The sequence below is a fragment of the Heterodontus francisci genome, unplaced genomic scaffold (assembly GCF_036365525.1).
Source record: "Heterodontus francisci isolate sHetFra1 unplaced genomic scaffold, sHetFra1.hap1 HAP1_SCAFFOLD_151, whole genome shotgun sequence".
NCBI lineage: Eukaryota > Metazoa > Chordata > Chondrichthyes > Heterodontiformes > Heterodontidae > Heterodontus > Heterodontus francisci.
Genome location: NW_027141586.1, coordinates 4,159,624 through 4,231,712, shown reverse-complemented (window position 1 = coordinate 4,231,712; position 72,089 = coordinate 4,159,624).

The following is a 72,089-nucleotide window of genomic DNA, read 5'->3' as shown; positions in this document are numbered from 1 at the left end:
AGGTTGTTTTCGTTGGAGAGAAGGAGGAGGAGAGGTGACTTAATAGAGACATATAAGATAATCAGAGGGTGAGATAGGGTGGATAGTGAGAGTCTTTTTCCTCGGATGGTGATGGCAAACACGAGGGGACATAGCTTTAAGTGGAGAGGTGATAGATGCCGGACAGAAGTCAGAGGTAATTTCTTTACTCAGAGTAGTAGGGGCGTGGAACGCCCTGCCTGCAACAGTAGTAGACTCGCCAACTTTACGGGCATTTAAGTGGTCATTGGATAGACATATGGATGAAAATGGAATAGTGTAGGTCAGATGGTTTCACAGGTCGGCGCAACATCGAGGGCCGAAGGGCCTGTACTGCGCTGTAATGTTCTAATTCTAATTCTAATGGTTAGTTTGGAGAAGATGGAGTTGGTCTCCCTGGAGTAAAGGAGACTGAGAGAGATTTGATAGAGGTGTACAAGATTATGATAGGCTTAGATACGATTGACAAGGAAAAACTGTTCCCATTAACTGATGAAACACAGATTCGGTGACACAGATGGAAGGCTTTGGGTAAGAGATGCAGGGGGAATATGAGCAAGAACGTTTTTACACAGTGGATGGTAATGAGCTGGAACTCACTGCCCATGAGGGTGGCCGAGACAATCAATGATTTCAGAAGGAATCTGGATGGACACCTGAAGGAAATGAACTTGCAGGGATACGGGGATTGAGTGGGGGATTGGGACTGACAGGATCGTTCCAGAGAGAGCTGGCATGGAGGGGCCGACTGGCCACCTTCTGTGTCGTAAATATCTCTATCACTCTCTGTGACTCTATGTTGGATATGTCTCCTGCTCCTGTCTGGAAAGATCCAGAAACATAGAAGTTCAATGAAACTGTGACCTTAACGGCCACTGACAGCTCTGTCCTCACCCTGGTGTGAGGCTCCAGGTTGTGTTACAGGAGGTGACACAGCTCTGTGACCACCTCCTTATTGAATCAGAGTCACCTCACACATTGCTCCTGGGTCAGGTGCAGGTAGGAAAAGTGCTCTTCGAAAAGCAGGGGTGAGTAGGGCAGAGCCCCCACTCCTCCCTCTTTACAGAGCCTCCCCTCTCTGCAGCCTCTGCTCCATTTGTTGTTCATGTTACAGACCCAGAGACACTGTAACTACAGTCCCCATTGCTTGTCAAGACCTGGGTCACCAAATCCTCTGTCCTCCCTGCATGTCTGCAGCAGCTCACAACACAATCTCCAGAAAACCATCCACAGAACCGCCACTAACATTACAATAGCAGAAGTACGTCAAAAGCCCCTCACCTGTAAGTTGGACGCCTGGTCCTTTTAAATAACACGAGAGGGGGTTCCTCGTGCTGCTAAATGTATGTTCAGCTGAGAGTGACTAACACAGGTGGTCAGTGGACATGCACAGACCAAGTTTCAAAGAAGTACATCAAAGCTGTCGGAATGGCTGATCTACGTCAATGCAAACCCTTCCTCACACTAACAGCACATGCATGGTATACCCAGGCTAGGTCCCTGCCCAGCACGGGGCACCACCAAGGAGAGATAGAGAGGGAAGGAAATTCACTTTAAAGGGGGACATGGAAACAGATTTGAAGGCAAAGGTTTTTCTAGAATATGGCAATATACAGGAGAATTGGACTAATGGAGGGGTGAGGCCATGGAGGGAGTTCAAACACAAGAATGAGAATATTAAAATTAAGATGCTGCCAGACCTGGAGCCAATGTAGATCAGTGAGCACAGGGGTAATGGGTGATCGGGATTTGGTGTGAGTTAGAATACAGGCAGCGGAGTTCTGGATGGGCTGTGGTTTACATATATTTATAACTGGGAGGGTGACCAGGATAGAATTGGAATAGTCAAGTGTGAATTTAACAATGACAGGGATGAGGGTTTATGCAGCAAATGGGCTGAGGCAGAGGTGGTGATGGGTAATATTACAGAGGTGGTAGTAGGTAGGGTTTGTGATGGAGAGAATACGGAGATGAACTCAGCTCAGGTTTAAATATAACAGATGTTGTAATCAGTCTGGTTTGCCTCAGATATTGGGCAGGGTGGGGTATGCTGTTGACTGATAGGAGATGGACTTCGTGACGGAGACCAATTACATTTGCTTCAGTCTTCCCAAAATTTGCATTGCAGTACAACATTTCAGTGAAATAGGGTTTACAGATCTCCTAGCCTGAAATAGAGACAGCAACAGCAGCAAAGAAGAGAGAGTAAATGACAAGAACTGTAATACAGTGAGAAATGGTTTATCGAGCTCATAGCTGGAGATATTCACCAGGAATACAACGGCAGCAAGAAGGGCAGAGTAAATTACAGGAGCAGTAATGCACTTAAACATGGCTTATAGAATTAATAGCTTGATAGAGGGACTTACCAGGGACACCAATAGCAGCCAGGATGGGATAATAAATGTATTGAATAATCCTCAGTGCACGATAGATACGAGTGTTTAATGAGTACCGATCATAATTTGGAGAAAGATAGTAAAGCTCCGAGGATAAACTCCTGTCCATTGTTGTAACATTCCAATCTACTGCTCTCAGATTCTGATCCATTGTTTTAACATTCCGATCTATTCTCCTCAGATTCGAATCTATCCTCTCTCTCTCTCTCTCTCTCTCTCTGAAGCTGCTGATCTCTGTTGGTGCTAATTTTCCCGCTAACACTATGATCTAACACATTGAAAGGAATCCCTTATTAATAGAAGATGGAAAACTTCCAGTGACACAATTAGGGTCCATGGAGACTGACATTAATTACAGTCACTGAACAAACAGATTCAGTTAACCCTTTTCAATCCAATAATTTTTGTACCACAATAAACCCGACCATTTACCCGGTCTGGATGTGGAGAATGATGGTTGCTGTGGGAAGCATTGGTGGTAATAGCAGAGGCATTGGCCAGAATTTTCCAATCCCCCTTAGATAGAGGCGTGATGACAGAATTCCACAGGCTCACCACTCTCTGGGTGAAAACATTTCTCCTCATCTCAGTCCTGAAAGTTTTATCCTTAGACTATGACCCCTGGATCTGGACTCCCCCACCATCGGGAACATCCTTCCTTCATTTGTCCTGTCAAGCCCTGTTAGAATTTTATAGATTTCTATGAGATCCCTCCTCACTCTTCTGAACTCCAGCGACTTTAATCCGAACTGACTCAATCTCTCCTCATACGTCAGTCCCGCCATCATAGGTATCAGTCTGGTTTTCCTTCGCTGCACTCCCTCAACAGCAAGAACATCCTTCCTCAGATAAGGAGACCAAAACTGCACATAATATTGCCGCTGTGGCCTTACCAAGGCCCTGTATAATTGCAGCAAGACATCCCTGCTCCTGCACTCAAATCCTCTCGCTATGAAGGCCAACATACCATTTGCCTTCTTTACTGCCTGTTGCACCTGCATTCTAACTTTCAGCGACTTATGTACGAGAACACCCAGGTCTCATTGCATAGTCCCCTCTCTCAGTTTATAGCAGTTCAGATATTAATTTGCCTTGCTGATTTTGCTGCCAAAGTAGATAACCTCACATTTATCCGCATTGTACTGCATCTGCCATGCATTTGCCCACTCGCTCAACCTGTCCCTATAACTCTGAAGCCTCTCTGCATCCTCCTCACAAATCACCCTCCCACCCAGTTTTGTGGCATCTGAAAATTTGGAGATATTACAATTAGTTCCCTCATCTAAATCATTAATATATATTGTGAATAGCTGGGGTCCTAACACTGATCCCTGTGCTACCCCACGAGTCACTGCCTGCCATTCAGAAAAAGACCGGTTTACTCCTACACTTTGTTTCCTGTCTGCCAACCAATTTTCTATTCATCAGAATACATTACCCCCAATCCCATGCGCTTTAATTTTACACCCTAATCTCTTATGTGGGACTTTGTTGAGAGCCTTCTGAAAGTCCAAATAAACACATCCACTGGCTCCCCGTCATCAACTTTACTAGTTACATCCTAGAAGAATTCCAGTAAATTTATCAAGCATGATTTCCCTTTCGTAAATCCATGATGACTCTGTCGGATTCTACCACTGTTCTCCAAGTGCTCTGCTATAAAATCTTTGATAATGGACTCTGGAATTTTCCCTACTTTCGACGTCAGGCTGACTTGTCTGTAATTCCCTGCTGTCTCTATACCTCCCTTTTTAAATAGTGGGGTTACGTTTCCTCCCCTTCAATCTGTAGGAACTGTTCCAGAGTCTATAGAATCTTGAAAGATGACCACCAATGCATCCACTATTTCTTGGCCCACTTCCTTAAGTACTCTGGGATGTAGATTATTAGGCCCTGGGGATTTATCGGCCTTCAATCCCATCAAATTCCCCAACACAATTTTTCTGCTAATAATGACTTCATTCTGTTTCACTCTCTCACTAAACCCTGTGTTCCCCAACATTTCTGGTATGATATTTGTGTTCTCCTTTGTGAAGACAGAACCAAAGTATGCATTTAGTTGGTCAGCCATTTCTTTGTTCCCAATAATAAATTCCCCTGTTTCTGACTGTAAGGGACCTACATTTGTCTTAAACAATCCTTTCCTCTTCACATACCTACAGAAAACTTTACAGTCAGTTTTTATGTTCACTGCAAGCTTGCTCTCGGACTTTATTTCCCCCTTTTTAATAAATTCCTTGGCCTTCCTTTGCTGAATTCTAAACTGCTGCCAATCCGCAGGTCTCTTGTTTCTGCTGGCGAATTTGGATGCCTCTTCCTTGGATGTAATACTATCTCTAATTTTCCTTGTAAGCCATGGATTGGCTACCTTTCGCGTTTTACTTATGTGCCAGAAGAGAGCAAACAATTACTGTGTTCATCCATGCACACTTTAAATGTTTGCCATTGCCTATCCACCGTCATCACTTTAAATAACGTTTCCCAATCCATCATAGCCAACTCGCGCCTCATACGTTCGCAGTTTCCTTTATTAAGATTCAGGACCCTCGTCTCAGAATCCATTAGGTCACTCTTCACTTTGATGAAGAATTCTATCATATTATGGTCGCTCAACCCCAAGGGATGTCACACAACTAGATTGTCAATTATTCCTCTCTTTTACCTAGTCGAGGATGGCCTGTTCTCTAGTTGGTTCCTCAATGTATTGGTCCAGAAAACCATCCCGTATACACTCCGTGAATTCCTCCTCTACGGTATTGTGACCAATTTGATTTACCCAATCTATATACAGATTAAAATAACCCATAATTACAGATGTTCCTTTATCGCATGCATCTCTAATTTCCTGTTTAATGCCATTTCCAAGATCACCACTATGGTTTGGGAGGCGGTGGCGCATTGGTACTGTCACTGGACTCGTAACCCACAGACGCAGGTTATTGCTCTGGGGGGCATGAGTTCAAATCCCAACACAGCAGAAGGTGGAATTTGAATGCAATTAATAAAAATCTGAATTAAAAAGCTAGTCTAATGATGGCCATGAAACCATTGCTGATTGCTGTAAAAACCCATCTGGTTCACTAATGTCCTTTAGGGAAGGAAATCTGCTGTCCTACCTGGTCTGGCCGACATGTGACTCCAGACTAACAGCAATGTGGTTGACTCCTGCATGCCCTCTGAAAAGGCCTAGCAAGTCACTCAGTTGTATCTAACTGCTATGAAGTCAATAAAAAGGAATGAAAAACTCCCTTCCGAACAGCACAGTGGGTGTACTTACCCCACATGGTCGACAGCGGTTCAAGAAGGCAGCTCTTCTCAAGGGAAATTAGGGATGGGCGATAAATGCAGGCCTGGCCAGTGACGCCCACGTCCCATGATGAATAAAAAAACATATACTACCCCCACTAACGTTTGTTGCCCCTTCGTGTTTCTCAGCTCTTCCTATACAGATTAAATATTGTCAGAGCTAATATCTTTCCTCACTATTGCGTTAATTTCCTCTTTAACCAGCAAGGCAACTCCACCGGGGGTGGAAATACGCCGTGTTACTGATGGTGTGAATATTTGGTAGGAAGCTCATCCCAAGACATCCCAAGGTTAACTATGTAACCAATTGTGTGAACAGTTTGCCTTGCAGTCAAACATTTACAAAGGAGAGGGATGTAGTTAGGATATCTTTGGAACAGAGACAGAAAATAATGACATCGGTCTTCTCAATATTTAATTGGCATTGCAGATGTGTGATGCAATACAATTTCGAAGGATAAATGACCAGAGGCAATGCAAGTTAAATGGTACAACGATAAAGGTGGCGAAAGAACAGACACCTGGGATGGTTGTACACAAATCGTTGAATTTGGCAGGAAAGGTTAACTCTTTTGGGCCTCCTTATCTCGAGAGACAATGGATACGCGCCTGGAGGTGGTCAGTGGTTTGTGAAGCAGCGCCTGGAGTGGCTGTAAAGGCCAATTCTGGAGTGACAGGCTCTTCCACAGGTGCTGCAGAGAAATTTGTTTGTTGGGGCTGTTGCACAGTTGGCTCTCCCCTTGCGCCTCTGTCTTTTTTCCTGCCAACTACTAAGTCTCTTCGACTCGCCACAATTTAGCCCTGTCTTTATGGCTGCCCGCCAGCTCTGGCGAATGCTGGCAACTGACTCCCACGACTTGTGATCAATGTCACACGATTTCATGTCGCGTTTGCAGACGTCTTTATAACGGAGACATGGACGGCCGGTGGGTCTGATACCAGTGGCGAGCTCGCTGTACAATGTGTCTTTGGGGATCCTGCCATCTTCCATGCGGCTCACATGGCCAAGCCATCTCAAGCGCCGCTGACTCAGTAGTGTGTATAAGCTGGGGATGTTGGCCGCTTCAAGGACTTCTGTGTTGGAGATATAGTCCTGCCACCTGATGCCAAGTATTCTCCGAAGGCAGCGAAGATGGAATGAATTGAGACGTCGCTCTTGGCTGGCATACGTTGTCCAGGCCTCGCTGCCGTAGAGCAAGGTACTGAGGACACAGGCCTGATACACTCGGACTTTTGTGTTCCGTGTCAGTGCGCCATTTTCCCACACTCTCTTGGCCAGTCTGAACATAGCAGTGGAAGCCTTACCCATGTGCTTGTTGATTTCTGCATCTAGAGACAGGTTACTGGTGATAGTTGAGCCTAGGTAGGTGAACTCTTGAACCACTTCCAGAGCGTGGTCGCCAATATTGATGGATGGAGCATTTCTGACATCCTGCCCCATGATGTTCGTTTTCTTGAGGCTGATGGTTAGGCCAAATTCATTGCAGGCAGACGCAAACCTGTCGATGAGACTCTGCAGGCATTCTTCAGTGTGAGATGTTAAAGCAGCATCGTCAGCAAAGAGGAGTTCTCTGATGAGGACTTTCCGTACTTTGGACTTCGCTCTTAGACGGGCAAGGTTGAACAACCTGCCCCCTGATCTTGTGTGGAGGAAAATTCCTTCTTCAGAGGATTTGAACGCATGTGAAAGCAGCAGGGAGAAGAAAATCCCAAAAAGTGTGGGTGCGAGAACACAGCCCTGTTTCACACCACTCAGGATAGGAAAGGGCTCTGATGAGGAGCCACCATGTTGAATTGTGCCTTTCATATTGTCATGGAATGAGGTGATGATACTTAGCAGCTTTGGTGGACATCCGATCTTTTCTAGTAGTCTGAAGAGACCACGTCTGCTGACGAGGTCAAAGGCTTTGGTGAGATCAATGAAAGCAATGTAGAGGGGCATCTGTTGTTCACGGCATTTCTCCTGTATCTGACGAAGGGAGAACAGCATGTCAATAGTCGATCTCTCTGCACGAAAGCCACACTGTGCCTCAGGGTAGACGCGCTCGGCCAGCTTCTGGAGCCTGTTCAGAGCGACTCGAGCAAAGACTTTCCCCACTATGCTGAGCAGGGAGATTCCACGGTAGTTGTTGCAGTCACCGCGGTCACCTTTGTTTTTATAGAGGGTGATGATGTTGGCATCGCGCATGTCCTGGGGTACTGCTCCCTCGTCCCAGCACAGGCATAGCAGTTCATGTAGTGCTGAGAGTATAGCAGGCTTGGCACTCTTGATTATTTCAGGGGTAATGCTGTCCTTCCCAGGGGCTTTTCCGCTGGCTAGGGAATCAATGGCATCACTGAGTTCCGATTTGGTTGGCTGTATGTCCAGCTCATCCATGACTGGTAGAGGCTGGGCTGCATTGAGGGCAGTCTCAGTGACAGCATTCTCCCTGGAGTACAGTTCTAGGTAGTGCTCAACCCAGCGGTCCATCTGTTTGCGTTGGTCAGTGATTATGTCCCCCGATTTAGATTTGAGGGGGGTGATCTTCTTGATGGTTGGCCCAAGAGCTCTCTTCATGCCATCATACATTCCTCTGATGTTTCCGGTGTCTGAGGCCAGCTGAATATGACTGCATAGGTGTTGCCAGTAGTCGTTTGCGCAACGCCTAGCTGTTCTTTGTGCAGTACTTCTGGCTGCTTTAAGTGCTGCGGATGTTAAATCGCTGGGGGCTTTCTTGTAGTTCAAAAGTGCAATGCGCTTAGCGGCTATGACAGGTTCCAGCTCTTCATTATGAGATTGAAACCAGTCTGCATTTCTCTTCGCACTTTTGCCGTAGGTGGTCAAAGCTGACTCATAGATGGCGTCTCTGATGTGGGCCCACTTGGTCTCAGCATCCCCTGTGGGAGTGTTTTGAAGGGCTGTTACAAGTGAATTTAGAAATTTTTGTAACAGCTGTGGGTGAGAAATTCTGCTCGTGTTGATGCGCGGGTGGCCCTTCTGCTTGGAATGATGCAACTTCTTTGGTCTGAGTCTAACCTTGCTGCACACCAGGGAGTGGTCGGTGTCGCAGTCCGCACTGTGGAAGCTGCGTGTGATTTGAACACTGTTTAAGGCGGCTCGCCTTGTGACAATGAGGTCTCACTGGTGCCAACGACGTGATCTTGGGTGCCTCCATGAAACCTGGTGACAAGGTTTAGTGTGAAAGAACGAGTTGGTGATGCAGAGGTTATGATAGGTACACAACTCAAGCAGTCTCTGCCCGTTCTCATTCATCCTTCCAACGCCATAGCGCCCAAGGCAGGAGGGCCATGAGTCATGGTCGGCCCCAACCCTGGCATTAAAGTCCCCCAGCAGGAATAGGTGTTCGGTGTTGGGGATGCTGCTAATGATGTTATGGAGTTGTTCATAGAACTGGTCTTTAGCTTCAGGTGCGGAACAGAGTGTTGGAGCATAGATGCTGAGTAGGTGTACTGGACCAGAGGTGGTGAGCAGTCGGATGGACAGTATGCGTTCCGAGCCATTTGAGGGAGGCTCTATCATGCTGAGCAAGGAGTTTCTACTGAACAGTTAATAAATACACAGGAACCCAGGTTTTATAAATAGAGGCAAAAAGAACAAAAGCAAGGACATTATGTGAAACATATATAAAATACTAGTTCAGCTGCACCTGGAGTCTTGTGTCGAATACTGGGAACCACACTTTAGGAAGGAAATGAAGCCTTCGGAGAGGGGACAGAACTGTTTTATTAGAATTTGTCCAGGCATGAGGGATTACAGTTATGTAGCTGGGGTTGTTCTGCTTAGAGCAGAGAACTTTCAGAGGAGATTTGATTAAGGTGTTTAACATTAGGAAGGGTTTAGATAAATTAAATAAAGAGAAACTGTTTCCAATGTCCAAGGGACCGGTAATCAGAGACACAGATTTATGGCGATTGGTAAAAGAAGCAGACATGAGGGTTTTGCTTCTGAGTGGTTTGGATTTGGAATGAACTGTCTGATAGGCTGATGGATACAGATTCAATAATAGATCCCAAAAGGGAATTGGATAAATACCTGATGCAGAAAAAATGTTAGGAGTTAGTGAAAGAGTCAGGGAGTGGGAGTAACTGGATTGCTCTTTGAAAGGGCCAGCACTGACTTGATGGGCAGAATGACATCATTCAGGTTGTGCGATTCTATCATTCTGTGATGGTTCCCACCTGGACTTTCACAATTTTCCTATCCTTTCAACAGATGTTTGATGAAGTACCACATAACAACCGTGTTACCGAATTGGAAACACATGGGATTAAAGGACCAATGTCAGCCGTGACTCAGTTTGTATCTCTCTCCCCTTTCAGATTCGAGGATCAAGTGTCACTGCAGGACTTGATCACAAGGATCAAGGCTGACATTGCAGTACAGCACTGAGGAAGTGTTGCACTGTCAGAGGTGCCGTCCTTTGAACAAAAAGTTAAGCCAACGCCCCACCTGCACTAAAATAAAAGCAAATGACTCTCAGGTGGAAGTTAAAGATCCCATTGGATTATTTCGGAGAAGCAGAGGGGAATTATCCCCAGTGCCCTGGTCAAGATTTACCATTCAATCAACATCACAAAAACAGATCTGATCATCATCACATTGCTACTTGTCGGATCTTACAGTGCAGAAATTGTCTGCCTGTTTCCCACATTACAAGAGTGACTACGCTTTAAGGAGTTCTCATTGTGTGTAAGGTGCTTTGTGACGTCTGATGGCCATGAAAGGCACTATATAAATGCAGCTTTTTAAAAAAATCAATGCCAGCATGCAGGAAATTATCTCAGTGACAGAAAGCATAGCGTATTGGAGAATGGTTATTGTTCAGTCTGGAGGGAAGTACACAGTGGGGTTCCCCAGGGTCACAGTCGGGATCACTGTTGCTGTATGTTATTGCCGTTGGGTTGTGTACAGGGGGGATAATGTCAACGTTTTCAGATGGACATAAGCGCAGAAACGTTAATAAACAGTGAGAAGGATAGTAACAGACTTCAGGAAGACAGAAACTGACTGGTGAAATTGTGTCTAATCCTGAGCACCATACTTTGATAAGGATGTCAAGGACTTAGTGAAGATACAGAGGTGATATCCTGGAATGGTACCAGGGATCTGGGAATTCAGTTATGTGGAGAGATTGGAAAAGCTGGGATTGTTCTCTTTAGAGCAGTGAAGGGCAAGAGGAGATTTAATATAGAATTCAAAATCATGAGGGGTTTTGATAGAGTATTTAATGTGAAACTGTTTCCAGTGTCAGAAAGTTCATTGTTAAGAAGACACAGATTGAAGGTAATTGACAAAGAAGCAGAGGTGAAATGAGGAGAATTTTCTTACACAGCAACTTGTTGGGATCTGGAATTCACTGGCTGAAAACATGGTGGAAGCAGATTCAATAATATTTTCAGAAAGGAATTTAACAAATACACGAAAAGAAAAAATAAACAGGAGTCTGTGGAAAGAGGATGGGAGAGGAACTAATTAAACAGCTCTCTCACAGATACAGCACTGACACAATGGGGCTAATAGCCTCCTTCTGTGCTACATAAATCTCTGATTCTGAGAGTAAGAGACAGAGAATGAAGAGAAAGGGAGAGAGAGAGTGAGAGGGTTGGTGAAAAGGGGAAAGGGAAATAGAGACAGAGTGAAAGAAAACTTTGCACCCGTTTTCGGGCGTAGGGATTGTGATTCGTGATCTTTCCATGCCCGTTCCTGTTGAGGCAGGTGACACACAAACTTCATGCTGCCTCCTCATTGCCATGAATTCTACGTGACCCCCAGGGTGAACTACCCTGCTCACTGTCTGCACATTTAACAGGAATCTAACTAAATGTGAGGCTGGCATGTGTTTCAGCCAGGATTCAGCTCTTAAAGGCAGTCTGTCCCTCTTAAAGAGAAGCTGCAGAGATTCACAGGAGGCTGCTGTTGCTGACTGTGAATGCTGCAATTGGAGACAAGGTAAATGGAACAATAGGACAGAGAGAGGTCTCTGCGGTTCATGGATGAGGTGCTAGGTGCCTTAGTCATGATGGGTGACAGGAGAAGAGAGCCCATGTTTCTGTGGGGTGGGGTGGAGACCCTCAAGCAACGCCCTCCTCAGGGAATGGGAGCAGTTGGCCAGGGAGGTCAATGCAAGAGGTCTGGCCCCGAGGACCAGGCAGCAGAGCCAGAAGAAGTTTAATGAGCTCACAAGGGTGGTCAATGTCACTGAATTCATCACCACATGACATCTCCTACCCACAACACCACCAACCTCTCATACTGCTCAATGTACCACACCCCCATCACTCACCCATCAGCAGTCCCTAAACTCAGTACTCACACTCAACATTCACGTACACCCGCTCACCATCACACACCTTCCACTGATACCAGCCTCACACCCACCTCTCACTGCCTCCACATACCTCCAGCTATTCAGCTATGGTAGGCACATCACCCAAACACAGAGCAACACAATCACTGACATTCTGCTCTCTCTCTTACAGGACAAGGTGACCCATAATCACAGGGAGCAGCAGTGAACCGATGGCTGCCAGACATTCATTCATCCCCTGAGCCTGAGGGAGGAGAAGGTTCTCCATATCATGGGACCGGCTGTGACAGAGCCCGTAGCATCCGGCATCACCGACAGCATTCAGCATGATGCTATGTTCATGCCTTATGTCCCTTCTTAACTCCCACCTCCCCTCATCCTGCTGTCTGGGATGACCTACAAGTTGTAGACATTGATAGAGTCATAAAGTCATTGAGTTATTTTGAGCATAGAAGGAGGCCATTCGGCTCATCGTGTCCATGCTAACGCTCCACGGAACTGTCCAGTGGGTGCCACACTCCCCCCCACCCCCGCACCCCCCGCATGATCCCCGTATCTCTGCAAGTCTATTTCACTCAGATGGCCAACCAATTTCCTCTTGAAGTCATTTTTTTGCCTCCTCATCCACCACCCTTGTGGGCAGCGAGATCCAGGTGATTAATACCAACTGTGTAAAAAGGTTTTTCCTCATATTCCCCCTTCATCTTCAGACCAAAACCTTCAATTTGTATCCCTTAGTCTTTGTATCATTTGTTAATCGGAACATTCTTTCCTTGTCTAACTGATCTAAGTGAGATTAACAGCCTGAGTAACAGGAAACAGAGAGTAGTGATGAACAGTTATTTCTCAGATTGGAGGAAGGTTTATAGTGGGGTTCCCCAGGGGTCGGTGATAGGGCCACTGTTTTTCTTGATCTATATTAATGACCTGTACTTTGATCTACAGGGCACAATTTCAAAATTTGCAGCCGACAGAATACTTGGCATTATTGTGAACAAAGAGGAGGACAGTGATGGACTTCAAGAGGACAGAAATAGGCAGGTGGAATGGGAGGACACGTGGCAAATGAAATTTAATGTGGAGACGTGTGAAGTGATTCATTTTGGCTGCAAGACCGCGAAGAAGCAATAGAAGATAAAGGATACAATTCTAAAGGGTATGCAGGAGCAGAGAGACCTGGGGGCTATATATGATCCTATTGTTGGAGGTGGCAGGCAGGTTGAGGAAGCAGTCAGTAAGGCATTCAGAATCCTGGGTTTAATAAATAGAGAGAGAGAGTACAATAGCAAGGAAGCTTTGATGAAACTTTATAAAACACTGCCTCAGTCTCAACTGGAATATTGTGTCCAGTCCTGGGCATCACAGTTCAGGAAGGTTGTGAAGGCATTAGAGAGAGCGCAGCAAAGATTTATGGGAATAGATTCAGGAATGAGGAATTCTGTTCTATGGGTAGATTGGGGATGCTGGGGCTGTTCTGCTTGAAGAAAAAGTGAAGAGGACATTTGACAGAAGTGTTCAAAGTTATAAGGGATCTGGAATGGGTGGATAGGGAGAAACTGTTGCCATTGGCGGATGCATCAAGATCAGATGACACTGATTTAAGGTGATTGGTTGAAGAACTAAAGGTGACATGAGGATAAACACAGTGAGTGGTTAGAATCTGGAATGAACTGCCTGAGAGTGCGGTGGAGGCAAATTCAAACGTAATTTTCAAAAGGTAATTGGATAATTATCTGAAGATAAAAAAAATTCAGGTCTTTGGGAAGAGGCAGGGGCAGTGGGAGGAGCTGCTTGACTTTCACAGAGATCCAACATGGACATAAAGGGGCGAATGGACTCCTACTGTGCTGTAACAATCCTATGAGACTGTGACTCGCTACGTGCAGATTCCGGCTCTACACCAGCCTGGAAGGTACACGCAGTGTAAATATTTGAGCTGGTGACTGTGAGTATCAGACCACGTGATGGGGATTCACCATCAGTGCTGTGCTGCTGCTCTCTCTCTGTCTCCTGGAGCTGCTGTGACTGGGAAGCTGGTAGTTTTGGGTTATCATTGGAAAGTAGGAAACCATTTTCTTCACGAATGTCCTTTAGGGAAAGAAATCTGCTGTCCTTACCTGGTCTGGCCGACATGTGACTCCGGACCCACAGCAATGTGGTTGACTTTTAACTGCCCTCTGAAATGGCCTAGCAAGCCACTCAGTTCAAAGGCAAATCGGGATGGGCAGCAGATGCTATTCTTGACAGTGACACACAAATTCATGGAAGAATTAAAAAAAAAATCATAAGGTTGGGGGTGAGGAATTGTGGTGGGATGGAAAGCAGGACGGCCATGGTTCCATGACTGGAGTCTCAAAATTTCCGATGACACAAAATTTGGAGGAGGGCAAAGAATCAGGATGATATGAAGCACCTGCAACAGGACACAGACAGGCAAGCAGAATGGGCAGACAACTGGCAGATGGAATTTAAAAGAGAGGAGTGTGAGGTGATGCATTTTGGCAGTAGGAATAGAGGGAGGTTACATAGTCTAATAGTACAGTTCTAAAGAGTGTGCATGAGCAGATAAACCTGCCTGTGGATTGATCTGTGAAGGTAACAGGACATATTGAGAATGGTCAGCAAAGTATATGGGATTTGGGTTAAAAACAGAGGCATTGAGGACAAAAGCAGGGACGTACGCTGAACATTTACAGAACATTGGTTAGGCTCCAACTGGAATATACTGTCCAGTTCTGGTCACCACACATGGGGAAGGGTGTGAGTGTCCTTGAGAGGGGCAGCGGAGGTTAGATACAAAGTTAGTTTAGAAAATGTGCCTTTGTTTGCCTTCGAACAAAAGAGATTGAGTGGAGATTTTATCGAGGTGTATGAGATTATGACAGGCTTAGATAAGTTAGACAAGGAAAACTGTCTCTATTAACTAATAGTACAAGGACTAGGGACATAGATTGAACGTCCTGGCAAGAAATTCAGGGAGAATATGAGGAAGAACTTTTTTGTTTTACACAGCGAGTGGTAATGATCTGTAACTCACTACCCACAATGGTGGTGGAAGTGGAGACGAACAATGATTTGCAGAAGAAACCGGATGGACAGTTGAAGGAAAGAAACTTGCTGAAACACGGGGATTGAATGGGGGAATGGGACTGACTGGATTATTCTGCAGAGAGACAACATGGTCTCAATCTGTACCATAAATGACTCCATGACTCCAGCACCAGTCAGAGTGACATCAGTGTGTGCAATCTACACTATGTCCAGCAACAACACATCAAGCCTCCTTAGACAGCACCTTCCAAATCCCCGACCTCTACCACCAGGAAGGACAAGAGCAGCAAATGCATGGGAACACCACCAGCTGCACGTTCCCCTTCAAGTCACACATCATCTTGACTTGGAACTATATCGCCGTTCCTTCACTGTCGCTGGGTCAAATTCCTGGAACTCCCTTCCTAACAGCACTGTGGGTATACGTACCCCACATGGACTGCAGCGGTTCAGAAGGCAGCTCACCACCACCTTCTCAAGGGTAACTAGGAATGGGCAACAAATACTGGTCTAGGCAGCGACGCCCACATCACATGAATGAATAACAAATGCTGCAGCCACTGGGGTAGCAATGTATAGAAGCACTAGGCAAGACTGGCTGGAAGGCATCCAGGAAATAACCTCCCTGCCTCCTCCTCCTCTGCTTCCTGAGGTAACCTCCGGATTCCTGGTCCCAATGCCCGTGTCCTCATGATGGTGATGATATGAAGGGTGCAGCAGAACACCATGAACTTGGACACCTGCTCCAGTGAGTACTGGACGGCTCTGTCTGAGAGTTTCAAACATCGGAAACATTGCTTCATCACACCGTGGATCTGTTCCACCATGTTCTTGCTGGCTGGAAGTGGAAGGTGGGGTTTGGGGTTTGGAATATTGAGCCATGTATGGGGGTGGGGTGTATTAATTGTCTCCCAGTAGGCACATTCTGATTCTCCCTGAAGGCATGAAGACGTTGGGAAAGGCTGACTGCTTCAGAATAGAGGTATGGTGGCTGCTGCCAGGATAGTGGACATTCACCAACATGATGTACTGGGCATGCTCACACACCAACTGTACATTAATGGAGTGAGAGTTCTTTCAGTTCCTGTACCTCTCCCCGTTGATATGGGGGCACCGCAGAGACACCGACACCATCAGGAATCCCGCTATCCTGACAAAGCCACGGGATCTCTCATCCTACTTCTCCCTGCTGAGGGAGCAGACAGTATAATTCACCTCACCCAGCCTCTGTCACACAATAGATACATCAATGGGCAACCTAAAGAGAGATAATGGAGACGTCACCCGCTCCTGCCTGGAAAGATCCAGATCCATAGAAGTTCAATGAAACAGTGAACTTAACCGTCGCTGACAGCTCCGTCCTCACCCTGGTGTGAGGCTTTAGGTCATGTTACAGGAGATGACACTGCTCTGTGACCACCTCCTTATTGAATCATAGACACCTCTCACACTGCTCCTGGGTTAGGTATAGGTGGAAACAGTGTTCTTGGAAAACCCGGGGTGGTTAGGGCAGAGCCCCCTCCTCCTCCCTCTTTACAGAGCATCCCCTCTCTGCAACCTCTGCTCCATTTGTTGGTCACGTTGGAGACCCAGTGACATTGTAACTACAGTCCCCATACCTCGTTCAGAGTTGGACCACCAAATCCTCTTTCCTTCCTAAATGTCTGCAGCATCTCACAACACAACCTCCAGAAAAACATTCACAGCACCTCCACTAACTTTATAATCGCAGAAGTAAGTCAAAAGATCCTCATCTGTAAGTTGGATGCCTGGTCCTTTTAAATAACACTAGAGGGGGTTCCTCGTGCTGCTGAATGCATGTTCAGCTGAAAGTGACTAATACAGGTGGTCAGTGGACATGTACAGACAAAGCTGCAAAGAGAAAGAACAAGAACAAAGAACAAAGATCAGTACAGCACAGGAACAGGCCATTCGGCCCGCCAAGCCAGCGCCGATCTTGATGCCTGCCTAAACTAACACCTTCTGCACTTCCGGGGCCCATATCCCTCTATTTACTTCCTATTCATGTATTTGTCAAGGTGTCTCTTAAACGTCGCTATCGTATCTGCTTCCACTGCCTCCCCTGGCAGCACGTTCCAGGCACTCACCACCCTCTGTGTAAAACACTTGCCTCGCACATCCCCTCTAACTTTGCCCCTCGCAACTTAAACCTATGTCCCCTAGTAACTGACTCTTCCACCCCGGGGAAAACCTCTGACTATCCACTCTGTCCATGCCGCGCATAACTTTGTAAACTTCTGTCATGTCGCCCCTCCACCTCTGTCGTTCCAGTGAAAACAATCCGAGTTTTTCCAACCTCTCCTCATAGCTCATGCCCTCCACACCAGGCAACATCCTGGTAAACCTCTTCTGTACCCTCTCCAAGGCCTCCACGTCCTTCTGATAGTGTGGCGACCAGAAGTGCACACAATATTATAAGTGTAGCCTAACTAAGGTTCTGTGCAGCCACAACATGACTTGCCAATTTTTATACTCTATGCCCCGACCGATGCAGGCAAGCATGCCGTATGCCTGTTTGACTTTCCTTATCCACCTGCGTTGCCACTTTCAGTGAAATGTGGACCTGTACGCCCAGATCTCTCTGCCTGTCAATACTCCTAAGGGTTTTGTCATTTGCTGTCTACCTCCCACCTGCATTAGACCTTCCAAAATGCATTAACTCACCTTTGTCTGCATTGAATTCCATGTATCATTTCTCTGCCCAAGTCTCCAACTGATCTATATCCTGCTGTATCCTCTGACAATCCTCATCATTATCCGCAACTCCACCAACCTTCGTGTCGTCCGCAAACTGACTAATCAGACCAGCTACATTTTCCTCCAAGTCATTTATATATACTACGAACAGCAAAGGTCGCAGCACTGATCCCTGCAGAACTCCACTAGTCACAGCCCTCCATTCAGAAAAACACCCATCCACTGATACCCTCTGTCTTCTGTGACCAAGCCACTTCTGTATCCATCTTGCCAGCTCACCTCTGATCCCATGTGACTTCAGCTTTTGCACCAGTCTGCCATGCGGGACCTTGTCAAAGGCTTTACTAAAGTCCATATAGACAACATCGACCACCCTTCCCTCATCAATCATCTTCGTCACTTCCTCAAAAAACTCAATCAAATTAGTATGACACGACCTCCCCTTCACAAAACAATGCGTTTTAGTACCACAATAAATTGGACCCGGTCTACATGGGATATATGAGGTTTGTTGAGGGAAGGAGTGGTAGAAATAGTAGAGGCACTGGCCAGAAGCTTCCAATCCTCCTTGGAAATGAAAGTGTTATCAAAGGACTGGAGTGTTGTAAATGTTACACCCTGTTTACAAAAGGAGACATTAGATCAACCCAGTAACCTCTGACCAGTCCCTCGAAAGTCGATGGTTGGAAATTTCCAGAGGCCGTAACCGAGTACAAAAATATATCTTTCTTGGATAACATGGGATAATAAATGACAACCAGCACAATAGGTTAATGGAAAATCGCGTCTGACAATCTTGATCAAGTTCATTGATGACCTAAGTGTGAGTGTTGATGAGGATAGCGTGTTTCGTGTTATGAATATGGACTTTCAAAAGGCCTGTGATCAAATGACATTTCATACACTTGTTATGAAAAGTGGAACACATGGATTAATGTGACAGTGATAGTGTGGATATGACACTGACTCAGGGACAGAAAGCAGAGAGAAGTGGTGAACAGACACTGTTCAGACTGGGGGAGGGGGAGTATAAAGGGCTGTTTCTCAGAGGTCGCATTTTGGAAACAGTGCAGCTCCTGACAAATCGATAGATATATAAATGAAAGAGACGTTTATGTAAAAATAAAACAATTTCAACTCTTGCAAATGATATGAAACTCATAACTCAGGGTGGGAAAAATACAGACCACAGAATTATCCAACCTCACAGAACTTTTATTTATTTATTCTGGACTCTATCCAACACAAATTTATTTCTCACTTTGTAATTTATTTGTGTGAGATTCTCGTGCGAATGGGTGCGTGAATGTGAAGCGTATATTTTTACGAATTTATTCAGATCCAGTTTAGATTGTTAAGTATAATAAACTCACCTCTTGTTTAAACACGAGAAAACCTGTCTGATTGGTTCTTTCACAATCACAATAATGGTAAAAGGTAAAAAACGCACTGAGATGGTCAGCATGTCCACTGCTAAAATGGAATAAACCTAGTTGTGATCAAATAAAAGATAGGACAAGAAGAGCGCCTGGGACCCCTCCTCACCTGGCTATATCAGAAATGTGGAGGTTCCAGGGATTGTAACGCAATGACAAACGAGAATTAGTAGTGTTAAAAATAATTGATCCTGAGAATAAAAATTTAAAATTTCAATGCAGATTTTATTGTGGTTTTCACTGCTCCAGCACCAAAATGTCCACATTCGAAGACAGTACCTTCTGAAGCCAGAGTATACGAATATATGAACATCCGAATTAGGAGCAGGAGTAGGACACTCGGACATTCAATAAGATCATGACTAATCTGATTGTAACCGCGACTCCACATTCCCACCTATCCCCGATAACCATGCAATCCCTTGCTTATCAAGAATCTATCTACCTCTGCCTTACAAATATTTAAAGACTCTGCTTTCACTGTCTTTTGAGGAAGAGAATTCCAAAGACACAAATTATTCTCCTGAACTCTATTTTAAATGGGCGACCCATTATTTTTAAATAGTGACCCTTATTTCTAGATACTCCCAGAACGAGAAACATCCTTTCCACATCCACCCTGTCAAGACCCCTCAGGATCATATATGTTTCAATCAATTCGCCTCTGACTCTTGTAAATTTCGGTGGATATAAGTCTCAAATGGCTGTAACAGAAATGTGGAGGTTCTAGAGATCGTAACCCAACGACAAACGAGAAATTGGAAGTGTCAGAGTCACCGAGTTAAACAGCACAGAAACAGTCCCTTTGGCCCACTGTGTCTGTTTCGGTTATCAAGCCTATCCATTCTAATCCCATTTTCCATCACTTGGCCCATAACCTTGTATGCTTTGGCGTTTCAAATGCTCATCTAAATACTTCTTCAATTTTGTGAGTGTTCCTGCATCTACCACCGCTTCCGACAGTCTATTCCAGATTCCAACCACCCTCTGGGTGATTTCCTTTTCCTCAAATCCCCTCTAAACCTCGTGGCCCTTACCTTAAATCAACTCTCCGGGTTACTGACACCGGCGCTATGGGAAAAACGTTTCTTTCTATCTACCCTATCAATGTCCCTCATAATTTTGTATACCTCAATCATGTCCCCCTACCACCCCACCCCCCCTCAGCCTTCTCTGCTCTAAGGAAAACAACCCGAGCCTATCCTGTCTCTCTTCATAGCTAAAATACGCCAGCCTATGCAACATCCTGGTGAATCTCCTCTGTACCCTCTCCAGTGCAATCACATCCTTCTTATCGCGTGGTGCCCAGAACTATACACAGTACTCTAGCTGTGGCCTTACTAGCGTTTTGTACAGCTCCATCATAACCTCCCCACTCTTATATTCTATGCCTCAGCTAATAAAGGCAAGCATTTCATATGCCTTCCAAACTACCTGTGCTGCTGCCTTCGGTGATCTCTGGCCAAGTCCACCAATATCCCTTTGACATTCTGTACTTCCCAGCGTGCGACCATCCACTGTATATTCCCTTGCCTTGGTAGTCCTCCTAAAATGCATCACGTCACATTTCTCAGGATTAAATTCCATTTGCCGCTTCTCTGCCCATCTTACCAGCCCATCTATATCGTCCTGTAATCTAAGGCTTTCCTCCTCACTATTTATGACACCGCCAATTTTTGTGTCATCTGTGAACTTACTGATCATACCTTCTACATTCACATCTAAATTATAGATGTACACTACAAACAGGAATGGTCCCAGCACCGATCCCTGTGGTACACCACTGGTCACAGGCTTCCAATCACAAAAACAACCCTCGACCATTACCCTCTGCCTCATGCTAATAAGCCAATTTTGGATCCAATTTGCCAAATTGAGCTGGATCCCATGGGCTCCTACCTTTTAAACATAGAATATAGGAGCAGGAACAGGCCATTCGGCATTTCGAGCCTGCTCCTCCATTCATTATGATCATGGCTGATCATCCAACTCAGTAACCTGTTCCCGCCTCTCCCCACCGCCCCCCCCCCCCATATCCTTTGATCCTTTTCAACCCAAAAGCTATATCTGACTCCTTCTTGAAAACATACTTTGTTTTGGCCTCAACTGCTTTCTGTGTTAACGAATTCCACTGGCTCACCACTCTCTGGGTGATGACATGTCTCCTCATCTCAGTCCTGAAAGGATAACCCCGTATCTTTAGTCTATGATCCCTGGTTCTGGACTCCCCCACCATCGGGAGCATCCGTCCTTTACGAATTTTATATGTTTCTATGAGATTCCCCCTCACTCTTCTGAACTCTTGTTAAATCTTAACTGACTCAATCTCTTCTCAGACGTCAGTCCCACCATCCCAGGGATCAGTCTGGTAAACCTCCGCTGCATTCGATAGCAAGAACATCCTTCCTCAGACAAGGAGAACAAAATTTCACACAATATTCCAGATGTGGCCTCACCGAGGCTCTGTAGAATTGCAGCAAGACATCCCTGCTTCTGTACTCGAATCCTCTCGCTATGAAGGCCAACATACCATTTGCCTTCTTTACCGCCTGTTGCACCTAAAAGCTTACCTTCAGCGGCTGATGTACGAGAACACCCAGGTCTCGTTCCATATTCCCCTCTCTCAGTTTATAGCCGTTCCATATTCCCCTCTCTCAGTTTATAGCCGTTCCATATTCCCCTCTCTCAGTTTATAGCCGGTCAGATAATAATCTGCCTTCCATTTATTGCTACGAAAGTGGATAACCTCACATTTATCCATATTATACTGCATCTGCCATGCATTTGCCCACTCACTCAACTTTTCCAAATCACCCTGAAGCCACTCTGCATCCTCCTCACAACTCATCCACCCACTTAGTTGTGTGTCATCTGCAAATTTGTACATATTACATTTAGTTCCCTCATCTAAATCATCAATATACATTGTGAATAGCTGGGTTGCCAGCACCAATCCCTGTGGTATCCAACTAGTCACTGCCTGTCATTCAGAATAATACCCGTTTATTCCTACTCTTTGTTTCCTGTCTGACAACCAATTTTCTATCCATCGCAATACACTACCTCCAATCCCATGTGCTTTAATTTTAGACGCTGCACTCTTATGTGGGACTTTGTCGAAAGCCTTCTGAACGTCCAAATAAACCATATCCACTGGCTCCCTCTCATCAACTCTACTAGTTACATCCTGGAAGAATTCTAGTAAATCTGTCAAGCATGATTTCCCTTTCATAAATCCGTGCTGCCTCTGTCCGATTCTACCACTGTTCTGAAAGTGCTCTGCTATAAAATCTTTCCCCACTGCCAACGTCAGGCTGCCTGTTTTCTCTCTACCTCCCTTTTTAAAATAGTGGGGTTACATTATCTATCCTCCAATCTGTAGGAACTGCTTCAGAGTCTATAGAATCTTGAAAGATAACCACCAATGCATCCATGATTTCTAGGGCCACTTCCTTAAGTACTCTGGGACTTCTTAAGTACTTCTTAACCCTAGTCCCATGCGGGAGCTTATCAAAAATCCTCATCTACACATCTGGTCACCTCCTTGAAAGATTCAGTCAAATTTTGAGATATGATCTCCCTCTGACAAAGCCTGACTATCCCTGATTAATCCCTGCCTCTTCATGTGGAGATTAATCCTGTCTGTCAGATTTTTTCTCCAGTAGTTTCCATACCAATGATGTTAGACTCACTGGCCTGTAATTACATGATTTATCCCTGCTTCTTGAATAATGGTAACACATTCACTATTCGCCAGTCCTCTGGCACCTCTCCTGTGGCCAGAGAAGTGGTAAAAACAATTGACTCTGAGAAAAAAAAATCATTTCATTGCAGATTTTATTGGGGTTTTCACTGCTAGAACACTAAAATGTCCACATTCGAAGCCAGTACCTTCTGAAGCCAGAGCACACGATCATATGAACATAGGAATTAAGAGCAGGAGTATGCCACTCGGCCCCTCGAGCCTTCTCTGCCATTCAATAAGATCATGGCTAATCTGACTGCAAACTCGACTCCACAATCCCACTTACCCCGATATCCTTTCACCCTCTTTCTTATCAAGAATCTATCTACCTCTGCCTTAAAAAATATTGAAAGACCCTGCTTCCACTTCCTTTTGAGGAAGAGAGTTCCAAAGACCTACGACCCTCTGAGAGAATGCAATTCTCCTCTTTCCTGTTTTAAAAGGGCGACCCCTTATTGTTAAATAGTAACCCCGAATTCTAGATTCTCTCAGAAGAGGAAACATTCTTTCCACATCCACCCTGTCAAGATCCCTCAGGATCTTTCATTGCCTTTCATTGCAGCAGCTTTTTCGGGAGCAGAGTGTGAGTGAGTGAGCAGCTGGGAAGGTCGGTTTGAAAGTAAATTTAATTTCCTTTTGTTTTTCGGCGGAGGCCAGGGGGCTGCTGGGTAAGTAAAACACTATATATTTTGGCGGTTTAAAATAACTTTCCTTTCATTGCAGCAGCTTTTTCGGGAGCAGAGTGTGAGCGAGTGAGCAGCTGGGAAGGTCGGTTTGAAAGTAAATTTAATTTCCTTTTGTTTTTCGGCGGAGGACAGGGGGCTGCTGGATAAGTAAAACACTATATATTTGGGCGGTTTCTGAACCCGAGACACCACACTTGTCGTGTCTCCCACCCGCCCTCCTCTTCTAACCAAAAAAAAAGGACTCGGTGGGGTGTTTATAAGGTAAGGCTTTTTCGATTTCTCTGGTTTTATTGTGATTGGTAAAAACTTTTCGTTCCTTTTTCATTTAACTAAGTTAAGCTTAAGATTAAAAATGGCAGGAGATCTCAGACCCGTGTCATGCTCCTCTTGCTCAATGTGGGAGCTCAGGGACATGGCTGATGTCCCTGACTCCTTCACGTGCAGGAAGTGTGTCCAACTGCAGCTCTTGTTAGACCGCATGACGGCTCTCGAGCTGCGGATGGACTCACTTTGGAGCATGCGCGATGCTGAGGAGGTCGTGGATAGCACGTTTAGTGAATTGGTCACACCGCAGATTAGGATTGCTGAGGGAGAAAGGGAATGGGTGACCCAAAGGCAGAGAAAGAGCAGGAAGGCAGCGCAGGAGTCCCCTGCGGTCATCTCCCTCCAAAACAAGTATACCGTTTTGGATACTGTTGGGGGAGATGGCTCACCAGGGGAAGGCAGCAGTAGCCAGGTCCATGGCACCGTGGCTGGCTCTGCTGTTCAAAAGGGCGGGAAAAAGAGTGGAAGGGCTATAGTCGTAGGGGATTCGACTGTAAGGGGAGTAGATAGGCGGTTCTGTGGTCGAAAACGAGGCTCCCGAATGGTATGTTGCCTCCCAGGTGCACGGGTCAGGGATGTCTCAGATCGGCTGCAGAACATTCTAAAGGGGGAGGGTGAACAGCCAGTTGTCATTGTGCACATAGGCACTAATGATATAGGTAAAAAACGGGATGAGGTCCTACAAGCAGAGTTTAGGGAGTTAGGAGCCAAGTTAAAAATTAGGACCTCAAAGGTAGTAATCTCAGGATTACTACCAGTGCCACGTGATAGTCAGAGTAAAAATGAAAGAATAGTCAGGATGAAAGCGTGGCTTGAGAGATGGTGCAGGAAGGAGGGGTTCAGATTTTTGGGACATTGGGACCGGTTCTGGGGGAGGTGGGACAATTACAAATTGGACGGTCTACACCTGGGACGGACTGGAACCAATGTCCTTGGAGGTGCTTTTGCTAACGCTGTTGGGGAGGGTTTAAACTAATGTGGCAGGGGGATGGGAAACAATTGAGGAGGTCAGTTGACAGTAAGGAGGTAGTAACAAAAGCCTGTAAGGAACTAGATAATGAAGTCAGTGTGACTAAGGGGAAGAGCAGGCAGGGAGCAGATGATGAATATAAAGGGACTGGTGGTCTGAGGTGCATTTGTTTTAATGCAAGAAGTGTAGTAGGTAAGGCAGATGAACTTAGGGCTTGGATTAGTTCCTGGGAGTATGATGTTATTGCTATTACTGAGACTTGGTTGAGGGAAGGGCATGATTGGCAACTAAATATCCCAGGATATCGATGCTTCAGGCGGGATAGAGAGGGAGGTAAAAGGGGTGGAGGAGTTGCATTACTGGTGAAAGAGGATATCACAGCTGTGCTGAAGGAGGGCACTATGGAGGACTCGAGCAGTGAGGCAATATGGACAGAACTCAGAAATAGGAAGGGTGCGGTAACAATGTTGGGGCTGCACTACAGGCCTCCCAACAGCGAGCGTGAGATAGAGGTACAAATATGTAAACAGATTATGGAAAGATGTAGGAGCAACAGGGTGGTGGTGATAGGAGATTTTAATTTTCCCAACATTGACTGGGATTCGCTTAGTGTTAGAGGTCCAGATGGAGCAGAATTTGTAAGGAGCATCCAGGAGGGTTTTCCAGAGCAGTATGTAAATAGTCCAACTCGGGAAGGGGCCATACTGGACCAGGTGTTGGGAAATGAGCCCGGCCAGGTTGTTGAAGTTTCAGTAGGGGACTACTTTGGGAATAGTGATCACAATTCCGTAAGCTTTAAAATACTCATGGACAAAGACGAGAGTGGTCCTAAAGGAAGAGTGCTAAATTGGGGGAAGGCCAACTATACCAAAATTCGGCAGGAGCTGGGAAATGTAGATTGGGAGCAGCTGTTTGAAGGTAAATCCACATGTGATATGTGGGAGGCTTTTAAAGAGAGGTTGATTAGCGTGCAGGAGAGACATGTTCCTGTGAAAATGAGGGGTAGAAATGGCAAGATTAGGGAACCATGGATGACAGGTGAAATTGTGAGACTAGCTAAGAGGAAAAAGGAAGCATACATAAGGTCTAGGCGGCTGATGAAAGACGAAGCTTTGAAAGAATATCGGGAATGTCGGACCAATCTGAAACGAGGAATTAAGAGGGCTAAAAGGGGTCATGAAATATCTTTAGCAAACAGGGTTAAGGAAAATCCCAAAGCCTTTTATTCATATATAAGGAGAAAGAGGGTAACCAGAGAAAGGATTGGCCCACTCAAGGACAAAGGAGGAATGTTATGCTTGGACTCAGAGAAAATGGGTGAGATTCTAAACGAGTACTTTGCATCGGTATTCACCGAGGAGAGGGACATGACGGATGTTGAGGTTAGGAACAGATGTTTGATTACTCCAGGTCAAGTCGGCATAAGGAGGGAGGAAGTGTTGGGTATTCTAAAGGGCATTAAGGTGGACAAGTCCCCAGGTCCGGATGGGATCTATCCCAGGTTACTGAGGGAAGCAAGAGAGGAAATAGCTGGGGCCTTAACAGATATCTTTGCAGCATCCTTAAACACGGGTGAGGTCCCGGAGGACTGGAGAATTGCTAATGTTGTCCCCTTGTTTAAGAAGTGTAGCAGGGATAATCCAGGTAATTATAGACCAGTGAGCCTGACGTCAGTGGTAGGGAAGCTGCTGGAGAACATACTGAGGGATAGGATCTATTCCCATTTGGAAGAAAATGGGCTCATCAGTGATAGGCAACATGGTTTTGTGCAGGGAAGGTCATGTCTTACCAACTTAATAGAATTCTTTGTGGAAGTGACAAAGTTGATTGATGAGGGAAGGGCTGTCGATGTCATATACATGGACTTCAGTAAGGCGTTTGATAAGGTTCCCCATGGCAGGCTGATGGAGAAAGTGAAGGCGCTTGGGGTCCAAGGTGTACTAGCGAGATGGATAAAGAACTGGCTGGGCAACAGGAGACAGAGAGTAGCAGTAGAAGGGAGTTTCTCAAAATGGAGACGTGTGACCAGTGGTGTTCCACAGGGATCCGTGCTGGGACCACTGTTGTTTGTGATATACATTAATGATTTGGAGGAAAGTATAGGTGGACTGATTAGCAAATTTGCAGACGACACTAAGATTGGTGGAGTAGCAGATAGTGAAGGGGACTGTCAGAGAATACAGCAGAATATAGATAGATTGGAGAGTTGGGCAGAGAAATGGCAGATGGAGTTCAATCAGGGCAAATGCGAGGTGATGCATTTTGGAAGATCCAATTCAAGAGTAAACTATACAGTAAATGGAAAAGTCCTGGGGAAAATTGATGTCCAGAGAGATTTGGGTGTTCAGGTCCACTGTTCCCTGAAGGTGGCAACGCAGGTAAATAGAGTGGTCAAGAAGGCATACGGCATGCTTTCCTTCATCGGACGGGGCATTGAGTACAAGAGTTGGCAGGTCATGTTACAGTTGTATAGGACTTTGGTTCGGCCACATTTGGAATACTGCGTACAGTTCTGGTCGCCACATTATCAAAAGGATGTGGATGCTTTGGAGAGGGTGCAGAGGAGGTTCACCAGGATGTTGCCTGGTATGGAGGGCGCTAGCTATGAAGAGAGGTTGAGTAGATTAGGATTATTTTCATTAGAAAGACGGAGGTTGAGGGGGGACCTGATTGAGGTGTACAAAATCATGAGAGGTATAGACAGGGTGGATAGCAAGAGGCTTTTTCCCAGAGTGGGGGTTTCAATTACTAGAGGACACGAGTTCAAAGTGAAAGGGGAAAAGTTTAGGGGGGATATGCGTGGAAATTTCTTTACGCAGAGGGTGGTGGGCACCTGGAACGCATTGCCAGCGGAGGTGGTAGATGCGGGCATGATGGAGTCTTTTAAGATGTATCTAGACAGATACATGAATGGGCAGGAAGAAAAGAGATACAGAACCTTAGAAAATAGGCGACATGTTTGGAGAGAGGATCTGGATCGGCGCAGGCTTGGAGGGCCGAAGGGCCTGTTCCTGTGCTGTAATTATCTTTGTTCTTTGTTCTTTGATCATATATATTTCAATCAAGTCGCCTCATACTCTTCTATACTGCAGTGTATACAAGCCTAGCCTGCCCATTCTTTCTTCAGAAGACAATCCACCCATTTCAGGTATTAGTCTCGTAAACCTTTCCTGAACTGATTCCAATGCATTTGCATCCTTCCTTACATAAGGTGACCAATATTGTACACAGTCCTCCAGTTGTGATCTCACCAATGCCCTGTATAGCTGAAGCATAATCTCCTTACTTTTGTATTCAGTTCACCTCACAATCAACAACATTGCATCAGCTTTCCGAAGGAATTGCTGTACCTGCATACTAGCCTTGTGCGATTCGTGCACTAGGACACCCAGATCCCTCTGCATCTCAGAGCTCTGCAATCTCTCTCCATTTAGATAATATGCTTCTTTTCACTCTTTCTGTCAAAATGAACAATTTCCCACTTTCCCACATTGTACTCCATTTGCCCACCCACTTAAACTGTCTATATTCCTTTGTAGCCTCCTTCAGTCCTCTTCACAACTTACTTCCCTATCTATCTTTGTGTCATCAGCAAATTTAGAAACCATACCTTCGGTTCCTTCATCCAAATCATTTACATAAATTGTAAAAAGTTGAGGCCCCAGCACAGATCCCTGTGGCAAACCACTCGTTACATCTTGCCAACCAGAAAATGACCCATTTTTGCCTACTTTGTTTCCTGTTTGCTAGCAGGACTCGGAGGGCGGAGTTCCAGAGCGGTGTGTATATAAAATAACTTATCTCAGGGATTCACGGAGCAGAGTTGGAGAGCGGAGTTCCGGAGCGGTGAGAATATGAAAAAACTTATCTCGGGGATTCTCGGAGCAGACTCGGAGGGCGAGTGCCAGAGCGGTGAGAATATGAAAAAGCTTATCTCGGGGATTCTCGGAGCAGACTCGGAGGGCGGAGTTCCGGAGCGGTGAGAATATAAAAAAACCTATCTCGGGGATTCTCGGAGCAGACTCGGAGGGCGGAGTTCCAGAGCGGTGAGTATATAAAAAAACCTATCTCGGGGATTCTCGGAGCAGACTCGGAGGGCAAAGTTCCAGAGCGGTGAGTATATAAAAAAACGTATCTCGGGGATTCGCGGAGCAGACTCGGAGGGCGAAGGTCCAGAGCGGTGAGTATATTAAAAAAACCTATCTCGGGGATTCTCGGAGCAGACTCGGAGGGCGAAGTTCCAGAGCGGTGAGTATATAACAAAACCTATCTCGGGGATTCGCGGAGCAGACTCGGAGGGCGAAGTTCCAGAGCGGTGAGTATATAAAAAAACGTATCTCGGGGATTCGCGGAGCAGACTCGGAGAGCGGAGTTCCAGAGCGGTGAGTATATAAAAAAAACCTATCTCGGGGATTCTCGGAGCTGACTCGGTGGGCGGAGTTCCAGAGCGGTGAGTATCTAAAAAAAGTTATCTCGGGGATTCTCGGAGCAGACTCAGAGGGCGGAGTTCCAGAGCTGTGAGAAGATAAAAAAACCTATCTCGGGGATTCTCGGAGCAGACTCGGAGGGCAGAGTTCCAGAGCGGTGAGTATATAAAAAAACTTATCTCGGGGATTCTCGGAGCAGACTCGGAGGGCGGAGTTCTGGAGCGGTGAGTATATAAAAAAACCTATCTTGGGGATTCTCGGAGCAGACTCGGAGGGCGGAGTTCCAGAGCGGTGAGTATATAAAAAAACCTATCTCGGGGATTCTCGGAGCAGACTCGGTGGGCGGAGTTCTGGAGCGGTGAGTATATAAAAAAAACCTATCTCGGGGATTCTCGGAGCAGACTCGGAGGGCGGAGTTCCAGAGCGCTGGATTCACAGAGTACGTTCGCTCGGGTGGGAATAAAAAACTGAAAAAGTGAAGTCACAGGAAAGCTGTGACCTTATTGGCTGGTAGGGAATCTGCACCGAATTTGAAAATAAAACTAATAAAAATTGATTAAAACACTGATTAACTCATGAATAAGTAGAGTAACTAAACCAGAGGGAGGAGATTACTGTATTTAGACAGCATTTAATATTTATTGTATAAAGTTAGGACCAGGGACCACATAGTTAAGTGTATCATAATTTAGTAAGGATTTAATAAGTATTTATTTATTTTACATCGATTAACTAATTAGTGATAGAAATGTCAGTTAGAGGGGTGAAGTGCTTCACCTGTGAGATGTGGGAAGTCCGTGACGCTTCCAGCGTTCCGGGCGACTACATCTGCAGGAAGTGTACCCAGTTGCAGCTCCTCACAGATGCATGGATCGGTTGGAGAGGCACCTGGATGCAGTTAGGAGCATGCAGGTGGCTGAAAACGTCATAGACAGGAGTTTTAGAGAAGTGGTTACACCCAAGGTGCAGGCAGATAGATGGGTGACTGTCAGCAGGGGCAGGCAATCAGTGAAGGATTGCCCTGTGGCTATCCCCCTCCCTAACAGGTATACCGTTTTGGATACTGTTGAGGGGGATGGCATATCAGGCGAAAACAGCAGCAGCCAGAGCAGTGGCACCACGGCTGGCACTGTTGTTCAGCAGGGAGGGACAAAGCACAGAGGAGCAATAGTTATAGCGGACTCTATAGTCAGGGGCACAGATAGGCGCTTCTGTGGACGTGAAAGAGACTCCAGGATGGTATGTTTCCTCCCTGGTGCCAGGGTCAAGGATGTATCTGAACAGATAGGGGGCATTCTGAAGGGGGAGGGTGAACAGCCAGAGGTTGTGGTACACATCGGTACCAACGACATAGGCAGGAAGAGTGATGAGGTCCTGCAGTGGGGGTTTAGGGAGTTAGGTAGCAAGTTAAAAAACAGGACCTCTAGGGTTGTAATCTCTGGATTACTCCCTGTGCCACGTGCCAGTGAGGCTAGAAATAGGAAGATAGTGCCGCTAAACACGTGGCTGAGCAGCTGGTGTAGAAGGGAGGGTTTCAGATATCTGGACCATTGGGCTCTCTTCAGGGACAGATGGGACCTGTACAAGAAGGACGGTTGCATCTAACCTGGAGGGGCACAAATATCCTGGCTGCAAGATTTGCTAGCGTCACTCGGGAGGGTCCAAACTAGTGTGGCAGGCAGGTGGGAACCAGAACAGTAGGACAGCTAGTGAAGTAAATGAGGAGGACATAGTAAATAAGGCCAGTAGGACTTAGAGAAAGAGCAGGCAGGGAGATGTGACTGTGCACAGCGGGACTGGTGGTCTGAAGTGCATTTGTTTCAATGCGAGAAGTATAACAGGTAAGGCAGATGAAATTAGAGTTAAGACTAGTACCTGGGAATATGATGTTGTTGCTGTTACAGAGACTTGGTTAAGGGCGGGGCAGGATTGGCAGCTAAATGTTCCAGGCTTAAGAAGCTTCAGGCGGGATTGAGGGGGATGTAAAAGGGGTGGGGTAGTTGCATTACTGGTTAAGGAGAATATCACAGCTGTACTGTGGGAGGACACCTCAGAGGGGTCATGCAGCAAGGCAATATGGGTGGAGCTCAGGAATAGGAAGGGTGCAGTCACGATGTTGGGGGTTTACTACAGGCCTCCCAACAGCCAGCGGGAGGTAGAGAAGCAGATATGTGGACAGATTTTGGAAAGATGTAATGGTAACAGGGTTGTAGTGGTGGGTGACTTTAACTTCCCCAATATTGACTGGGACTCACTTAGTGCTAGGGGCTTGGATGGGGCAGAATTTGTGAGGAGCATCCATGAAGGCTTCTTGAAACGGTATGTGGATAGTCCAACCAGGGATGGGGCCATTCTGGACCTGGTATTGTGGAATGAGCCCGGCCAGGTGGTCGAGGTTTCAGTGGGGGATCATTTCGGGAGCAGTGACCATAATTCCATAAGTTTTAAGGCACATGTGGATAAGGATAAGAGTAGTCCTCGGGTGAAGGTGCTAAATTGGGGGAAGGCTAATTATAACAACATTAGGCAGGAACTGAAGAATTTAGATTGGGGGTGGCTGTTTGAGGGTAAATCAACATCTGACATGTGGGAGCCTTTCAATCGTCAGCTGATTAGAATCCAGGACCAGCATGTTCCTGTAAGGAAGAAAGACAAGTTTGGCAAGTTTTGGGAAGCTTGGATAACACGGGATATTGTGAGCCTAGTCAAAAAGAAAAAGGAAGCATTTGTAAGGGCTGGAAGGCAAGGAACAGCTGAAGCACTTGAGGAATATAAGGATAGTAGGAAGGAACTTAAGCAAGGAGTTAGGAGGGCTAAAAGGGGTCATGAAAAGTAATTGGTGAAAAGGATTAAGGAAAATCCCAAGGCTTTTGATACATGTATAATGAGCAAGAGGGTAACCAGGGAAAGGGTTGGCCAACTCAATGACTAAGATGGGAATCTATGCGTGGAGCCAGAGGAAATGGGTGAGGTGCGAAATGAGTACTTTGCATCAGTATTCACCAAGGAGAAGGAGTGGATGATAAGCCGAGGGAAGGGAGTGCAGATAGTCTCAGTCATCTCATTATCAAAAAGGAGGTGGTGTTGGGTGTCTTGCAAAGTATTAAGGTAGATAAGTCCCCAGGGCCTGATGGGATCTACCCTAGACTACTGAGGGAGGCAAGGGAAGAAATTGCTGGGGCCTTGACAGAAATCTTTGCATCCTCACTGGCAACAGGGGAGGTCGCAAAGGGTTGAAGAATAGTCAATGCTGTTCCTTTTTTTAAGAAGAGGGGTAAGGATAATCCAGGAAATTATAGGCCGGTGAGCCTTATGTCAGTGGTAGGGAAACTATTAGAGAGGATTCTTTGGGGCAGGATTTACTCCCATTTGGAAACAAACGAACTTATTAGCGAGAGACAGCATAGTTTTGTGAAGGGGAGGTCGTGTCTTACTAATTTGATTTAGTTTTTTGAGAAAATGACGAAGATGATTTGTGAGGGAAGGGGGTGGATGTTGTCCATATGGACTTTAGTAAAGCCTTTGACAAGGTCCCGCATGGCAGACTGGTGCAGAAGGTGAAGTCACACGGGATCAGAGGTGAGCTGGCAAGATGGATACAGAACTGGCTTAGTCACAGAAGACAGAGGGTATCAGTGGATGGGTGTTTTTCTGAATGGAGGGATGTGACTAGTGGAGTTCTGCAGGGATCAGTGCTGCGACCTTTGCTGTTCGTAGTATATATAAATGACTTGGAGGAAAATGTAGCTGGTCTGATTAGTAAGTTTGCAGATGACACAAAAGTTGGTGGAGTTGCAGATAATGATGAGGATTGTCAGAGGATACAGCAGGATATAGATCGGTTGGAGACTTGGGCAGAGAAATGGTACATGGAGTTCAATTCAAACAAATGTGAGGTAATGCATTTTGGAAGGTCTAATGCAGGTGGGAGGTATTCAGCAAATGGCAGAACCCTTAGGAGTATTGATAGGCAGAGAGATCTGGGCGTACAGGTCGACTGGTCACTGAAAGTGGCAACGCAGGTGGATAAGCTAGTCAAGAAGGCATACGGCATGCTTGCCTTCATCGGTCGGGGCATAGAGTATAAAAATTGGCAAGTCATGTTGCAGCTGTCCAGAACCTTAGTTAGGCCACACTTAGAATATTGTGTGCAATTCTGGTCGCCACACTACCCGAAGGACGTGGAGGCTTTGGACAGGGTACAGAGGAGGTCTACCAGGATGTTGCCTGGTCTGAAGGGCATTAGCTATGAGGAGAGGTTGGAAAAACTCCGATTGTTTTCACTGGAACGACGGAGGTGGAGGGGCGACATGATAGAGGTTTACAAAGTTATGAGCGGCATGGACAGAATGGATAGTCAGAAGCTTTTTCCCAGGGTGAAAGAGTCAGTTACTCGGGGACATAGGTTTAAAGTGCGAGGGGCAAAGTTTAGAGTGGATGTGCGAGGCATGTTTTTTACACAGAGGGTGGTGAGTGCCTGGAACTTGCTGCCGGTGGACGTGGTGGAAGCAGATACGATAACGACGATTAAGAGACATCCTAACAAATATATGACTAGGAAGGGAATAGAGGGATATGGGCCCCGTAAGTGCAGAAGGTGTCAGTTTCGGCAGGCATCAAGATCGGCGCAGGCTTGGAGGGCCGAATGGCCTGTTCCTTTGCTGTACTGTTCTTTGTTCTTGTTCAGTCCTCTATCAATGCCTGTGTGTTACCCCCTACACTATAAGCTTTTAATTTCCACATTAACCTTTGATCTGGCACCTGATCAAATGCTTTCTGGAAATCTAAGTACAGTACATCCACTGGTTCCCCTTTCTCCACAGTACATGTTACTACTTCGAAGAACTCCAACAAATTGATTGAACATGATTTCCCTTTCAGAAGACCATGCTGACTCTGCCTGATTACTTTGATCTTTTTTCTGACTGTCTGCGATTACGTTTTTAATAATTACGTCTCACATTTCCCGCAAGAGAGCTGTGAAGCTAACTGGCCTGTAGTTTCTGTCTCCCTCCCTTTGTGAGTAAAGGAGTTCCATTGGCAAAAAGGAGTGACATACAGAGTGAAGTAACTCGGGACATGTTAAAAGCTCTCTCTGTTGAAAAGTTGAGTAATGTAGCTGGACAGTTAGGAATTACTCTCTGTCCAAAAGCTAGGAAACCCGAAATCCTAAGACTTGTGGCCAACCATTTTTCACTTGAAGCTGAATACCCAAACAGGTTTAGATAACTAACAGGTTGGGTAATGTTCGCTAAGGTAAAACTAGAACAGAATAGACTCGAATTAGAATTCCAGATAGAGCGAGAAATATAGAGTGATTGTCAAGAAAGGGAAGAAAATAAGAGTGTTCCAGAAGGAGAAGGAGGAAAGGGAGTTAAGGCGGCTCAAACAACTAGAGGAAGACCCAGTACACCGAGTGAAGACACAGCTAGTGAGGGAGCTGCCCCTCGCCCAGGACAATGTGCTGAGCTCTTAAAGTTCACCCAGTTCATTCTAAAGTTGAATGAGGAGGATGTGGCAGAAATTTTCATCACTTTTGAAAAGCTTGCAAAGCAGCTGAAATGGCTGGCAGAGAACTAGATACTGTTTTTACAAAACAAAGTAACAGGAAAAGCCCATGAGGTTTATTCATTGTTGTCAGATGAAAGTTCATCAGATTATGCGATAACTAAAAATTCTATCTTGGGCGCATATGAGATAGTACCACAGGTGTACCAGCAAAAATTCCAAACCCTCTGAAAGCAGCCTGACTAAACTGCCTCGAGTCTGAATGAGTTAAGCAGCTTAGGAACATAGGAGCAGAAGTAGGCCATTCAGCCCATCAAGCCTGCTCTGCCATTCAATATGATAGTGGCTGATCATCCACTTCAATGCCTTTTTCCCACATTATCCCCATATCCCTCTCTGTCAGTGGTACTTAGAAATCTGTCAATCTCTACTTTAAGCAGACTCAATCACTGAGCTTCCACAACTCTCTGGAGCAGAGAATTCCGAAAGTTCACAATCCTCTGAGTAAAGAAATGTCTCCTCAGCTCAGTCCTAAGTGGCTTCCGTCTTATTTTGAAAGTGTGTCTGCTGATTCTAGTCTCCCCAACCTTGGGGAACATATTAGCTACATCTACCCTGTCTATCCCTTTAAATATTTTGTAGGTTTCAAAGAGATACCCTCTCATTCTTCGAAACTCTAGAGACTACACGCCCAGTTTGCCCAATCACTCTTCATAGGGCAGTCCTTCCATCCCAGGAACAAGTCTGGTGAACCTTTCATGCATTCCCTCGATGGCAATAATATCCTTCCTAGGGTAAAGGGACCAAAACTGCACACAGTACTCCAGGTGAGGTCTAACCAAGGTTCTGTACAATTGAAGTAAGCCTTCACTACTTCTGTACTCAAATATTATTGCTTGCTGAACTTGTTGTTTGTCTTTAGTGACTTATTGACGACGGGGGGCGTTCAGAACTAGCTGCAGTCGCTTTGTGGTGACACAACCACACATGTTTCCCCCACTGCTTGATATAAATTCTGACAGTATGTACGTGCGTAACAGTTTGACCGAGTACCTACCTCTGTGGGAAGTGAGAGGTTTTGTGTCAGCAGATGGCAAACCTTTTCCATCTGCCCCATTACTGCAGAGAATAGTAGATGCAGCGAGGAAAGGGGAAAGGATTACAGAAAATACTATGATATATTGACCTATGTTGTGAAAATTGGAAAGGAGATAATTGGGACAACTTTGTCTAAGTGTAGTCTGGAAAACCAGGTGGTCATGTGTCCTCACCTCAGAGGTAGGTACTCGGTCAAACTGTAACACACGGACATACTGTCAGTATATATATATATACATACATATAAAACAGCAGAATAGAAGTGTGGATTTAATACCACTGTGAATTGCACAATGGAAACTAGGAAGGCATTATCAGGTTAACCCATGTGGCCTATAAGGGAAAGGGGAGATATTGCTTAACCACCACGATGAAGGAGTACCAGTATGGACATAACCGGATTTGTCTGGTGAGGAAAAGTACGTTTCTTTTTTACCCACAAATACCAACTAGAGTAGAGAAGATGGATTTGTAGAATACAGAAAAGAAAGACAGAAACGATAACTGTTACACAAAGTGTAAAGGACGACTTGATAAATTACCTCCGATAATACGAATATACTATTCAGCCATTGCCCATACGTTTGGGTCAAGAGAGGCAGCAACTAGAAACCATTGCTGTAGTGTACTACAATCTGGAACAACAGTGGAAGATAATACAAGATGAGATTGACGAGATAAATGATTCTACCTGGTGGGAGGGCTTATGGAACTTGGGGTCAAACGTGCAGATACACCCCTGGTTTACAATTATTTCCCATGTCCTGATCGTTGTTTCGGGTATCATGGTGATATATGTGACATACTTAATTCGGAAACTTAAGAAATTGATTAAGGAATGTGCGAGGATGTATGAATGCAGGTTGGACAGCTACCTTAAAGGCAATCAGTATTCAAACTTGTTCTATAAAAAGATAGTCAATTAAATGTGTAACACGAGGGTAGTTGTATAACTATTGGTAGATACTTAAAATGAATTAATGAATGACAAATGTATTCTACAAATTAAATTGCGACTGTATTATGATCACACAAGTGATTAATTATGTAACAATGATGTTTAAATTGTGCTTTCTTTAACATTACACTACTTAGGATATTGCGTTAACAATGAAATTGTAATTGCACAAGTGTACTACCTAAGAGACAGGAGAGTGTGATCCCTTGTGCATAGCTCTGCAGGATCAAAGGAGGGCGGGGAGAGCTGTAGACTCAGTAAAAACACATAAGAACTTCGTTGAAACAAAGGGACTCGTCACACAACAATACACAACGTTTTGAAATATAGTGGGGGCTGGATAGAAAGGAGCACAGCAAACAGATGGCCAAGGAATTGTAGACAGTACAGAAAAACAGGCTGAAACAAGAGAGAGATTCTACCAGACAGTATCCTTGCACAAACCAGATAAAAGAGTTGCTATGGACACGAGATATGATTAGACTCACAGTAGACAATGGCTGAAACTGGTGACGGCACGAGAGCCCCAGGGAAGAACAGTCAAGAAGGTTCCCTGTGTCAAGGACTCAGAGAACAAAAGGACAGCCGATAGTCTGAGACTGATCACCTCGTGACTTGACGGGTAGGATAACGTGCAAGTATTTAGTGCTTGTACCTGATGATTTAATGCGTGAATAAACATTGATATACCTTCCACCAGTCCACTTCTGTGAATTCTTTAAGAGAAAGTGCAAATTAGGCACAACAAGGATCTGCTAGCTCTATATAGGGTCTTACCAGGAACATTAAAAGAAGCAACACCAAGAGAGAAAATTACACAACCAGTAACAAAATTAGCAATGCTTCGTAGAGTTTACAGCCTTTATCAAAGACTCACCAGGAGTAACAACAACAGCAAAGAGGGATGAGAAAATGACAGGGGCAGTAATTCAGTTAAACACGGTTTATAGAATTAATAGCTGGATAAAGAGTCTTACCAGGAACACCAACAATAGCGAGGATGGGATAGTAAATATATTGAATAACCTGAAGAGCTAAAAAGATCCGATAGTCTAATGAGAACCAGTCATAATATGTGGAAAGAGCGTCAAATTGCCAGATGAAACTCCTGTCCATTGTTGTAACATTCCCATCGATTGTTTTCAGATTCTGACCCATTGTTGTAACATTCCCATCTACTGTTCTCAGATTCTGATCTATCCTCTCCCTCTGTCTGGAGTTGTTGGTCCCTCTTACTGCCGGGTTTGATGCTCCTGTTGACACTATGTGATAATACATTGAAATGACTCCCATATTAATAGAAGATGGAAACCCTCCAGTGAAACAATTAGGGTCCATGGAGACTGACATTAATTCCGGTCACTGAACAAACAGGTTCAGTTAACCCCTTTCAGTCCAGCACTGTTTGTACCACAATAAAGTAGAACATTTATCCGGTCTGGATGGGATGTATGAAAGATGCTGAGGGAAGGAAAGGTGGGAATAGCGGAGGCACTGGACAGAATCATTCAATCCTCCTTGGATATAGGAGTTGTGACAGAGGGCTGGAGGGTTGTAAATGTTACACCCTACTTGAAAAAAAGGAGAGATTGAGTAAACACCGTATTTACTGACCAGACAGTTTAATATCACTGATGGGGAAATTTCATAACCCAGGACAAATATATTCATTGCTTTGAAAAACATGGAATAATAAATAGACAGCAGGAGGGATATGGTGATGTCAAAGCATGACTGGCAAACCTTAACAACAACTTATATTTATATAGTGCTTTTAATGTTATAAAACATGCCAAAGTACTTCACAGGATCATTATGAAGCAAAGTATGACACTGAGACACAACAGGCGATATTAGATCAGATGTCCAAAAGCTTGAACAAAGAGATAGGTTTTAAGGAGTACCTGAAAGGAGGAAAGCGAGACGGAAAGGCGGTGACCGTAGCAGAGTGGGACTATTACCAAAATTGTAATACTGAGGCTCAGGCTGATTCTCGGAGGACATGGGTTCAAATCCCACCGTGGCAGCTGTTGCAATTTAAAATTCAATATGTGCTAAAATTCAATTAATTAATACAAATCTGCATTTGAAAGCTATTCTTAGCAATGGTGCCATGATGCTATCAATGATCATCATAAAAAAAAACAGCCTGGCTTACTGATGTTCTTCAGCAATGGAAATCTGCCATCCTTATACGGTCTGGCCTCCATGTGACTCCAGACCCACAACAATGTGGTTGACTCTAAAGTGAATTCTGAAAGGTCCAGCAAACCATTCAGTCATCAAGGGCAATTAGAGATGGGCAAAAAATGCTGGCCTTGTCAGTGCGACCCACATCCCATGAACGAATGAAAAAAAAAACAGTGCAGTGAGGATATTCCAGAACTTTGGGCCTAGGCAGCTGAAGACCTAGTCGCCAGTGGTGCAGTGATTAAAATCCGGGTGCACAAGAGGCCGGAATTAGAGGAGCACATATATCTCGGTGGGTTGTGGAGGTGGAGGAGATTACAGAGATATGGGGCGGGGGGCGAGGCCATAGAGGGATCTGAAAACAAGGATAAGAATTTTAAAATCAAGACATTGCTTGACTGGGAGCCAATGTCGGTCAGTGATAGATGAACGGGACTTGGTGTGAGCTAAGACATGGGCTGCAGAGTTTTGGATGACCTCAAGTTTACAGAGAGTAGAATTTGAGAGATCAGCCAGGAGTGAGTTGGAATAATCACATCGAGAGGTGCCGAAGGCATGAATGAGGTTTCAGCAGCAGATGGGCTGAGACAGGGGTGAAGTCAGGTGATGTTACTGAGATGGAAATAGGCGGCTGTAATGATATCCTGAAAATGAGGTTAAAGATCATTTTGTGGTGAAATGTGACACCAAGGTTGCAAACAGACTGTCTGAATCTCAGATTGTTAGCAGGGAGAGGGATGGAATCAATAGCAAGGAAGCAGAGTTGGAGTGGGGAGTGAAAACAATGGCTTCAGTCTTCCCAATATTTAATTGGAGGAAATTTCTGCTCATCCAGTACTGGATGTCGGATAAGCAGTCTGATAATTTAACAACAGTGGAGGAGTGGATAGAGGTGGTGGTGAGGTAAATTTGATGGCGTTCTTTGATAAAACAATGGAGAAGGTTGCTGAGGGTGGTCTGATTAAAGTTATAGATATGGATTTTCAAAAGGTGTTTGATCAAGTGACATTCAAGAGACAGGTTAGGAAATCTGAACCCTATGGTTTAAAGGGACAGTGACAGTGTGGATATAACATTGGCTAATGAACAGTAAACAGAGAGAAGTGGTGAAAGGTTGTTGTTCAGACTCGATGGGAGTATACAGTGGTGTTCCCTCGGGCTCGGTATTAGGACCACTGCTTTTTTTGCTCTTGTAGAACCCGGGGTGGGTAGGGCAGTGCCCCCTACTCCTCCCACTTTACAGAGCTTTCCCTATTTGCAGCCTCCGCTCCATTTGTTGGTCGTGTAACAGACCCAGACACACTGTAACTACAGTCCCCATACCTTGTCCACAGTTGGGTTACCAAATCCTCTATCCTCCCTGAATGTGTGCAGCAGCTCACAACACACCTCCAGAAAACCATCCACAGCACCTCCACTAACTTTACAATCGCCCCTCACCTGTACGTTGGATGCCTGGTCCTTTTAAATAACACTAGAAGAGATTCCTTATGCTGCTGAATGTATGTTCAGCTGAGAATGACTAACACAGGTGGTCAGTGGACATGCACAGACCAAGTTTCAAAGACGTCCATCAAAGCTGCTGGAATGACTGATTGACGTCAATTCAGACCCTTCCTCACACTACAGACACACACAGGTTACACCCACGCTATCACCCCGGCCAGCCTGGGTGTCCTGTACAATGTGCTGGATGTGACCGGCAGTACAGCTCACACCATTTTGTGGATCCAAACTTCCACAGCACCAGTGGAGCAGGAAAGATGAAATGTGTGGGCAGGGAGAGAGAAAGAGGGAAAGAAACTCACTTTAAAAAGGGAATTATAAAAAGACTTTAAGATTAACAAGTTTCAGGAATATTGGAAATGAGCAGGGGATTGAGATAATCAGAGGGCTGAGGACATGGGGGGATTTGATCCCATGATGGGACTATTAAAATTGAGGTGTTACCGAACCAAGAGCCAATGTAGGTCAGTGAGCACAGGGATGTTGGGTGAACAGAATTTGGTGTAAATTAGAAGATTGCAGCAGAGTTTTAGATGACCACAAGGTTACAGATCGTAGAATGTGGGAGAGCAGCCAGGAGTGTGTTAGAATAGTCAAGTCTCGAGGAAACAAACGCATGGATGAGGGTTTCAGCAGCAGATGAGCTGAGCTCTCTCTCTCTCTCTGTCTCTCTCTCTCTCGCTCTGTTTCTCTCTCTGTTGCCCTCACCTACTCTATCCCACAATCAGAATCTTACGTTTCAATCAAGTCGCCTTTTCATCTTCTAAACTCCAACTGATATAAGCCTAGCCTGTCCAACCTTTCCTCATGAGACAACCCACCCATTCCAGGTATTAGTCTAGTAAACATTCTCTGTACTGCTTTCAACACATTTACATCCTCCTTAAATAAGGAGACCAGTAAGCTACACAGAACTCCAGATGTGGTCTCACCAATGTCCTGTATAAATGAAACATAACCTCCATACTTTTGTATTCAATTCCTTCTGTAATACATGATAACATTGGATTAGTTTCCTAATTACCTGTTGTACCTGCATAATAACCTTATACAATTCATGCACTAAGACACCCAGTTCCTCTGCATCGTCCAGCTCTGCAATCTCTCACCATTCAGATAATATGTTTCTTTTATATTCTTCCTATAAAATGGACAATTCCACATTTTCCCTCGTTATCCTCCATTTGCCACATCTTTGCCCACTAACCTAAGCTACCTATATCCCTTTGTAGCCCACTTATGCCCTCTTGACAACTTTCGTTCCTTTCTGTTTTTGTGTCATCAGAAAATTTAGCAACCATACCTTGAGTCCCTTCATCCAAGTCATTTATATAAATTGTAAAAAGTTATGTCGCCAGCACTGATCTCTGTGGCACACAACTCGTTACATCTTACCAAACAGAAAATGACCCATTTTGCCTACTCTCTGTTTTCTGTTGGATAGCCAATCTTCTATCCATGTCAATATGTTACCCCTTACACCATTCGCATTTAGTTTCTGCAATGACCATTGATGTGACACGTTATCAAGTGTCTTCTGGAAATCTAACTACATTACATCCAACGGTCCCCCTTTATCCACAGAACATGTAATTTCTTCAAAGAACTCCAATAAATTAGTTAAACCAGATTTTCCTTTCACAAAAGCAAGCTGACACTGCTTGATCACTTTGTATTTCTCTACGTGCTCTGCTATAAATGTCCATAATAACAGCTTCTAACATCTGATCCATAGCCAGAAAACCTTTGTCACCAGTCACAGGTCGTATGTCCACTATGTCTATTCTGATACTGTGCTGTATTTGAACTGTCATTCCTCAATAAACTGCTTGTGACCCTTCGACCACCTTTTGGGTAATCTGTAACCCTGGATCAGATCGTACAGTGGTGTAGGAGAGGGAACAGAGTTCATGTCAAAGTCCTGCCTCCCTTTTCTATAATGGACAGGGACTACTGGGCAGTAATGTGCTCAAAGGTTATCAGCAGTAATTGATTATCCCTGTATTTGTATATTGTAGAACATTAAAACATACCCCTACTCTGGTGTCCAGTGTAACCTCAATATTCATGATTAAAATATCAGAGGAGTGGGAACCAGACACCTCTGATCACCCTAAGGTACAGGTGATTCTCGAGTCGGTCCTGAGTGTATTCACAACCCATAAAGATGACTGTGGAAACATGAGCAGACCAGAAGAAATTAACTGACCATTGCATGATCCATGAAGCAGTATTCTTACCGAGCTGAGATTATATCATATATTCCAGACACCATCAATCATTGTTTACCAGGGTGTTGTTCACAAAGACACATTCACTATTCACTGCTTGATTTGGCCGGTGAGAAAACCGGATGGCAGCTGGTGACTGACTATTGACCACCACAAACTCAACTCAGTCACCCCAGTGTGAACCTGGTTGTCTGAGAGACACCCACCCTACTCTCCCGGATTCCCAGCAGGAGGGGTGTCTTCAGCACCCTGGATATCTCTAATAGTTATTGGAGTATCCCAGTAAAACTAGGGAAACAAATTAAATTCACATTTAGTTCTGAGGACCAGAGATACACCTGGACATGTCTGTCACAAGGGGATCCATAATCACCCCACTATTTTACACAAACGTATAGCCGGGGCCCTTATGAGTTTTTCAGTCTTCCTGCTCTCTGCAATATGTCGATGATCTCCTCCTCATCACCACAGACCGTGTCCACACATTTAACTCTTTTACAGGAACTTCTGCACTTACTTTGGGAGCTGGACTAAAAGAACATCCACGTAAGGCCCAGCTGGTGTAACATCGTGTCACCATTCCAGGTGTCCAGATTGTATCATCCAGCATCAGCCCAGACCAACATCAGGTCGAGACCATCCAGTGTCTACTCCTGTCCACCTCAAAGACTGCCCTGTGCCCTATCCTCAGACTGGTGGGGTATCAGTGGACCCTCATCGACTGTCAACCCCTGTCCACCTCAAAGACTGCCCTGTGTCCTATCCTCAGGCAAGTGGGGTATCAGTGGACCTTACCCAGTGTCTACCCTTTTCCACCTAAAAGACTGCCCTGTTTCCTATCCTCAGGCAAGTGGGCTATCAGTGGACCCTTACCCAGTGTCTACCCTTTTCCACCTCAAAGACTGCCCTGTGTCCTAACCTCAGACTGGTGGAGTATCAGTGGACCCTCATGCAGTGTCTACACTTTTCCACCTCAAAGACTGCCCTGTGTCCTATCCTCAGGCTGGTTGGGTATCAGTGGACTCTCATCCTGTGTCCACCCCTGTCCACCTCAAAGACTGCCCTGTGTCCGATCCTCAGGCAAGTGGGGTATCAGTGGACCTTACCCAGTGTCTAACCTTTTCCACCTTAAAGACTGCCCTGTGTCCGATCCTCAGGCAAGTGGGGTATCAGTGGACCGTTACCCAGTGTCTACCCGTTTCCACCTCAAAGACTGCCCTGTGGCCTAACCTCTGACTGGTGGGGTATCAGTGGACCCTCATCCAGTGTCCACCCCAATCCACCTCAAAGACTGCCCTGTGTTCTATCCTCAGGCTGGTTGGGTATCAGTGGACTATCATCCAGTGTCTACCCTTTTCCACCTCAAAGATTGCCCTGCGTCCTCTCCTCAAGCTGGTTGGGTATCAGTGGACTATCATCCAGTGTCTACCCTTTTCCACCTCAAAGACTGCCCTGTGTCCTATCCTCAGACTGGTGGGGTATCAGTGGACCCTCATACAGTGTCTACCGCTGTCCACCTCAAAGACTGCCCTGTGTCCTATCCTCAGGCTGGGAGGCATCAGCAGTCTCTCATCCCTCGATTTGCAGAGACTGTGACTCCTCTTTATGAACTACCTAATGGTGATGACCAGATTTAACCCGGTTGGACTGAAGAGAGCACAGAAGCAGTAACACAACTGAAGAAAGCTGTCGCCCAGGCAACGTGTCTTATCTCACCTAACCCTGACAAGACTTTCCACATGGAGGTGGGGGACACAGTGAAAAGCCTGGCTGCTGTCCAATGTAGAGAAAACCAGGAGAAACTACTCCCCATTGTGAATGATCCAGAATTGTGAGTGGGTCTGAACTGATTTACTCTGTTTGTGAAAGACATTTGTTAACCACGTTCTGGGACATCAAACATTTCACTTACATTATGGGGTTTAATAGGGTGATACTGTCCAGTCCATTATAAACTTTCCCAGTATAGGAAATCAGTAGTAATAGTATTCTTCTGTCAGAGAGTCGTGGAGTCGTAGTTATTTCAGCACAGAATGAGGCCATTCGGCACATCGAGTCCAAATCAGCTCTTCCTAGATAAATCCAGTCAGTCTCTTACCCCAGCTCTGTCTCCATATTCCTGCACGTTTATTTCCCTCAAGTGTCCATCCATTATCGTTTTGAAATCATTCACCATCTCTGCTTCCACCACCCTCGTAGGCAGTGATTTCCAGGCCATTCCCTCTCGCTGTGTAAAAATGTTGTTCCTCACATCCCCCTGTATCTCTTGCCCACAACCTTAACTCCAGTCCTTGTACCATTAACTAATGGGAACATCTTTTCCTGTCTACCTTATCCAAACATGACATCATCTTGTATACCTCTATCAAATCTCCCCTCAATCTCCTTTACTACAAGGTAAACAATCCCAGCTTTTCCAGACTAACCTTGTAACCAAAATCCTCCAGCTCTGGACCCATTCTGGTAAATCTCCTTTACACCCTGTGAAGGACCCTCACATCCTTCCTAAAGTGTGGTGAACAGAACTGGATGCAGTAATACAGTTGTGGACTAACCAGAACTTTATAAAGGTTCAGCATAACTTTCCTTCTTCTGTATTCACTACCTCTATTTATGAAGCCCAAGATCCCATATGCTTCACTAACGACTCTCTCAATATGTCCTGCCACCTTCAGGGATCTATGTACATGAACCCCATGTCCCTCTGTCTCTGCACTTTCTTTAGAACTGCATCATTAATGGTATATTGCCTCTCCCAGTTACTTCTGATAAAATGTATCACCTCACATTTGTCTGTATTAAATTCTATCTGCCTCTTGCCTTCCCATTCTGCTCGCAAATCTATATCCTGTTACATTGATCAGTATCAACCTCACTGTCAGCCCTGCCTCCAAGTTTGCTATCATCAGCAAATTTTGAAATATTGCTCTTTCTTCCAAAATCCAAATCACTAATACATATCAATAAAAAAATCAGTGGTCCTAGCACTGACCCTTGGGGAACACCACTGTCTACCTTTCTGCAGCCTGAAAAACAATCATTTACCACAACTCTTAGACCTTTAAGATTCAGTCACTCATTAACTTGACTGTATTGACTACTCTGCACAAGCAGTGCTCCCTAAAACCGGACTCTGTGAAACTTACTGTATTTATGGTTCAGGGAGAGAGTCCAGAGCTTAGGCTGAAGGCACAGCCACCAATGGTAGAGTAGGGACATAGGAGCAGCCGTCGTCCACTCTGACCATCGAGACTGCCCCACCATTTAATATAATCATGACTGACCTTCCATTTCAATGTCTTTTCCCCGACACTATCCTCATATCACTTCGGTCATTTGTATTTAGAAATCTGTTAATCACCACTTTAGGCATACTCAATGACGAAGCTTCCACAGTCCTCTGGGGTAGGGAATTTCAAAGATTCACAATCCTCTGAGTAAAGACATTTCTCCTCATCTCCGTCCTTAGTGGCTTCTGCCTTATTTTGACATTGTGTCCCCTGGTTGTAGACTCCCCAACTCGGGGAAACATCCTACCTGCATCGACCCTGTCTATCGCTTTAAGTATTTTGTAAGTTTCAATGGGATCACCTCTCGTTCTTCGAAACTCAAGAGAATACAGGCCTAAACTGTTTAGCTGCTCTTGATAAGGCAACTCCTTCATCCCAGGAATCAGCCCAGTGAACGTTTTCTGAACTGCCTCCAATGCTAGTACATCCTTCTTTAAATACGGGGACCAACACTGTACACAGTACTCCAGGTCAGGCTTCACCAATATTCTGTACAGTTGGAACAATACTTCCCTATTTTTAAACTCTAACCCCTGAGTAATAAAGGCCAAAATTCCATTCGTCTTCCTAATTACTTGCTGCACCTGCATTCTAACCGTTTGTGTTTCAGGCACAAGAACACCCAGCTCCCTCTGTACTGCAGTGTTTTGTAGTTTTCCTCCATCTAAATAATAATCTGCCTTTTCATTCTTCCGACCAAAGTGGATTACCTTACTTTCCCACATTGAACATCATCTTAACCTCCTTTGTTATCCACGGTTGACTGCCTTGACTTTTGGGTTTTTTGCGCCTTCCAAGAATGTATAGTTGCTGTAGACTACGTAATATTCCTTTAAAGACTATCCATTGCCTATGTAATTTCATACCTTTCAATGTATTTTTCCAATCCACCTGAGTCACGCTTGAGATTGAACTACTTCACTGTTAAGCAATTTGAAATGTTGTAATATTATGGTCACTCAAAAAACAAAGAACAAAGAAAATTACAGCACAGGAACAGGCCCTTCGGCCCTCCAAGCCTACGCCGATCCAAATCCTCTATCTAAACATGTCGCCTATTTTCTAAGGGTCTGTATCTCTTTTCTTCCTGCCCATTCATGTATCTGTCCAGATACATCTTAAAAGACCCTATCGTGCCCGAGTCTACCACCTCCGCTGGTAACGCGTTCCAGGCACCCACCACCCTCTGCGTAAAGAACTTTCCACGCATATCCCCCCTAAACTTTTCCCCTTTCACTTTGAACTCGTGTCCCCTTGTAATTGAATCCCCCACTCTGGGAAAAAGCCTCTTGCTATCCACCCTGTCTATACCTCTCATGATCTTGTACACCTCAATCAGGTCCCCCCTCAACCTCCGTCTTTCTAATGAAAATAATCCTAATCTACTCAACCTCTCTTCATAGCTAGCGCCCTCCATACCAGGCAACATCCTGGTGAACCTCCTCTGCACCCTCTCCAAAGCATCCTCATCCTTCTGGTAATGTGGCGACCAGAACTGCACGCAGTATTCAAGATGTGGCCGAACCAAAGTCTTATACAACTGTAACATGACCTGCCAACCCTTGTACTCAATACCCCGTCCGATGAAGGCAAGCATGCCGTATGCCTTCTTGACCACTCTATTGACCTGCGTTGCCACCTTCAGGGAACAACGGACCTGAACACCCAAATCTCTCTGTACATCAATTTTCCCCAGGACTTTTCCATTTACTGTATAGTTCACTCTTGAATTGGATCTTCCAAAATGCATCACCTCGCATTTGCCCTGATTGAACTCCATCTGCCATTTCTCTGCCCAACTCTCCAGTCTATCTATATTCTACTGTATTCTCTGACAGTACCCTTCACTATCTGCTACTCCACCAATCTTAGTGTCGTCTGCAAACTTGCTAATCAGACCACCTATACTTTCCTCCAAATCATTTATGTATATCACAAACAACAGTGGTCCCAGCACAGATCCCTGTGGAACACCACTGGTCACACGTCTCCATTTTGAGAAACTCCCTTCCACTGCTACTCTCTGTCTCCTGTTGCCCAGCCAGTTCTTTATCCATCTAGCTAGTACACCTTGGACCCCATGCGCCTTCACTTTCTCCATCAGCCGACCATGGGGAACCTTATCAAACGCCTTACTGAAGTCCATGTATATGACATCTACAGCCCTTCCCTCATCAATCAACTTTGTCACTTCCTCAAAGAATTCTATTAAGTTGGTAAGACATGACCTTCCCTGCACAAAACCATGTTGCCTATCACTGATAAGCCCATTTTCTTCCAAATGGGAATAGATCCTATCCCTCAGTATCTTCTCCAGCAGCTTCCCTACCACTGATGTCAGGCTCACCGGTCTATAATTACCTGGATTATCCCTGCTACCCTTCTTAAACAAGGGGACAACATTAGCAATTCTCCAGTCCTCCGGGACCTCACCCGTGTTTAAGGATGCTGCAAAGATATCTGTTAAGACCCCAGGGGCGGCACAGTGGCGCAGTGGTTAGCACCGCAGCCTCACAGCTCCAGGGACCCGGGTTCAATTCTGGGTGCTGCCTGTGTGGAGTTTGCAAGTTCTCCCTGTGACTGCGTGGGTTTCCTCCGGGTGCTCCGGTTTCCTCCCACATGCCAAAGACTTGCAGGTTGATAGGTTAATTGGCCATTATAAACTGCCCCTAGTATAGGTAGGTGGTAGGGAAATATAGGGACAGGTGGGGATGTGGTAGGAATATGGGATTAGTGTAGGATTAGTAGAAATGGGTGGTTGATGGTCGGCACAGACTCGGTGGGCCGAAGGGCCTGTTTCAGTGCTGTATCTCTAAACTAAACTAAAACTAAAATATTTCCTCTCTCGCTTCCCTCAGTAACCTGTGATAGATCCCATCCGGACCTGGGGACTTGTCCACCTTAAAGCCTTTTAGAATACCCAACACTTCCTCCCCCCTTATGCCGACTTGACCGAGAGTAATCAAACATCTGTCCCTAACCTCAACATCCGTCATGTCCCTCTCCTCGGTGAATACCGATGCAAAGTACTCGTTTAGAATCTCACCCATATTCTCTGTCCCCACGCATAACTTTCCTCCCTTGTCCTTGAGTGGGCCAATCCTTTCTCTAGTTACCCTCTTGCTCCTTATATATGAATAAAAGGCTTTGGGATTTTCCTTAACCCTGTTTGCTAAAGATATTTCATGACCCCTTTTAGCCCTCTTAATTCCTCGTTTCAGATTGGTCCTACATTCCCGATATTCTTTCAAAGCTTCGTCTTTCTTCAGCCGCCTAGACCTTATGTATGCTTCTTTTTTCCTCGAGCTAGTTTCACAATTTCACCTGTCATCCATGGTTCCCTAATCTGGCCATTTCTATCCCTCATTTTCACAGGAACATATCCCTAACACTCATCCCTAAAAGCTCTTTTCCAATAAGACTATTAAGTATCGCTGTCTCATTACATAATTCTAGCTCTAAAATACACTTTTCTGTGGTCGCTTCCTCAAAATACTGCTCCAAAAAACCATGCCAAACCCACTCCAGAAACTCGTCCTCCACAGTATTAGTTCTTATTAGGTTTACCCAGTCTGTATAAAGATTGACGTCACCCGTGATTACTTTATTAGCCATGCTATTTGATTCTCTAATCTCCTGATTAATGCCATGTCCCACACTACCACTACTGTTGGATAACCTATAAACAACTCTTACCAATGTTTGCAGCCCCTTGCTGTTTCTAAGCTGCACCCAAACAGATTCTACATTTTGTTCTTCAGACCTGAGATCCTCCCTTACTAATGTACTGACCCCATCCCTTATTATCAGTGCAACAGCAATTCCTATTGCATCTCCTTCGTAAATGTTGAACATGCTTGAATATTCAGTTCCAGCCTTGGTCACCCTGTCGTCACATTTCCCTTATGACAATCAGACCATACCCGATTACCTCTATTTGGGCCTTTAAATCATCTGCCCTGTTCCTAATACTGCGTGCATTCAGGTACAGTGCCCTTAACTGTGCCTTCTTCACATTCTTCATTCTGGTTGATGCTCACCTTTGTTTCACCTGCCTTTTAAAGTCACTCTCTACTTTTTTGCCACCTGTTACCAGCTTTACTTCCTTCCAATTTCAAAAGAAAATTGGATGGGCGCATCAAGGAAGTGAACTTGCAAGGCTATGGGGATTGAGCAGGCCAGTGGGAATGACGGAAATGCTCTAGAGACAGTCGGCATTGTGTCGATGGACCGAATGGGCACCTTCTGTGTGGTAAATGATTCTATGACTATCACTGTCTATGAATGTATGTTGGATAGGGCACCCGCTCCACTCTGGAAAGATCCAGATGCATAGAAGTTCAATGAAACTATGACCTTAACAGCCACTGACAGCTCCGTCTTCACCTTGGTGTGAGGCTCCAGGTTGTGTTGCAGGCGGAGATACAGCTCTGTGACCACCTCTTTAATGAATCAGAGTCACCTCACACCCTGCTCCTGGGTTAGGTTTAGGTAAGAAATGTGCTGTTGGAAAACGCAGGGTGGGTAGGTCAGAGCCCCCTACTCCTCCCTCTTTGCAGAGCTTCCCCTCTCTGCAGTCCCTGCTCCATTTGTTGGTCATGTTACAGACCCAGAGACACTGTAACTACAGTCCCCATTCCTCGCCTGAGTTGGGTCACCAAATCCTCTGTCCTCTCTTAATGTCTGCAGCAGCTCACAACACAACCTCCAGAAAACCATCCACAACACATCCACTAACTTTACAATGGCAGAAGTAAGTCAAAAGCCCCTCACCTGTAAGTTGGATGCTTGGTACCTTTAAATAACACTAGAGAGGGATTCCTCGTGCTGCTAAATGTATATTCAGCTGAGAGTGACTAACACAGGCAGTCAGTGGAGATGCACAGACAAAGTTTCAAAGACGTACATCAAAGCTGCTGAAATAGCAGTTTGACATGACATTCCACAACTCCTCATGCTACTAGTGCACACATTGTTGACCCGGGATAGAGCACTGCACAGCATGGGACATGGTGCAGGCCATGCTGCAGGCCACGCCGGAAGTGGTTGGAAGCTCAGCTCACACCCTTTTATGGATCCAGGCTTCCAGTGTGGGCAACAGTGGTGCTGTAAGAGCTGGAAATCACCACCAGGGAGAGATAGAGCGGGAAGGAAATTCACTTTCAATGGGGACATGAAAATAGAATTGATGGCAAAAGATTTTCTGGAATATGGGCATGGACAGGGAATAGGACGACTTAGAGGGGTGAGGTCATGGAGAGATTCAAACACAAGAACGGGATTCTTAAAATTAAGGTGCTGCCAGACTGGGAGCCAAAGTAGATCAGTGAGCACAGGGGTGATGGATGATCGGGATTTGGTGTGAGTTAAGATACAGGCAGCAGAGTTCTGGATTGACTGTGGTTTATAGAGGTTTATAACTGGCAGGGTGACCAGGATAGAATTGGAATAGTCAAGTGTGAATTTAACAAAAGCACAGATGAGTTCCGAAGAAGGGTCACTGTCCCGAAACGTTAACTCTGCTTCTCTTTCCACAGATGCTGCCAGACCTGCTGAGTGAATCCAGCATTTCTTGTTTTTGTCACAGATGAGTGTTTGTTCAGCAAATAGACTGAGGCAGAGGTGGGACCAGGTCACATTACAGAGGTTGTAGTCGTCAGGGCTGGTGATGGAACGAACATGGAGATGAACTCAGCTCAGGTATAAATAGAACACAGCGGTTGTAAACAGTCTGGTTCAGCCTCAGACATTATGCAGGGAGGGGAATGTGTTTCACAAACAGGGGATGGAGTTTGTGACCAATGACACTGGCTTCCGTCTTCCCAAAATATACATTGCAGAACAGTATTTCAGTGGAACAGATTTTACAGATCTCCTCGTGGTAAATAGAGCCTTATCAGGGGCACAGACAGCAACCAAGATGAGCGATGAAATTACAAGAACGGTAATTAGCAATGGCTTGACAGCTAATAGCTGGAGGTAGAGATTCACCAGGAATAACAGCAGCAGCAAGGAGGGCAGAATAAATGGCAAGATCAGTAATGTAGGTAAATGTGGCTTATAGAATTAATAGCTTTATAGAGTGACTTACCTGGGACACCAACAATAGCCAGGATGGGATAGTAAATATATTGAATTATCGCAAGTGCAACTAGTATCCGATACTCTAATCGTAGCCGATTATAATATGTAAAAAGAAAGTAAAGATCCGAGGAGAAACTCCTGTCCATTGTTATAACATTCCAACCTGGTGTTCTCAGATTCTGATCCATTGTTGTAACATTCCAATCTATTGTTCTCAGATTCTGATCCATTGTTGTAACATTCCAATCTATTGTTCTCAGATTCTGATCCATTGTTGTAACATTCCAATTTATTGTTCTCAGATTTTGATCTATCTTCTCCCACTCTCTGGAGCCACTGATCCCTGTTAGTGCCGGGGTGGATGCTCCTGCTGACACTATGTGATAACACATTGAAAGGAGTCCCTTATTAATAGAAGAGAAACAACCTCAAGTGACACAACTAGGGTCCATGGAGGCTGACATTAATTACAGACACTGAACAAACAGGTTCAGTTAACTCCTTTCAATCCAACACTTTTTTGCCACAATAAACTGCAACGTTTACCCAGTCTGAACGGGATGTGGGAGGGTTGCTAAGGGAGGAAAATGTAGAAATAGCAGATGCACTGGCCAGAATCTTCCAATCCTCCTTGGAGATGGGAGTCGTGGCAGTGGACTGGAGGGTTGTAAATGTTGCGCCTGGATTTAAAAAAGTAGCGATGGAGTAAACTTTGTATTTACTGATCAGTCTTTTTAATATCACTGAGTGGGAAATTTCCAGAGTTCACATCCCAGGACAAAAGTATTCGCTGCTTGAGAATAAAAACAATCGACAGCAAATGGACTGCAGCAAGACAAGTCATGTATGTCTGGTAAACGTCAACAACAACTTATATTTATACAGTGCCTTCAATGTAATAAAACATGACAAGGTGCTTCACAGGAGCATTATAAAGCAAAGAATGACATGTGACACAGCTTGAGATATGAGGCCAGATGCCCAACAGCTTGGTCAAAGGAGAAGGTTTTATGTAGTGTCTTAATCAAGGAACGTGTGGCGGTGAGGCAATGACAGAGGTGTCGTGGTAATGTCACTGAAGTCGTAATCCAGATGTCCAGACTGCCATGATGGCGAGCATGTGTTTACATTTCCTTCAGTAATTTCATCACCCCTTGTGGATGTTTCAGATGCCTCAGGATTGTTATCAGCACAAACAATAGCAGATTTCCTTCCTGGTCACATACATATTTTAAACCACAGGACAATTAAACAATCCAAATCCCTTACATTTCTGACGTCTTACAAACTGCTGCTTGGAGAATTTCTAGTTTATTTGTATTTCAAAACAAAACATACTCTGACATCATTAATCTTTAATAAAACTCTAGAATTAAAATATCTATTCTAATAGTGTCTAATGTCAATTGTTGTAAAAACACATCTGGTTAACTAATGTCCTTTAGGGAAGGAAATCTGCCATCCTAACCTGGTCTGGCCTACATGTGACTCCAGACTCACAGCAATGTGGTTGATTCTGAAATGGCCTAGCAAGCTGCTCAGTAGTGCGAAACGGCTACAAAATCTAAGAAACGCAATGAAACCGGACAGGCCACCCGGCATCGACTTAGGCACCAGAAACAACAAAGACAAACACAGCCCTGTCGACCCTGTAAAGTCCTCCTTACAAACATCTGGGGGCTTGAGCCAAAGCTGGGAGCACTGTCCCACAGAGAAGTCAAGCAGCAGAAAACATAGTCATACTCACCGAATCATAGCTTACAGACAGTGTCCCAGACAGCGCCATCACCATCCCGGGTATGTCATCTCCCAGCAGCAGGATAGACCCTTGTCTGCAGACCCCATGAAGCTTCATGGCATCAGGTCAAACATGGGCAAGGAAACCTCCTGCTGATTATCACCCATGGCCCTTCCCCAGCTTATGAGTCAGTACTCCTCCATGTTGAACACCAATTGGAAGAAGCACTGTGGGTAACAGGGACACAGAATGATCTCTGGGTGGGGGACTTCAATGTCCATCAGGAAGAATGGCTTGGTAGCACCATTAAAGACCGAGCTGGCAGAGTCCTAAAGGACATAGCTGCTAGACTGTGTCTGCGGCAGGTGGTGAGGGAACTAACAGCAGGGAAAAACCTATTTGACCTCGTCCTCACAAACGTAACGGTCACAGATGCATCTGTCCATGACAGTATTGGTAGGAGTGACCATCGCACAGTCCTTGTGGAGACAAAGTCCCGTCTTCACATTGAAGATACACTCCTTCGTGTTGTTTGGCACTATCACTGTGCCAAATGGGATAGATTTCAAACAGATCCTTGAACTCAAAGCTGGGCATCCCTGAGGCGTTGTGGGTCATCAGCAACAGCAAAACTGTACTTAAACACTATCTGTAGCCTCATGACCCGACATATTCCCCACTCTACCATTACCATCAAGCCAGCAGATCAGCCCTGGTTCAATGAAGAGTGCAGGAGGGCATGTCAGGAGCAGCACAAGGCATACCTCAAAATGAGGTGTCAACCTGGTGAAGCTACAACCAAGGACTATCTGCATGCCAAAATACGTAAGCAGCATGCGATAGACAGAGCAAAGTGATCCTAAACCAACGGATCAGATCTAAGATCTGCAGTCCTGTCACATCCAGCCGGGAATGGTGGTGGACAATTAGGCAACCAATTGGAGGAGGTGGCTCCACAAATATCCCTATCCTCAGTGATGGGAGAGCCCAGCACATCAGTGTTAAAAATAAGGCTGAAGCATTTGCAACAATCATCAGCCAGAAGTCCCGAGTTGATGATCCATCTCAGCCTCCTCCTGCGGTCCCCAGCATCACAGATGCCAGTCTTCAGCCAATCCGATTCACTCCACGTGATATCAAGAAATGAGTGAAGGCACTGGATACTGCAAAGGCTATGGGCCCTGACAACATACTGAAGACATGTGCTCCAGAACTTGCCGCGCCGCTAGCCAAGCTGTTCCAATACAGCTACAAAACTGGCATCTCCCCGGCAATCTGGAAAATTGCCCAAGTGTGTCGGAGAGTCATAGAGTTACACAGCACATTAGCAGGCCCATCCGCCCATCGTGTCTGTGCTGGCCATCCAGCACCCAACTATTCGAATCCAATTTTTCTGGCCCGTAGCCTTGTGTACTATGGCGTTTCAAGTGCTCATCTAAATAGGTTTTAAATGTTGTGAGGCTTCCTGCCTCCACCACGTCTTCAGGCAGTGCGTTCCAGATTCCAACCACCCTCTGGATGAAAAGAAAATTCTTCAAAACCCCCCTAAACATCCTGGCTCTCAACTGAAATCTATGTCCCCTGGTTCATTACCCCTCCGCTAAGGGAAAAATGTTTCTTCCTATCGAACCTATCCTCACCGATGTCCATCATAATATTGTACACCTCAATCATGTCCTCTCTCAGTCTTCTGTGTTCCAAGGAAAACAACCGTAGCCTTTTCAGTCTTTATTCATGGCTGAAATTCTCCAACCCAGGCAACATTCGGGTGAATCTCCTCTGCACCCTCTCCAGTGCAATCACATCCTTCCTATAGTGTGGTGACCAGAACTGTACACAGTACTCCAGCTGTGGCCAAATTAGCGTTTTATATATTATGATGATAACCTCCCTGCTCTTATATTCTATGCATTTGCTAATAAAGGCAAGTATCCCATATGCCTTCCTAACCACCTTATCTACCTGTGCTGCTGCCGTCAGTGACCTATGGACCTTCATCGTGTCGCCAGAGTACTAGCCTGGTCCTCTGGATTACTATGCCAGAGACATTACCACGAAGCCAGCACTTCCCCTGGTGTTAACTGTGCCATCAAGCAGCACTTGCTTAGCAATAACTTGCTCACTGGCGCTCCGTTTGGCTTTTGCCAAGGCCACTCAGCTCTTGTTCTCAATACAGCCTTGGTACAAATACGGACAAAAGAGCTGAACTCAAGATGAGAGGTGACAATGACTGCCCTTGACATCAAGGCAGATTTGACCGAGTATGATATCAAGGAGCCCGAGCAAAACTGGATTCAATAGGAATCAGTGGGAAAACTCTCCGCTGGTTGGAGTCATACCTAACGCAAAGGAAGATGGCTGTGGTTGTTGGAGGTCAATCAGCTCAGCTCTAGGACATCACTGGAGGAGTTCCTCAGGGTTGTGTCCGAGACCCAACCATCTTCAGCTGCTTCATCAATGATCTTCCTTCAATCAAAAGGTCAGAAGTGGGGATGTTCACTGATGATTGCACAATGTTCAGCACCATTCGTGACTTCTCAGATACTGAAGCAAACCTTGTCGAGATGCAGTAATATTTGGACAATATCCAGCTTGGGCTGATAAGTGGCAAGTAACTTTTGTGCCACTCAAGTGCCAGGCAATGGCCATCTCAAACAAGAAAGAATCTAGTCATCTCCCCCTGATGTTCAATGACATTGTCATCACTGAATCCCCACAATCAACATCCTGGAGGGTTACCATTGATTAGAAACTGAACTAGAAACTGAACTGGGGTAACCATATAAATACCGTGGCTACAAGAGCAGGTCAGAGGCTAGTAATCCTGTGGCAAATAACTCACCTCCTGACTCTGCAAAGCCTGTTCACCATCTACAAGGCACAAGTCAGGAGTGTGATGGAATACTCTCCACTTGCCTGGATGGTGCAGCTCCAACAACACTCAAGAAGCGCAGGACCATCCAGGAAAAAGCAGCAAACATGATTGGCACACCATCTACAACATTCATATGTCCACCACTGACGCACAGTGGCAGCAGTGTGTACCATCTACAAGATGCACTGCAGCAACTCACCAAAGCTCCTGAGACTACACCATCCAAACCCGCGACCTCTACCACCGAGAAGAACAAGAGCAGGGATGCATGGGAACACCACCACCTGCAAGTTCCTATCCAAGTCACACACCATCCTGACATGGAACTACATCGCCATTCCTTCACTGTTGTTTCGTCAGAATCCTGGCACTCCCTTCCTAACGGAATTGTGGGTGTACCTACCTCACATGGACTGCAGTGGTTCAAGAAGTGGGCTCAGCACCACCTTCTCAAGGGCAATTAGGGATGGTCAATAAATGCTGGCCTAGACAGCGACGCCCACATCCCAAGAATGAGCGAATAAAACAAATGCCCTGTGTTTAGCGAAAACCCAACAGCTTCAGACACAATCAGTCAACAGTGGGCAGTAGTGGCCGCTGTCTGCAAACACAAAGCTGGATATCTCCGTCCTTGTTGGAACAAAACTGTAGATTTGTGCTTATTTTATGATAGGACTGTTGGAACTTAGTTGTCATATCCTTCAGTATCACGGTTAAAATAGTATTCTGTATGTAACATAACCACAACAAATGATGTTAGCTAAACTTCTGGACAAGTCCTGACCTGTTGAGACCTGTTATTTAAAAGTCGTTAGACTGCAGATTATCCAAGAGGGACTGTTAGCTTTTTAACTGGTATAAAACAATCCCCGTGTGGCCAGGAAGCTGTGAAATGAGATAAGTACATATCAATGCCATTAAGTGGCCACTGTGGTTGAATAGCCATGGCAGGATGGCACCGGGTCAGATATGCCCTTTTGTAAAGGGATTCATAGAGTCAAGGCAGCTGGAATCTGGAGGCCCCTCCCCCGCTCCCCCCCTCCCCACTGAATGACAATGGCAGGGTAGTTAGTTAATGACTGACCAATCAAATGAACAGAAACAGGCTTTTACCTAATATGGAACAGAATCAAGCTGGGAAAGGTGTATCAATTAATAACTTGTAAGACCCCAAAAGTGCACATCATCATCAAGAAGGTGACAGAAGACCGACTTCAATGAAGAGACAAGGTTCCACAGTTAACCGGTGGTTAAGGACCAATGTTCCATTGTGAAGCCAACTGCTGACCACTGCCCTTTTCTCAGTATCACCATGTTCTGCTTATTGTGGAGAACTTCATTAAGTCTGTGAAACTTGTGAAGCAGCCGTGTACCCACGTGTTTTTAAAGCTAGTCTGAGCTGCAAGTTCCTTTTAGATCTGATCTCCCAACGCAGACTGTCATTGTAATTGACCTAAGTCTGACAATTCAATTAAGCCAAACCCCAGATCTTACAAGTGGTGCTGAAACCCGGGACTTTGATTGCTATGCAAACCGAGAGTGTTGGAGCAAGTTTCACAAACATAGGAACATTCGTTTGACAAGTGAAAATTCATGCAGGGATAAACTCTTTTGAGGGACGGCAGATTATACTGACCCAGTGATGTCTCTTTAAATCCACGTTATGTCACAAAAAGACAATGGGAAGAAGGGTCGCTGGGAAACATATGAGGAAGAGTTAAGCACTAAGTGTAATATGGACAGTATACAGTCCCTGTTAGGAGACTGTCTATGGAAGCATGAACACGTTCCTTTTAAAATATAGTGAAGTTTATCCACGCACAGGTCTTGGCTGAACATCGGAAAGGTGAGAAGGCTTTAAATCTGCCTCCATGTGCAGCATCACTCCGTGCACAGTGCGATGAGGAAGTGATACAGTCACAGGTGAGAGAAATAGTCGCTCAAAGTGAACAGAAACAGCAGCAGCAGCAGACACAGCTACATGAGTTACACAATAAGCTAGTGTACTTTACTGTCACTATACAACAACAGACACTTAATGCAGTACAGGCTTGTGCAGTTCAGCAGCAGTGAGAGTTAGCAGAGAAACATATTGTTACTGTTACACAGGATAATGTCCAGTGACCCAGAAGTTAGAGGATTCCAGAGGTGCCCTTAGGGAGTTACAGGATTGATCCCACCAGAAGACAGGCCATGCACAGTACAGGTCTACCATTCAGTGACTGTAAACCCAGAGGGGAAAGCAGCACCCAGGCAGCTGTAGCAGCCATCACAAAAAGCAGAGTATCACACAGGTGATACTGAAACGGAGCAGGAGGCCTCGGAGGAGAACAATGATGGAGAGGGATTACCCTTACCAGACTATCCCGTTAAGATTACGCCATTACCAGTCTGTCCCATTAAGTTGATGCCTTTGCCAGTCTGTACCGTTAAGGTGACTCCCCTGTCATTTTGTCCCGTTAAGGTAGCGTCCTTGCCAGTCTGTCTCGTTAAGGTGTTGCCCTTGCCAGTCTGTCCCGTTAAAGTGGTGACAACACAGAATAGAACAGGCTGTTGCTGTCAATCTCACCAAGTCACTAGTGCAGTTGGGATATCAAAGGAAATGAAATGTTTCGGAGCCACAGTGAGGCTGAAACACTGTGTGAGGAAAACAAAAGGAAAAGATGGTGTGTGAGTTAGTTTCTGTTTGTGTATTTGAAGTTTTCAGTGTGATTTCTTTGTCTGTCTCATGCCAGTATCTATTACGGTCAGTTAACCCTCTCTCGTCTGGTCCTGCATGTTGTCTTAAAGTAGTTGGCTGTTTAGCATGTGTGTCCAGTTGGATTTTAAATTGGTGTGAGTGGGGAGGATACAAGTTACTATAACATGGATGTTGGAGTGTTAAATAGCAATTGCTTTGTGCTGGGAAAGAAAGAGAGAGAGGGAGAGAGAGAGAGGTGCGGGGGGAAGAGAAATAGAAAGAGAGAGACCCATCCATGCGCGTGGTTGACTCAGACTGAAGTTTACTACAGGTTTAAACATTTTGTTTGGAGTTAGAATGCTTATTTGTGAGAATTCACCTCTGTTTTCAGTTTTAATTCCAGTTGTTTGAAAGACATCTGAAGAACAAACAGATCAAAACCACTGAAGTAATTTATTTCCTTTGTTTTCTTTCTTTTAACTTAAGTTTGAAATTGTTAAGGTAAGTATTGTGAATGGAGAATACAAAGTAAAGTGTGGGAAGCTTCCAGCGGCACTTCACGCTGAAGATTGATACAAATGCTTCAGCCTTCTCTTTTACACTGATGTGCTGGGTTCCCCCATCATTGAGGATGGGGATATTTGTGGAGCCATCTCCTCCAGTTAGTTGTTCAACTGTCCACCATCATTCATGGCTGGATGTGGCAGGACTGCAGACCTTAGATATAATCCGTTGGTTATGGGATAGCTTATCTCTGTCTATCACATGCTGCTTACACAGTTTGGCATGCAGGTAGTCCTGTGTTGTCGCTTCACCAGGTTGTCACCTCATTCTGAGGTATGCCTGGTGCTGCTGTGGGCATACCCTCCTGCACTCTCCATTGAACAGTCTGTGAAAGCAGTAGTAATTGTAATTCATTACAGCACTGAAGCAGTCCATTCAACCCGTCAAGTCCATGCCAGCTCTCTGTAGAACAATCCAGTCACAACCATCCCCTGTTCTGTTCCCATATTCCTGCAATTTTATTTCCCTCACGTGTCCATCCAATATCGTTTTGAAATTGATCACTGTCTCTGCTTCCACCATCCCTGTGGGCAGTGATTACCCGGTCATTACCACACGGTACATAATAAAGTTCATCCTCACATTTCCACTGCATTTCTTACCCAAACCTTATCTCTAGTTCTTGTACCATCAGCTACATGGAACAGAATGTCTTTGTCCACCTTATCTATACCTGCTATAATCTTGTGTACCTCTAATATATCTCCCCTCAATCTCCTTTCCTCCATGCAAAATAACACCAGATTTTCCAGACTAACCTTGTAGGTAAAATCCCCCATCCCTGGAACCTTTCCAGTAAATATCCTCCACACCCACGCAAAGACTTTCACATCCTTCCGAACGTATAGTGACCAGAAATGGACGCAATAGTCTCACCAAAGCATTATAAAGTTTCAGCATAACATCCCTGCTTTTTTTCAGGGTGCTGATCACCAAGCCGAGCTGGTGCAGTGTGAATATGGGTCAACCAGGCCAGGATACTGATCGCCATGCCGAGCTGATACAGTGTGAATATGGGTCAACCAGCCCAGGACAGTGATCACCAAGCCGAGCTGGTGCAGTGTGAATCTGGGACAACCATCCCAGGATACTGATCACCATGCCGAGCTGGTACAGGGCGAATAGGGGTCAACCAGGCCAGGATACTGATCGCCATGCCGAGCTGATACAGTGTGAATATGGGTCAACCAGCCCAGGACAGTGATCACCATGCCGAGCTGGTGCAGTGTGAATCTGGGTCAACCATCCCAGGATACTGATCACCATGCCGAGCTGGTACAGGGCGAATAGGGGTCGACCAGCCCAGGTCAGTGATCACCAAGCCGAGCTGGTGCAGTGTGAATCTGGGTCAACCAGCCCCGGGAACTTCTGCATGCCGAGCTGGTACAGTTTTAATATACATCTTTCAGCCCAGGACACTGATCACCATGCCGGACTTATACAGTCCAAATTTGGGCCCTCACAGTCAGCCTGGACGTCCATTTGCCGTCTCCTTAAGGGGAAAGTTGGAAGTATTCCAACAGCCATGCTTCCACCACCCTTCTGTCTGCTCTGATTCATGAGACAAGTAATGGAAGGTTTCATCATTATTACTATCAAATAGCATTTAATCTCCAATATTCACTCAGCGATGATCAGTTTGGGTTCCCCAAGGGACACTCATCTCCTAATTTCATTACAGCCTTGGTTAAAACATGGACAAAAGAGCTGAACTCCAGAGGTGAAGTGGGAGTGACTGCCCTTGACATCAAGGCAGCATTTGACCGAGTATGGCATCAAGGAGCCCTAGCAAAACTGAAGTCAATGGGAATCAGGGGGAAAGATTTCCGCTGGCTGGATTCATACCTCACGTAAACGAAGATGGTTGTGGTTGTTAGAGGTCAATTATATCAGTCCCGGGACATCACTGCAGGAGTTCCTCAGGGTAGTGTCCTAGGCTCAACCATCTTCAGCTGCTTCATCAATCACTGTCCCTCCATCATAAGGTCAGAAATGGGAGTATTCATCAATGATTAGTACCATTTGTGCCTGCTCAGGTACTGAAGTAGTTCATACCTAAATGCAGCAAGACCTGGACAATATCCAGCCTTGGGCTGATAATTGACATGTAGAATGTGCGCCACACAAGTCAGGAGTTTAATGAAAAATTCTCCACTTACCTGGATGGGTACAGCTCCAACAACACTCAGGAAGTTTTACACCATCTAGAACAAAGCAGCCCGATTGATCAGCACCTCATCCACCACCTTAAACATTCACTAACATTCAACATAAAAGAGAACCCAGAAATCTTCTAAAAGGAAATGCAATCATTTTCTACAGGCATGTAGATATCAATCAGATAGGACGAGGTGGGTGGTGACTATCCGGGACAAAGCATGTATATATGCTTAGAGGCACAGGGCAAGGTTAAAATAGCTAATGATTACTTCATATCGCTGTTGGAACAGGAATCTTACAAAATATCAGTGGAAGCAAAAGAGTAGAGGCAATGGATAGAGTAAATATTCAGAGGGAGGAGGTACTGGAAAGGCTGGCTATGCTTAGAGTAGATGATCCACCTGGTCTGGATGGCTAAAGGAAGTGGGTATGTCGCTAGCAGAAGGGCTTTCCGAAATCTTACATTCTTCTATCGATGGGCGAGGTGACAGAAGATTGGCGAGTGGTAAATGTGACACCCGTATACTGGAATGTGTGTAACGACCGTCCGAGCACCTACAGGCCATGCTGTTCAATATCAGTGGCCAGGGGTTAGAAACAATAATCAGGGAAACAGTCAACAGGCAGTTCAAGAGTTTGAGGGAGAAAATGATGCATTCACCTCACTCGCCATAGATGGCCTTTGTCACCTAACGGATACATAAGTGGACAGCAGACTAGGAGATGTTGAATATGTCACGTGCTCCCATCTGGAAAGATCCGGATATATAGAAGTTCAATGAAACTGTGACCTTAACAGCCACTGACAGCTCCGTCCTCACCCTGGTGCGAGGCTCCAGGTCGTGTTACAGGAGGTGACACAGCTCTCTAACCACTTCCTTCTTGGATCAGAATCACCTCACACATTGCTCCTGGGTTAGGTGCAGGTAGGAAAATTGCTCTTGGAAAACCTGGGATGGGTAGGTCAGAGCCCCCTCTTCCTCCCTCTTTACAGAGCTTCCCCTCTCTGCAGACTCTGTTCCATTTGTTGGTCATGTTACAGACCCAGGGACACTGTAACTAGTGTCCCCATACCTCATCCAGAGATGGGTCACCAAATCCTCTGTCCTCCCTGAATATTTGAAGCAGCTCACAACACAACCTCCAGAAAACCATCCACAGCACCTCCACTAACTTTACAATAGCAGAAGTAAGTCAAAAGCCCCTCACCTGTAAGTTGGATGCCTGGTCTTTTTCAATAAGACTGCGTTTTCTGACAATGCAACCACTAGGTGCTGGAATACTTGCACATGTACAAATGCAGACTCTTCAACTGGAAAGTCAGAGTCTGAGACGTTCAGGTAGCTGCCAGGATTAAAGATGGCGCTGCTCAATTTGTCACAGGAAATACTTCTTGTTAGATCGTTCCAGCAAACTAAACTTACATTAAGTTGGAAGGAAGTCCAGTAAAATGCTACTGTGCAGTTATATGTTACTAACAGTAATCTTCAAGATCCAGTTAATATTCCAATAATCCTATTCAGTACAAGAGGAATTTTATGATTACATTTCCATTGGAAATTGAACAGAGTATAAAATGTGCTGCCAGTTTTTTAATGTGATTCGATTAAATGACTGAGCAGGACTGATTTCACCCAAATGCAGCCTCTCGCTCCCGCCCCAAGACCCGCTCTCCTCACATCAGCAATTCGCTTTCTCCCTCTACCCACAGGCCGCTTTCTCCCCTCAACCTCTATCTCCAGATCTCACAGCTCTCCCTGACTCCCCTGACAGATTGTTCCCCTCTCCTCAGCACCCACTGTCTGGTCACAGCGCTCCCCACTTCACCACCACCCCTGCCACTAACACCAGACCCCCCAGCTCTCCCTCACTCCCCTGACAGATTGTTCCCCTCTCCTCAGCACCCACTGTCGGGTCACTCGCTCCCCACTTCACCACCACCCCAGCCACTAACATCAGACCTCACAGCTCTCCCTCACTCCCGTGACAGATTGTTCCCCTCTCCTCAGCACCCACTCTCAGGTCACTCGCTCCCCACTTCACCTCCCCCCACCCCGCAACCCAGCCACTAGCTCCAGAACTCACAGCACCCCACGACCCCCCCTGACAGATAGTTGCCATCCTCTCGCCACCGCCTCTATGGTGATTCGCTCTCCACTACACTACCCCGCCCAGCCGCTAGCACCAAGGAGCACAGCTTCGTGACATAGCGAATTAGCAGCAAGTGAACGAGAGGAGGGGAGCAGCGCGGCTTGGAGCGAGTGACTGGAGGGGGTGTGGGGAAGTGTGGAGCAAGTGACTGGAGAACAGGGTGGTAAGAAGCGGGGAACAATCGGCCAGAGGAGTGGAGGGGAGGGAGCGGCGAGGTCCGAAGCGAGTGACTGGAGGGGGTGTGGGGGGAAGCGAGGAGCGAATAACTGGAGGGAGAATGGGGAAAGCGAGTAACAATCGGTCAGAGGAGTGGAGTGGAGAGGACCGGCGAGGTCCGGAGCGAGTTGCTGGTGGGGGAATGTGTGGAAGCAGGGAGCGAGTAACTGGAGGGGGAGTGGGGGTAGTGGAGCACTGTCGGCTAGGGGGGTTAGTGGAGAGGAGCGGCGAGGTCCGGAGCGAGTGGCTGAGGTGAGGGGAGAGCTGCAGCCTCACAATCTCCCATTCAGCCACAACCTCCAGCCGAGTGGGAGGAGGGGTGATACCCGATGAGGCTGTATTGCACGTGCCTGAAGATGGACCAGGCGTGGATAGATGATGATGTTGGTGCAGCTCATCGTTATCAGAAATCACATTGTTTAAATAACACTAGAGATGAATCCTCGTGCTGCTGAATGTATTTTCAGCTGAGAGTGACTAACACAGGCGGTCAGTGGATATGCACAGACCAAGTTTCAAAGACGTGTGCCAATCTTGCTGGAACACCCTACTCAGCATGAAACCCCACTGGAAAGAGCCACAAGTGGCTGACAGTGCATCCCACAACATTTTAAGGCTTTTAGGATTCATAGCCTCAGCCCCAGTGGCTCTAACAAGTCCGAAATTGCATCCACAGAGAGATACAGAAGGAGCAAACATTCACTTTTAAAAGTGAATTGGATTAATTCTCGAAGGGAAACAACATGCACGAATATTTGAAACGGACAGGAAAATTGGACTAACTGGAGAGGTATGGTCAGAGAGGGATCTGAACACAAGAATAAGGATATTTCAATTGTGGTGCTACTAAACCAAGAACCAATATAGGTCAGTGAGCACAGAGTTGGTGGATGATCAGAGTTTGGTGTGAGTTAGGATATGGGCAGCAGAGTTTGCGATGGGCTGGAGTTTATAACTAAGTGTCTTGTCATGGGTAGCATTAGGATAGTCGGGTATGGAATTAACGAAGAGATAGATGGTGGTTTAAGGGGCATATAGGCAGAGAGTCATAGAGCCGTACAGCATAGAAACAGGTCCTTCGGCCCACCATGTCCATGCTGACCATAATGCCTATCTATACTAATCCCACCTGCCTGCATTAATTCCATATCCCTCTATGCCTTGTTCATTCAAGTACCTGTCCAGATGTCTATTAAATGTTGCTACTGTTCCTGCCTCCACCACCTCCTCAGGCAGCTCATTCCAGATACCCACTATTCTTTGTGTGAATAATTTACCCCTTTGATCCCCTTTAAACCTCCTCCTTCTCACCTTAAATATATGCCCTCTAGTTTTAGTCAGCCCTACCATGAGAAACAGTCTCTGGCTATCTACCCTATCTATGCCTCTCATAATTTTATATACCTCTATCGTGTCCCTTCTCAGCCTCCTTCGTTCCTATCCAATCTCTCTTTATAACTCAAGCCATCCAAGCAAGGCAACATCCTTGTGATCTTTTCTGCACCCTCTCTCGCGAAATCACATATTTCCTGTACAGCGGCGACCAGTACTGCACACAGTACTCCAAATGTGGCCTAACCAACGTTCTGTACAACTGTAACATGGCGTCCCAACTCTTGTACTCAGTACCTCGGCCAATGAAGGCAAGCATGCCATATGCCTTCTTAACCACTCTGTCTACCTGTGTTGCTAATTTCAGGGAACTATGTACTTTAACCCCAAAGTCTCTCTGCTCCACAACACAACCCAGGTCCCTGCCATTCACTGTATATGTCCTGCCCTGGTTTACCTTCCCAAAATGCATCACTTCACACTTGTCTGTGCTAAATTCCATTTGCCAATTCTTTGCCCACTTTCCCAGTTGATCTATAGACCCTGTTGTAAACTTAGACAACCTTCTTCACTGTCCACTATACCACCAATTTTGGTGTCATCTGCAAACTTACTACTCATGCCCCCTACATTCACATCCAAGTCATTTATATATATGACAAACAACAGAAGACCCAGCACCGATCCCTGTGGCACACCACTGGACACCAGCCTCCAACCTGAAAAACAACCCTGCACTCCCACTCTCTGCCGCTTATCACCAAGCCATTTTTGTATCCTAAGATAGCGTAAGGCAGAGGAAAAGGATACAGTAGACAGGATTGGTGATGGACAGGATACAGTATAGGAACTCCGTTCTGGGTCAAGGAGATCAGCAAGGAAGTGAACTGTCTGTTTCAGCCTCATATATGTGCCAATTCTTTGGATAGAGAATAGAGTGTATGTTGGGGACTGAAAACTATGGCTTCAATCTCTGCCAATACTTTAATAACAAGGTGAGTAATGCATTGTATGTAATAGCTGGATAGTGAGACTTAACAGGGACGCCAACAGCAACAGAGATGTGACAGTAAATAAAAAGAGCAGTAATTCCATTCGCAATGGTTTATAGAGATAACAGCCGGAGAAAGAGATAGACCAAGAACAACAACAGTAGCAAGGAGGGAAGAGTGAATGATAAGATCAGTTATGCAGTTAAACATGGTTTATAGAATGAATAATAACAAGAAATGCTGGAACCACTCAGCAGGTCTGGATTGCATCTGTGGAAAGAGAAGCAGAGTTAACGTTTCAGGTCAGTGGCCCTTCTTCTTGAGTTCTGAAGAAGGGTCAGTGACCTGAAACGTTAACTCTGCTTCTCTTTCCACAGATGCTGCCAGACCTGCTGAATTAATCCAGCATTTCTTGTTTTTGTTTCAGATTTCCAGCATCCGCAGTATTTTGCTTTTATAAGAGAATGAATACTTGGATACAGAGACTTACCAGGGACACCAACGATAGCGAGGATGGGATAGTAAATGCATTGACTCATCTGAAGGGCACAATAGATCTGCCAATCTCACGTTATCCAATCATGATCTGCAGTCAGCTCGTCAAACCAAAAGGATAAACTCCTGTCCATTGTTAAAACTTTCCAATCTATTGCTCTCAGATTCTGATCTATCTTCTCTCTCTCCCTCTCTCTGGAGCTGCTGATCCCTGTTAGTGTCCGGGTTGATGCTCCCACTGACACCATGGGATAACACATTGAAATTAATCACTTATTAATAGAAGACGGAAACGCTCCAGTTATACTATTAGGGTGCATGGAGATTGACATTCATTGCAGTCTCTGAACAAACAGGTTCAGTTAACAGCTTTCAATCTAACACTGTTTGTACCACAATAAAGTGGAACATTTACCCAGTCTGGATGGGATGCATGAGGGTTGCTGAGGGAAGGAATGGTGGAAATAGCAGAAACCATGTCCAGAATCTCCAATCCTCCTTTGATATGGGAAAGATGATAGAGACTTGAGGGTTGTAAATGTTCCACCCTTTTTTAAAAAGGAGAGATGGAGAAAACCCTATATTTACTGACCAATCAATCTAACATTATAGGTGGGGAAATGTGCACACTTCACAACCCAGGACAAAAGTACTGTTTGACAAAAACAAGGTCAATAAATGGCCAGCAGCATCGATATTGTAAGACAAGCCATGTCTGACAAACATCAACAACAACCTATATTTATGCAGTGCCTTTAATATAATAAAACATTGGATTGCAAGGTGCTTCACAGGAGCATTATGAAGCAAAGTATGACGCGAGACGCAACAGGAGATATGAAGTAAGCTGACCAACAGCTTGGTTAAAGAGGAAGATTTTAAGTCGTGTCTTAAGGGAGGAAAGTGATGCAGGGAGGCAGAAACAGTGACACTGTCACTGAACTAGTAATACAGAGACCCAGGCTAATGCTCTGGCTTCAAATCCCAGCAAGGCAGCTGGTGGAAATTAAAATTCAATTAATTAATAATTTTAATCAATTAATAAAAATCTGGAAATGAAAGCTATTCTCAGTAATTGTGTTTGAATTTCTCATCAATTGTTGGAAAAAAAACCCACCTGAATCATTAATGTCCTTTAGGGAAGGAGATCTGCCAGCCGTACCTGATCTTGCCTCCATATGACTCCAGGTCCACAGCAATGTTGCTGACTCTTAAACTGCCCCGTGAAATGTCCTAGCAAGCCATTCATTTGTCAAGGACAATTAGGGATGGGAACAAATGCTGTTTTTTCCCTCCAGCGATGCCCACATTGAATGAAAGAATAAAAAAAGAGGTGTAGGGAGGGCATTCCAGAGCTTTGGGCCTAGGCAGCTGAAGACCTGACTGCCAGTGGTGCAATAATGAAATCAAGGATACACAATAGGCCAGGATTAAAGGAGTTCTGAGAGCTTGAAGCGTTGCACGGCTGGTGGAGATTATTGAGACAAGGAGGGGTGAGGACATGAAAGGAGTTGGAAACACGGTTGAGAATTTGGAAATCAAGACATTGCTTGACTGGGAGCTGATGTCGGTCAGTGATTGGGGAATGGGGTTTGATGCAAGTCAACACAAGGGCAGCAGAGTTTGGATGACCTCACGTTTACAAAGAGTAGAATGTTTGAGACAAGCCAGGAATGAGTTGACATCTGGAATAGAAAGCTAGTCTCAGTCATGGTGCTATGAAACTATCATCGATTTTCGTGAAACACCATCTTGTTCACTACTGTCCTTACCTGGTCTGGTCTGCATGTGAGTCCAGACCCACAGCAATATGGTTGACTTTTAACTGCCCCTTAAAATCGCGGAGCAAGTCACCAAGCTGTCAAAGGCAATTAAGCATGGACAACAAATGCTGACCTTCCCATGGACACCCATATTCAATCAAAGAATTTTAAAAAAGAACAGTCAAGTCTAAATGTAACGAAGGCATGAATGAGGTTTCATCAGCAGATGAGCTGAGACAGGGATGAAATCAGGCGCTGTCACTGAGGTAGAAATAGGTGGTTGTAGTGATGGTACAGAAATGTGGCTGGAAGCTCATTTCGTGATTAAATGTGACACTAAGGTGGCAAACAGACTGTCTGAATCTCAGACTGTTACCAGGGAGAGAGATGGAATCAATAGCAAGGGAACAGAGTTGGAGTGGGGAGTGAAAACAACAACTACAGTCTTCCCAATATTTAATTGGAGGAAGTTTCTGCTCATCCAGTACTGAAGTCGGACAAGCAGTCTGATAATTTAACAGCAGTGGAGGATTGGAGAGAGGGAGGTGGTGGTGAGGTAAACTTGATGGAGTTCTTTGATAAAACAATGGAGAGGGTTGATGAGGGTGGTGTGATTGAAGTTATATATATGGACTTTCAAAAGGCGTTTGTTCAAGTGTCATTCAGCAGACAGGTCAGGCAAATGAATGCTATGGAACTAAAGGTACAGTGACAGTGTGGATATAACATTGGCTAAGGAACAGTAAACAGAGAGAAGTGGTGAAAGGTTGTTGTTCAGACTCGATGGGAGTATACAGTGGTGTTCCCCAGGGCTCCCTATTAGGACCACTGCTCTTTGTGCTCTTGGAAAACCCGGGGTGGGGAGGGCAGAGACCTCTCCTCCTCCCTCCTGACAGAGCTTCCCCTCTCTGCAGCCTCTGCTCCAATTGTTGGTGAGGTTATAGACCCAGAGACACTGTAACTACAGTCGCTATACCTCGTCCAGAGTTGGGTCACCAAATCCTCTGTCCTCCCTGAATGTGTGCAGCAGCTCACAGCACAACCTCCAGAAAACCATCCACAGCACCTCCACTAACTTTACAATAGCAGAAGCAAGTCAAAAGCCCCTCACCTGTATGTTGGATGCCTGGTCATTTTAAATAACACGAGAGGGGGTTCCTCATGCTGTGAATGTATGTTCAGCTGAGAGTGATTAACACAGGTGGTCAGTGGCCATGCACAGACTAAGTTTCAAAGACGTCCATCAAAGCTGCTGGAATGGCTGATTGACACCATATTCAGACCCTCCTCACGCTACAGACACAGACACGTTACACCCACACTAGCACCCCGGCCAGCCTGGGTTTCCTGTACAATGTGCTGGATGTGACCGGCAGTGCAGCTCACACCATTTTATGGATCCAAACTTCCACAGCACCAGTGAAGCAGGAGAGATGAAATGTGTGGTCAGGGAGAGAGACAGAGGGAAAGAAACTCACTTTAAAAATGGAATTATAAAAAGACTTTAAGATGAACAAGTTTCAGGAATATTGGAAATGGACAGGGGATTGGGATAATCAGAAGGACGAGGACATGGGGGGATTTGATCACATGATTGGAATATTAAAATTGTGGTGTTACCGAACCAAGAGCCAATGTAGGTCAGTGAGCACAGGGATGTTGGGTGAACAGAATTTGGTGTAAATTAGAAGATGGCAGCAGAGTTTTGGATGACCACAGGTTACAGAGAGTAGAATGTGGTAGACCAGTCCGGACTGTGTTAGAATAGTCAAGTCTCCAGATAACAAAGGCATGGGTGAGGGTTTCAGCAGCAGGTGAGCTGAGCTCTCTCTCTCAATCTCTCGCGGTTTCTCTCTCTCTGTCTCCCTCACTTGCTTTGTCCCAACCTCAGAACCTTATTTATTTCAATCAGGTCGGCTTTTAATCTTCTAAACGCCAGCTGATATAAGCCTCGCCTTTCCAGACTTTCATCATAAGACAGACCGCCTATTTCAAGTATCAGTCCACGTAAACCTTCTGTGAGCTGCCTCCAACACATTTGCATCCTTCTTTAAATAAGAAGACCAGTACGGTACATAGGACTCCAGATTTGGTCTCACCAATGCCCTGTATAGCTGAAGCATAACATCACTACTTTTGCATTCAATTCCTCCTGCATTCTATTAGTTTTCCTAATTACTTGCTGAACTTGCATGCTAACCTTATGCAATTCATGCACTAGGACACCCAGTTCCCCCTTGATCTTTGAGCTCTGCAATCTCTCACCATTCTGATAATATGCATTATCAAACTTCTTCCTGCCAGAACAGACAGCTTCACTTTTCCCCACATTACACTCCGTTTGCCAGATCTTTGCCTACTCACTTAACCTATCTATATCCACTTGTAGTCCACTTATGTCCTCTTCACAACTTACTTTCCGACCTATCTTTGTGTCGTCAGCAAATTTAGCAACCATACCTTCGGCCACTTCATCCAAGTCATTTATATGCATTGTAAAAAGTTGAGGCCCCAGCATTAATTCCGGTGGTACATCATCAGCAGCAGCAGAATTGTACACAACCACAGTCTCTAACCGCATGGCCCGGCATATCTCACACACTCCCTTTACCATCAAGCCAGGAGACCAACCTTGGTTCAATGAAGAGTGCAGGAGGGCCTGCCAGGAGCAGTACCAGGCATACCTCAAAATGAGATGTCAACCTGGTGAAGCTACAACACAGGACTACTTGCATGTCAAACTACATAAGCAGCATGCGATAGACAGAGCAAAGCGATCCCATAGCCAATGGATCAGATCTAAGCTCTGCAGTCCTGCCACATCCAGCCGTGAATGATGGTGGACAATTAAACAACTAACTGGAGGAGGT